Genomic DNA, 72,089 nt, shown 5'->3' on the forward strand with positions numbered 1-72,089 from the left:
GAAATCTTTAATTCAGGCCTACACTGGTTCAGGCCGTGTGAGATACACCCTTTACATACAAGGGTTTGATTCAGGCATTTGAAATAAAGATTAGTTTGCGCAAAATGGCTGTAATTGAGGCCTACTGTGGGTCAGGCTGTGTGAGAAATACCCTTTACAAACTGTTGTTCTATTCTATTATTAATTAAACACCCATTTAGGTCAAGATCCTAAATTCGTGAAATATGAGGAGAGGTTCAAATAAGGGAAGTGGCCCAGGTTGTGGGGCTGCTGGTGGAGCTCCTGTTGCAGGGAAAGGACGTGGTCGATCTGTGCCAGCTACACGCACAAGTGAAAACCCTTCCTCAGGTGCGAGTAGGCGACAGAACCTGCAGCGGTATTTGGTCGGGCCCAATGCGGCTCTGCGAATGGTGAGGCCTGAACCAGTTCCTTCACATTGTCTCCCACCCAGTCTCCTGCTGAAAGACCACAGTTGGCACCTGCAGCCGATGTCCATCAGCCTTTCACCTCACCCCCTTGCAAATCAGCCAAGCAGTCTGAGCCCCAAGTCATGCAGCAGTCTCTTCTGCTTTTTGATGACTCTGTTAGCAGGGTTTCCCAGGGCCATCCACCTAGCCCTGCCCCAGAAGTGGAAGAGATTGAGTGCACCGATGCCCAACCACTAATCTTTCAAGATGAGTACATGGGAGGACCATCACAGCACGTCTCGGATGATGACGACACACAGGTGCCAACTGCTGGGGCTTTCGAAAGTGTGCAGACCGACAAGGAAGGCAGGGGTGAAGACTGGGTGAAAGATGATGTGGAGGATGATGAGGTCCACGACCCCACTTGGATTTAAGGTCATGCGAGTGACCTATGTAGTTTGGAGGAAGAGGCGGTGGTCGCACAAAGCCACCAGCACAGCAGAAGAGGGAGCAGAGTGCAAAAGCGAAGCGGCCGTCCTCTAGACAGTACGCCTGCTACAGCCCACCGCAGCAAGGGATCGGAGCACACCAAAGCCAGCTCCAAGGAGTTCCCTGGCGTGGCAGTTCTTCAGACAATGTGCTGACGACAAGACACGAGTGGTTTGCATGCTGTGCAATCAGAGCCTGAAGCGAGGCACAAATGTTCTCAACCTGAGCACAACCTGCATGACTTCATCCACCTCTGGAGTGACAGTGCCACCTGCCACCCCGCAAACAGAGGATCTGCCAGCAACACCAACACCTGGGTCACTAAGCATCTCCACAATGTCCCAAGGAAGCGTTCAGCTCTCCATCTCCCAAACGCTGGAGAGGAAAGTACCCCCCTACCCACCCACGATCCCTAGCCCTGAATGCCAGCATTTATAAATTACTGGCCTTTCAAATGCTGTCATTCCGTCTGGTGGAGATGGATAGTTTTAAAGGCCTTATGGCGGTGGCTGTCCCACAGTACGTCGTGCCCAGCCGCCAATACTTTCCAGGAGAGCCATCCCTTCCCTGCACAACCAAGTAGGGGACAAAATCAGGTGTGCACTGCGCAACACCATCTGTGGCAAGGTGCACCTGACTACGGATACGTGGACCAGTAAGCACGGTCAGGGACATTATATCTCCATAACAGCACACTGGGTGGCGGCTGGGCCTGAGGCGGATACCAGTTTGGCGCATGTCCTTCCACCACCGAGGATTGCAGCGCGCATCAGTTTGCCTCTTGTTGCTTCCTCATCCTCTACCAGCTACTCATCCGGTCAGCGTAACACGTTCACCACCAACTTCAGCACAGCCAGGGGTAAACGACAGCAGGCAGTTTTAAAACGTATCTGTTTGGGGGACAAACCCCACACCGCGCAGGAGCTATGGACGGGCCTTGAATAACAGACCGATGAGTGGTTTGTGCCAGTCAGCCTCAAGCCCGGCCTGGTGGTGTGCGATAATGGGTGAAATCTCGTAGCAGCTCTGGGACTAGCTGGTTGGACGCACATCCCTTGCCTCGCGCTTGTCAGCGCTGCAGTGTAACTTCGGGCTTCTCGCTCACCGCCTCACATGCGAATTGCCCACAAGGTGGAACTCCACCTTGCACATGCTGGCCAGACTGTGCGAGCAGCAGCAGGCGCTAGTGGAGTTTTAGCTGCAGAACGCACGCGAGTTGCTCGGCGGAACAGCACCACCAATGACTGGGCCTCCATGCGAGACCTGTGTTCCTTGTTGGGCTGTTTCGAGTACTCCACCAACATGGCCAGTGCCGATAACGCCGTTCTCAGCGTTACTATCCTACTTCTATGCCTCCTTGAAAAATGATGGAAGAGGATGTGGCACAGGAGGAGGAGGAAGAGGGATCATTTTGTAGGGTTTCCGGCCAGTCATTTCAAAGTGGCTCTGAGGGTGGGTCCTGCACCCACAAACCCAAGGTACACAATTGTCTAGCCAGGGCACAGTTCTGGAGGATGACGAGGTGGAGGATGAGGAGATGGAGAAGGAGGAACCATGTTCACAGCAGGGTGGCTCCCAGACCAGCTCATGGCAATCACTGGTGCGTGGCTGGGGGGATACAGAGGACACAGACGATACACCTCCCACAGAGGATAGCTTTTCGTTGCCTCTGGGCAGCCTGGCACACAGGAGCGATTACATGCTGCAGTGTCTCTGCAAAGACCGCCGAGTTGCCCACATTCAAACTTGTGCTGTTTACTGGGTGGCCATGCTGCTGGATCCCTGTTAAAAGGACAACGTACCGTCCTTAATTTCGGCACTGGAGCGTGATCGTAAGATGTGCGAGTACAAGCGCACGCTGGTAGACGCGCTGCTGATGGCCATCCCACCTGACAGCGGGGGCACAGTGGAAGCACAAGGCAAAGGCAGAGGTCGCCAACGCAGCTGGGGCACCGCCAGCACCTCAGAAGGCAGGGTTAGCAAGGCCGAAATGTGGAAAAGCTTTGTCAGCACGCCACAACAACCAGCACCACCAGCTGATATGGACCGTCTTAGCAGGAGGCAGCATTTCACCATTATGGTGGAGCAGTATGTGTGCACACGCCTACACGTACTGCCCCCTTCAACTTTGGGTCTCCAAATTGGGCACATGGCCTGAGCTTGCCCTTTACGCCCTGGAGGTGCTGGCCTGCCCTGCAGCCAGTGTATTATCTGAACGTGTGTTTAGCACGGCAGGGGGCGTCATCACAGACAAGCACAGCCAATGTGGACAAACTTACGTTCATTAAAATGAACCAGGCCTGGATCCCTCAGGACTTGTCCGTACATTAAGCAGAATAGACATGTATACCGCCACTAACCAGCTATTGTTATACTGCAGCGCAATTGCTCATTCTTGTATTTTGGATATTTCACACTCTTTTAGAGTGTACCCGAATAAAAAAAAATATATTTAAAACCAAAAACCTGTGTTTTCTACCTTGTCCTCCTCCACTGCCGCTTCCACCTACACCGCTACGTCCACCGCCTCCTCAAACTCCTACTCCATATGGAACTCCACCTCATAAATAAAATTTAGTTTTTTTTATTTGTACGTATTTTATTTTATATCATTTCACTACTTTGTCAGTTACATTATCTGGTGAAATGCAGCAATTTTTGGGTGTATAGTACCACTGCTATACCAAGTAGACAGGTTTAAAAAAATAAAAAAATTGTCATTTACATTTTTGGGTGAAATTCACCAATTTTTGGGTGTATAGTACCACTGCTATACCTAGTAAGCTGGTTAAAAAAATAATAATTTTTATTTACATTTTCGGGTGAAATTTACCAATTTTTGGGTGTATGGTACTATACACCCAAAAATTGGTAAACTTCACCCAAAAATGTAAATGAAAATTATTATTTTTTTACCTGCTATACCTAGTAGGCCGGTTAAAAAAAAATATTAAAATTGTTATTTACATTTCAGGTGAAATTCTAAAATTTTGGTGTATAGTACCACTGCTATACCTAGTAGATTGGTAAAAAAAAAAAAAAAAAAAATTGTCAGTATATTCTATTGAAATTCACCAATTTTTGGGTGTGATGTACCACTGCTATATCTAGTAGACGGGTTTAAAAAATAATAATAATTTGTCAGTTACATTTTGTGGTGAAATTCACAAATTTTTGGGTTTAATATACCCCTCCTCTACCTAGTTGACAGCTTAATAAATTTCTATAATTTTTCTGTTACATTCTTGGGTTGACATTATACAATTTTAGACGTGAATAAAAACCTGCTATGCATAGGTGACAGGGAATAAAATGTAATAAATTATTCATTAATTAATGTGCGCCACATCCTTTCATTCAATGCTTAAAGGGACACTGACAGGCCCAATAACCATAATTAGCTATACATATGCATGTACAGGTCTTCTAATGTGCATTAAAAACATATACCGTATTTATCGGCGTATAACACGCACTTTTTCCCCCTGAAAATAGGGGGCAAATGATGTATGCGTGTTATACGCCGATATAATGTTAAGAAGCCATGTTTTTACAGTATTAACAAGTACCGTATACACCATATACACCGCCGATATAATGTACATACCGCACAGCAGCGAGTGGATCAGTAGCAGCGTGTGGAGTGTGAGTAACGGCAATCAGTAGGCAACGGCAAGCCCAGGCAACCCGCGCCTTCCTCACGTCTAATTCTCGCGGCCGTCGGAGCGTAACCACGGTAACGCTCTGCACTGCGAGAGTTTGCAGACTCGCGAGAGTTTGCTGTCTGAGGCAGGAGAACTTGTACCCGTCAGGTACAAGTAAAGTAGTGAAGTAAACTGGAGTGGGGTTTTATGTACGGAGTAACAACTTAACGAATTAACAACTTACGGTATTAACAGATAAAATATATGGTAATTATAAAATAATTATACAAAGTGCTAACATGCTAATTCCCATATGTGCAAAAACTGGTGATACAATAGTGCCAGCATGCTGGATCCAATATGTGCAAGTAGATGGATCCTTAAATAAACACAAATTTTTTTCCTGAAATTTCCCTCTTAAAATGAAGGTGCGTGTAAGTATCCCCCCTGTCCACATTATGAATACAGTAAACTCACGTTTTATAACCTGAACTAATCGCTGTTCTTTCTGCCCAAGGGGCGGGTTTCAGCTTCTCTTGCACCCAGCCAGCATCAGCCCAACCGCCGTTTTTGAAGCGCCGCCCAGCTCATCAATATTCACTTAGCTGGGCGGCTTCTGCAGTCCCCGATCTTCCGAGATCTGGCGCATGCCCAATAGAAAGCTATGGGTATCGGACTCGCTTTCAGCTTCTGCGCATGGGCTGATGCTGGCTGGGCGCAAGAGAAGCTGAAACCCGCCCCTTGGGCAGAAAGAACAGCGATTAGTTCAGGTTATAAAACGTGAGTTTACTGTATTCATAATGTGGACAGGGGGGATACTTATATGTTTTTAATGCACATTAGAAGACCTGTACATGCATATGTACAGCTAATTATGATTATTGGGCCTGTCAGTGTCCCTTTACACTTTGAAAAGTTGTCAAACTTTTATGCTTTAATAATTTCTCCCATATTTCAACTCTATAATTTTAGATTTGAAAAAATGAATCCTCCCTTGGATGTGGTCTCTCTTCCTCACGCTCCCTCTCTGGCCTGGAACCCTGATTCCCCGCCACCCGTGATGACCATGATAGGCGCATAAAAGAACATTGAAAGTTGATAGAGCAGATATCAAATTGGATCGTGAACATCACGGGGACATGCGACATGGTGGGGCAGTAAGTGTGCACACGCCTACACTAACTGACTGACAGGGGTCAGCCCATGCAGCTTCTGGGTCTCCAAATTGGGCACATTGCCTGAGCTTGCCCTTCACTCCTTGAAGGTGCTGGCCTGGCCTGCAGCCAGTGTATTGTCTAAACGTGTGTTTAGCATTACTGGAGGGGGATATCACAGGTTATATTTCCCAATGTTTTGGGGTGTACCCTAATTTTTAAAATAAAATTTAAAACCACAAAGCAGTGTAGGCTACCTCTTTGTCCACCGCCGCTTCCACCTACACCGCCACCTCAACCTCCTACTCCATATGGACCTCGTCCTCCTAGATCAAGATTATTATTTTTTATTTTTACCTATTTTGTTATGTTATTTAAAGTCATTTCCCTATCCACATTTGTTTGCAGAGCACTTGCCATGCTCTTAACCACATTTTGATGCCATTTGCAGACCTCTAGCCCTTTCCATGACATTTTTACAGCCATTTTAGTGCTCCAAAGTTTGGGTCCCTATTGACTTCAATGGGGTTCGGGGTCAAGTTCGGGTCCCGAACTCGAACTTTTTTTCTCAAGTTCGGCCGAACCCGTCGAACCCGAACATCCAGGTGTCCGCTCAACTCTACTCACAAACTTGTACAGCCTTAACTTTGCTCTTCTCCAGGACCTCAAAGAAATGTTGCATGAATATGTCTTCCCATACATTTCCTGGATGGGGCAAAAAAAACTCTTAAAAACTTATATAGTTCCAAAAATACTGTACATGATTTAGATGATTTCAATGTACCTACCAGCTCCTTTCTTTACCTCTATCAAATCAATGTTCTCGAGATTCCTCTGGAAGGGCCGCAGGCCAAGACTACCATATACCTTCCTTATTAGGAGGAAGGAAAACGGAGGTATGGGTCTTCCAGATATCTTATCATATTATAGAGCCATTCATCTGAATAGATGGTTAGAACTACCCAAGCAAACTAATAAAAATGTACACTCTTACAAAACTAACTTAGTTCCCCACTATCACAAGCGCTCTGGAGGCCGAGGGAGGACACTTTGAGGCAAGTGGATCAAGACCGACTCCTTGTAGGCATACGCAGGATGTGGATGTCTCTAAAAGATACTTTGGTGCCATATCCATCCCCACTTATGCCAGCATCATTATTACATAACAGTCACCACCCTTGACTCACCGTACTTTGACTTCTGGAACAAACTAAAGGACCTTACTATAGCTGATCTTTTTCCATCTAACAAGATGCCAACACAAGACGAACTCTTTAGCTTATTAACCCCTTAAGGACTTAGGACGTACCAGTACGTCATGTGTATTTCCGATCACCGCTGCCCGGTAGGCAGTGATCGGAACCCGGTGCCTGCTCAAATCATTGAGCAGGCACCTTGGCAAAATGCGCAGGGGGGGGGTCCCGTGACCCCCCCCCCCCCCCCCCCCGTGTCGGCGATCGCCGCAAACCGCAGGTCAATCTAGACCTGCGGCGGCGTGCCATCGGGTCACCATGCGGCTGTAGGGGGGACCCGATGGCATGGAAGGCATCGCGCTGCCTTCCGGTGACGAGCCTGTGAGATCCAGCCCCCTGGATCTCACAGGCCGGAAGCTATATGAGTAATACACACAGTATTATTCATACAGCCAATGCATTCCAATACAGAAGTATTGGAATGCATTGTAAAGGATTAGACCCCCAAAAGTTCAAGTCCTAAAGTGGGACAAAAAATAAAGTTTTCCCCCAAAAAATTTAAAGTTTCAAGTAAAAATAAACAAAAACGTCATTTTCCCCAAATAAAGTTAAAAAAAATTAGTAAAAAATAGGGGGGAAAAAAAGTATACATATTAGGTATCGCCGTGTCCGTATAGACCACCTCTATGAACATATTACATGACCTAACCCCTCAGATGAACACCGTAAAAAATGAAAACTGTGCTAAATAAACCATTTTTTTGTCACCTTACATCACAAAAAGTACAACAGCAAGCAATCAAAAAGGCGTTTGCCCACCAAAATAGTACCAATCTAACAGTCACCTCATCCCGCAAAAAATGAGCCCCTACCTGAGACAATCTCCCAAAATATAAAAAAAACTATGGCTCAGAATATGGAGACACTAAAACATCATTTTTTTTGTTTTAAAAAAGCTGTTATTGTGTAAAACTTACATAAATAAAAAAATATATACATATTTGGTAGCCGCGTTCGTATCGACCGGCTCTATAAAAATATCACATGACCTAACCCCTCAGATGAACACCATAAAAAATAAAAACTGTGCTAAATAAACAATTTTTTGTCACCTTACATTACAAAAAGTGTAATAGCAAGCGATCAAAAAGTCATATGCACCCCAAAATAGTGCCAATCAAACCGTCATCTCATCCCGCAAAAATCATACCCTACCCAAGGTAATCGCCCCAAAACTGAAAGAATTATATGGAAACACTGAAACATGATTTTTTGGGCTTCAAAAAAGAAATCATTGTGTAAAACTTACATAAATAAAAAAAAAAGTATACATATTAGGTATCGCCGCATCCGTGACAACCTGGTCTATAAAAATATCACATGATCTAACCTGTCAGATGAATGTTGTAAATAACAAAAGATAAAAACGGTGCCAAAACAGCTATTTCTTGTTACCTTGCCTCACAAAAAATGTAATATAGAGCAACCAAAAATCATATGTACCCTAAACTAGTACCAACAATACTGCCACCCTATCCCATAGTTTCTAAAATGGGGCCACTTTTTTGGAGTTTCTACTCTAGGAGTGCATCAGGGGGGCTTCAAATGGGACATGATGTAAAAAAAAAAACAGCCCAGCAAAATCTGCCTTCCAAAAACCATATGGCATTCCTTTCCTTCTGCGCCCTGCCTTTTGCCCGTACAGCTGTTTACGACCACATATGGGGTGTTTCTGTAAACTACAGAATCAGGGCCATAAATATTGAGTTTTGTTTGGCTGTTAACCCTTGCTTTGTTATTGGGAAAAATGGATTAAAATGGAAAATTTGCCAAAAATTTTTAATTTCATCTCCATTTGCCAATAACGCTTGTGGAACACCTAAAGGGTTAACAACGTTTGTAAAGTCTGTTTTGAATACCTTGAGGGGTGTAGTTTCTTAGATGGGGTCACTTTTATGGAGTTTCTACTCTAGGGGTGCATCAGGGTTGCTTCAAATGGGACATGGTGTAAAAAAAAACAGTCCAGCAAAACCTGCCTTCCAAAAACCGTATTGCATTCCTTTCCTTCTGCGCCCTGCCGTGTGCCCGTACAGCGGTTTACCACATATGGGGTGTTTCTGTAAACTACAGAATCTGGGCCATAAATATTGAGTTTGGTTTGGCTGTTAACCCTTGCTTTGTAACTGGAAAAAATTATTAAAATGGAAAATCTGCCCAAAAAGTTAAATTTTTAAATTGTATCTCTATTTTCCATTAATTCTTGTGGAACACCTAAAGGGTTAACGACATTTGTAAAATCTATTTTGAATACCTTGAGGGGTGTAGTTTATAGAATGGGGTCATTTTTGGGTGGTTTCTATTATGTAAGCCTCGCAAAGTGACTTCAGACCTGAACTGGTCTCTAAAAATTGGGTTTTTGAAAATTTCTGAAAAATTTCAAGATTTGCTTCTAAACTTCCACGTAGCTATCTTTCCTGTGTTAGGGTCCCCCTGTTAGGCATTAACAGGGACTGGATAGTATTAGGTTCGGGGACAGGGAACCTCCACCATCACGGGGTCGCCCTGGGCTAAGCAGTCTATAGGGCAACTAGGGTGAGATTTTTCTGTTCTTGCCCTACTCATAAAACCTTGGTCCTCTCCCCCGACTCCCCTTCTCTCTATCCTGTTACTATGGATTTCTTTTTGGGGGCAATTACTCCCCTTTAGGAAATTCAAGTACTTGTATGTCTCCTTGCACTATATAGTGGTATATACATACCGATATAATAAAGGTAATTTTAAAAGTCACCTTCTTTAGCTATTTAAATTTTCCTTGATACTTTGGTGACATAATATTCTAGTATTAATCCCAATGATTGTTAGCGTTTACCTCATGGATATGTTTGCAATTGCACTTTACATTGATGAACTAATATCACCATATACCTCCAACCTATGAGATTTTAAATGTTCTTTATCACGTGAAGGCAGATTTTTGTATTTATGAAATGTTTACTAAAAATGTTAATTATTTGAATATATACTATGTGGTGAAATTACTGTTTAAATTTCAGATCCATATAACCATGTGTTGCCCAAAAAAATAGTGTCAAGAAATACATTATTGTATGTTGAATGTGGTCCCCTGTATATATAATTTTCCAGATAACCTATGCAGCTATTGCAGTCATCTACATGAATTATCTTTTTTTTTGGGACCTGCACTTAAAGTATATATGATATCTTAACGATTGTTCTTATCCTGTCACACATGAACATCCTCAAGATTGCCTTGCATCGACCCCCTTGGTATTATCTTGCTTTGTTGCATGTAGACAGAGTATTATTGTGCTGTTTTTGAGCTGTCAAAAATTGCACCCCACACATCTGATATTGACATGTTTTATTATGATGATGAGACATTTGTACTTGTCTTTTCTAATTTTCTTAAATAAAGTATTAAAAATAAAATACTTATATGCAGCACTTTTTTGTCTGGTATAAAAGACAGATCCTGAACGGATTCCATCATAGTCTGCGCATGCGCGGACCAGATCAAGTCAATTTTAATTCAATGGAAATTAATGCCGGATTGGGCATTCCGGCAAGTGTTCAGGATTTTTGGCCGGAGAGAAAAATACAGCATGCTGCGGTATTTTCTCCTGCCAAAAAACATAAGAGGGACTGAACTGATGCATCCTGAACTGATTGCTCTCCATTCAGAATGCATTAGGATAAAACTGATCAGTATTAAGCCCATGACTGAACAATACCGGAAAAGAAAAACGCTAGTGTGAAAGTACCCTCAGACAGATGCCATACTGTGGCATCCATCACCATAGAGTACAATTTTATTATATACACACACACATTGGCCTATACTTTATTTTTTTTAGGATGCAAAACTGCAACAGTGGTACACTATGCTTTCCCATCCAAAAAAAAAAATATATATACTTTACAAAGGAACTTCATGGTGACGGATGTCACAGTATGGCATCTGTCTGAGGCGTCCGATAATGTATAATTTTTTTGTGTATATTGACAAAAACCCACCCTTACATGCCCTATCCAGAACTTCCGTTATTTTTGTTGTTCTGCTCATCTAACGGAGCAGAACAGAAATAAATAGCGGTGGTGTGAACAAGCAGAAAACCGTTACTGGTCTAAATAACATGATAGTTATAAAGTCTGGTCCAATGTGGCGGATCCTCCCTGTACTTTACCACTTGACTTTAATAGCCTGCATTTACTACATGCACCTCACACACACACACACCAGTGTGTGGTGCATGTGGGGCAGCGCGTGATGTATGAGAAGTGTGTGGGGAAATGCGTGGGGTAAGAGGTGTGTGAGGAAATGCGTGGGGTAAGAGGTGTGTGAGGAGCAGCATGTGAGTATCACACTGCTGTCACCTTGTTCTACGCGTCCATCTTAAAGAGGACCTTTCACTACTCTACAAACGAAAAACGAACTATACCTGTGGGCAGAGCGGCGCCCAGGGGTCCCCCTGCACTTACTAGCAAGTCTGGGCGCCGCTCCGTTCGCCCGGTATAGGCTCCGGTGCCTGCGCTCCCTCTGACTGTTTTCTTGTAGGAGGCGTGTCCCTTGCTGCACTGCTGGCCAATCGCAGCGCACAGCTCATAGCCAGGCTATGAGCTGTGCGCTGCGATTGGCCAGCAGTGCAGCAAGGGACACGCCTCCTACAAGAAAACAGTCAGAGGGAGCGCAGGCACCGGAGCCTATACCGGGCGAACGGAGCGGCGCCCAGACTTGCTAGTAAGTGCAGGGGGACCCCTGGGCGCCGCTCTGCCCACAGGTATAGTTCGTTTTTCGTTTGTAGAGTAGTGAAAGGTCCTCTTTAATGTCTGGGATGTAGTCTTCAGCTCCACCACCGCTCTCCTTACTCTAACAACCCCGGGAGCTAGCCCCTACTCCTTACAGCTCCCGCCAGGTGGAAAAATCTACGGCGTATTGGTACACCTTAAACTTTTTTCAGAGCTTGTACAGGTGTTATTGCGACCTCTGGTCTGAAGTCATTCGAACATTCCCATATCATCAATACAGTGTAATACCGCCTGTATTTACCCGATGAACAAGAAAACGGCAGATTGTGCTAATTACAATCTGCCGCTGGCAAATAACTGGGCAGCATGGAGACAAGTGATGGTACAACGATCGCTCCTCCCCATACTGCGGACAAGATCGGTCTCCTCAGCAAGCGATTCCTTCCTTATCGCCTGGAAAATCTGCCTCTGTAATACAGCCTTTACACACACTACCAACAACATACAATCCCACACAGTCCCACCCAAAAGACTCGGCATCCACACAGCTGCCCCCCATCTCAGTGTGCAATCCCACACAGCCCCCTTCACATACAACCCACAGGCAGACAGCTAACTAGAACACAAGACCTTCCCCAGTCTCAGCATCCATTCCACACAGCTGTGTCCAATCCCTCAAATCACACACACACACAAAAAGCGCACGGGTGCTACAGAGAGCGCCATTTCCCCCTACATCTCAGTGTACAACCTCTCATAACACACACTAAGTATATTAGTAGGGTTCCGCGCTGCTGACACTCCTGAGCTTCATGATCAATGTGAAAACGCGCGCGAGTCTCCTGTTTCCGACCCACGTGATCTAGGAGTGCCACGTGATGTTGTGACGTCAGCAGGTCCTTTCCGGGTATAGTATTTAGCCATTACCCTACGTGCCTCCTTGACGTTCATGGGATCTTTACCCTTCTACTAGCGGTTGAGCAAGATGGCGGCACCGCCTCCGGCTACAGGTAAAATACGCCGATATGAGGGCCTTGCTCTCGGTTTAGGAATAACTGCCTACAATGAAGGCGCTCCATAGCAGCCTGCGTCTGTGCTGTGGCTCCTCCTAGTGCGGTGTACAGCCTCGTAGTGCGGGGGCGGGTCAAAGGGGACTTTGTAGTAGTGGAGCTTTTCTCTCATTCCAATGAGTGCAATGGCCTCTTGCAGCCTCCCCTGTTCAGAACAGCTGATACATGGCGGGGGCAATCCATGGCAATTGGAATTTGTGATTTATTGCTACCCTGCTTAATCCACTTAGTGCCCCCACACAGTAGTTATGACCTCACAGAGTTGAATGTCTGCTTAAAGGGGTTGTCCCTAGTGTTGAGCGAACTAAGTTCGGGTTATCGAAGAATCGCGTTATGGATTCTACATTCCTTTGCGGTCCGTGGTAGCGGAATCCATAACGCGATTCTTCGATAATCCGAACCTTAACTTCAGACGCTGAACTTAAAACACAAGTTTGCTCAACACTAGTTGGCCCATCTCGCACTTTTTTTTGGGTATATCGCTAGGAAATGCCCCCAATGTCAGATAGGTGCAGATTCCACCTCTAGAATTGTGTAAGCGTGGCCACCATCTATTCACTTCTGTGGTAGCGCCCAAAATAGCTGAGCTGCAGCTTGGCAATTTCATGAACTCCCACGACGTAAACGGGTGCTCTCCTTCGCTTTGAGGGGGCCTCATTCTAGAGCTAGAGCTAGGTGTGGGACCCGCACCGGTCAGACATTTGTGGCATACCCTAGCGATACGTCACCAAAGTGCGAGATGGCCTTTACTGCTAATAAAAAATAAATAGCAGGTCTGACGTCACTGTGCCTGATTTGCTGTGCACAAGAGCAGATAGTCATCAGTCCCTGGCCAGCGAGGTCACCACTCGGGGAAGAGCACTTGCAGTGTGAATGGTGGAGCTGATGGCTCCCTTCTTGCACTCAACTGTCTGTGTCTTCAGGGATTACATACAGTTTAAAGTGGGACATACATCTGCCATCGTGTTAATGTCATCGGTACCACAATCCAGGACTGTCCTGCTGGGAGAACTATTCCTAATTCTTTCGGATGACACACAAAGCGGATCTGCAGTATTATTTATATTAGAACAAAGCACAGTGTTATAAACTGCTGCTGCATCGTGGATTCTGTTATACAGTATAAAACCTATGGGGGAGATTTATCAGGACTGGCATGCGCTTATGATGGTGTCGCTATCCCCTGTACTGCCGGCCTTGTATAAACTAGGGACATCCTCTGGGGGTCTATGTGCCTAAACTGAAATCTACCCCATCATTTACACCAGAAAACTCCTGTAAAAGGAGAGAAATGTGGCAGGCCTGTTAGCCATGCCTCCTCCCTGCCCTCCAGGAAACTGGCTTAGTGGATGCAGTGCTCCAGGCTAAAAAAAATACCTAGCAGCCATTGGCTCCTGAACTGAAAAATTTTGAAGCCAAGTCAAATTTTTAGTTGCCAAATCGAAACCGAATCAAAATTTTGGTATCGTGACAATGCTACGCCGATCAGATCGGGGTAGGGTTGTTTCGATACCAAAATTTTGATTCGCTTTCGTCACCATAAAAAAGTATTGCAATACTCAATACCTCGCAAAAGAAAAAAAAACACCAAAAAACGCATTTCGCATTTTATGAAACGTTCGGCCCATAATAGAACAGTCCTATCCTATTTTATTATTTTTTTTTTGGGGTGACAAAAAATGGCAAATGCTCACCACATAGGAGATATTTTTTAATAATTGAATAGTTTGGACTTTTCGGACACAGCGCTATGTAATATGTTTATTTATTGTTTATATATTTTATATGTAAAATTGGGAAAGGGGGGGATTTAAACTTAATATTTTAGGGTACTTTCACACTAGCGTTTTTCTTTTCCGGCATAGAGTTCTGTCCTAGGGGCTCAATACCGGAAAATAACTGATCAGTTGTATCCTAATGCATTCTGAATGGAGAGTAATCCGTTCAGGATGCATCAGGATGTCTTCAGTTCAGTCATTTTGACTGATCAGGCAAAAGATAAAACCGCAGCATGCTACGGTTTTATCTCCGGCGAAAAAAAACTGAAGATTTGCCTGAATGCCGGATACGGCATTTGTCCCCATAGGAATGTATTAGTGCCAGATCCGGCATTCAAAATACCGGAATGCACCCGCACTAAATCCGGACCCATTCACTTCTATGGGGCTGTGCACATGAGCGGTGATTTTCACGCTTCACTTGTGCGTTGCGTGAAAATCGCAGCATGCTCTATGTTGTGCGTTTTTCACGCAACGCAGGCCCCATAAAAGTTAATGGGGCTGCGTGAAAATCGCAAGCAAGTGTGATTTTTTTTTTTTTATTTATTTTTTTAACGCGTGGTTGCTAGGATGAAAGTCTATTCACTGTATTATTTTCCCTTATAACATGGTTATAAGGGAAAATAATAGCATTCATTAATACAGAATGCTTAGTAGGTCAATATAATAAACATTATATACACCCCAGTATAATAAACATTGGTGGCGCAGTGGACAGTGCCAATGAGGGTTAAAAAATAAAAAAATAATTAACTCGCCTCCTCCAATTGATCGCGTAGCAGCCGGTCTCCTGTTCTTTCTTCAGGACCTGTGGTGACATCACTGTGCTAATCCCATGATCCATCACCATGGTAATCCCATCACAGGTCCTGAAGAAAGAACAGGAGACCGGCAGCTACGCGATTAATTGGAGGAGGGGAGTTAATTTTTTATTTTATTTTTTAACCCTCATTGGCACTTCCCACTGCGCCACCAATGTTCATTATACGGGGGAGGGGGGGGTGCACTGCGCCACCAATGTTTCTTACACTGAGGGGGGGGGGGGGGGGCGCGCCGCACTGCGCCACCAATGAAGATATCCGACCTGTTAATACAAATACAGGAGGCAGATGCCGGAATCAAATAGCCGTCACCCGACCTCTATGACAGGGAGCTGGGATCCGCGGCAGTTAACCTCTCAGGTACCGCACCTGAAGGGTTAACTGCCACTGATCGCAGCTCCGTGTCATAAAGGTCGGGTGCCGGCTATTTGATTCCAGCATCTGCCTCCTGTATTTGTATTAACAGGTCGGATATCTTCATTGGTGGCGCAGTGGCCACAGCCCCTCCCTCTCCTCCACCCGTCTCTCTTCTTTATGGCGGAGGCGGCGGCAGCAGCATCACAGGGGGGAGGGAGAGACTCCTCCATTGTGCTGCTGAGAAGAACATCGGCGGCGGGGCAGAGAACTATCAGCTCCTGTGCCCCGCCGTTGTATTCAACGGCAGAGCTGCGGCGGTGGGTCTAGTCGCAAAGTCTTGTCGCCATTTGTAAATTCTAAGTCGCATTGGCGACCATTTTGGTCGCCATCTGGAGCCCTGGGGAGTGATACATTTTCCCTGTATATTTTTATTTATTTTTTTGTCACATTTTTCTGCACTCGTGTTTACTATTAAAAAATAAAATTAAAAAAATAAAAAAAAAAACACCAGCTTCAGACGTGGCAACAACAAGTTCTTTGGATCAAACAGTTCAGTGTTTTATTCACACTTTAGGCAAGTGACAAAACAAGCAGTCATATTCAACAAAAAGTCACCTTGTGGTGTTGGTGGTAATTCACACCATGCAGCAATTGTACCTCAGAGTCCTTTAGCATAGCAGCACCAACCTGTTTTCACGCCAAACAGGTAGCACGCCTTTATCCCAGCACAAGGCTCCAAGATCCCAACACAGAGACCTGGCTTTTGAGCCCAGCTGCCTATTTAAGGACAGCCAGGTGCTGCCAAAACCCAGACCAGCACTTAAAATCCGGTCTGGTTTTTGACCCCACCTGGCTGTAAATCAGCTCGGCAGCACATGATGGGAGTAAAATACCTGTTTTCCAGACCAAACCTGTCACTGTGTCACATGGGGAAAAAATGCCATGAAGAAAACATTTGTGGTAGGACACACTCGGACACATATTTATTTTGCGCCAGAATGTTGTGTATGCTGCATCTTAAAATGGCTCCAGATTTATGATTTGGGTTGTTAAATGTGTCTAAGGGCTCATGCACACGGCCTTTGCCTGGCCATGCCTGTATTGCGGTCCGCAATATGCGGACACCGGCTGTAAGCAACCCGCATCACTGATGCGGATTCGTTCACTTGAATGTGTCCACAATCCGGAAGGTCCGGTGCAGAACGGAGGCATGGAACTTCATGGAAGCACTACGGAGTGCTTCTGTGTAGTGTTGAGCGAACTTGTGTTTTAACCTCTTCCGGACATATGATGTACCGGTACGTCATGTGTATTTCTGATCACCGCCGCTCGGCGGGCGGTCATCGGAACCCGGTGCCTGTTCAAATCGTTGAGCAGGCACCTTGGCTAAATGCGCTGGGGGTACCCGTGTCAGCGGTCGCCGCAAACCGCAGGTCAATTCAGACCTGCAGTTCGCGGCTTTTCAATGTTGCGGCGGCGGTGCTATCAGGTCCCCATGGGGCTGTAGGGGGGACCTGATGGCATGGAAGGCAGCGCAATGCCTTCCTGTGAGATCCAGACCCCTGGATCTCACAGGCCAGAAGCTGTATGAGTAATACACACTGTATTACTCATACAGCCAATGCATCCCAATACAGAAGTATTGGAATGCATTGTTAAAGGGATTAGACCCCCCCCAAAAGTTGAAGTCCCAAATGGGACAAAAAAAAGTTGAAAAAATAAAGTCCCCCCCCCCCAACAATTAAAAGCTTCAAATAAAAATAATCTGTCAGTTTCCCCAAATAAAGTGAAACAAAAAATTGGTAAAATAGGGGTATTAGGTATCGCCGCGACCGGCTCTATAAACATATCACATGACCTAACCCCCCAGGTGAGCACCGTAAAAAAAGGTAAAACTTTTTTTTTTTTGTGTGATCTTACATCACAAAAAGTCATACCCTACCGAAGATAATCACGCAAAAACTGGCTCTCAGACTATGGAGACACTAAAACATTATTATTAAAATATATTATATATATATATATATATATATATATATATATATATATATATATATAAATTTTTTATTTATTTTTTTGTTTCAAAAATGAAATCATTGTGTAAAACTTGCATCAATAAAGAAAATTGTATACATATTAGGTATCGCCACGTCCGTGACAACCCGATCTATAAAAATACCAGATGATCTAACCTGTCAGATGAGTGTTGTAAATAACAAAAATCATATGTACCCTAAACTAGTACAAACAAAACTTCCACCCTATCCTGTAGTTTCTAAAATGGGGTAACTTTTTTGGAGTTTCTACTCTAGGGGTGCATCAGGGGGGCTTTAAATGGGACATGGTGTCAAAAAAACATTCTAGCGAAATCGGCCTTCCAAAAACCGTATGGCATTCCTTTCCTTCTGTGCCCTGCCGTGTGCCCGTACAGCAGTTTACTACCACATATGGGGCGTTTCTGTAAACTACAGAATCGGGGCCATAAATATTGAGTTTTGTTTGGCTGCTAACCCTTGCTTTGTAACTGGAAAAAAATATTAAAATGAAAAATCTGCCAAAAAAGTGAAATTTTGAAATTGTATCTATTTTCCATTAATTCTTGTGGAACACCTAAAGGGTTAACAAAGTTTGTAAAATCAGTTTTGAAAACCTTGATGGGTGTAGTTTCTAGAATGTCATTTTTGGGTGGTTTCTATTATGTAAGCCTCACAAAGTGACTTCAGACCTGAACCGGTCCTTAAAAAGTTGGTTTTTGAAAATGTCTGAGAAATTTCAAGATTTACTTCGAAGTCTTGTAAGGTCCCCCGAAAATAAAATGTAATTCCCAAAATGATCCTAACATGAAGTAGACATATGGGGAATGTAAAGTAATAACTATTTTTGTAGGTATTACTACCGTATATACTCGAGTATAAGCCGACCCGAATATAAGCCGAGGCCCCTAATTTTACCCCCAAAAAATGGGAAAAATTATTGACTCTAGTATAAGACTAGGGTGGGAAATGCAGCATATGTGGGGGATCTGTGGGAAATGCAGCATATGTGGTGGATCTGTGGAGGACGCTGTTATGGGGTGGATGTGTGCTATGACACATAGGGCCATGAGGGGGACCAGCATAAGATGCTATATGTGTGTCTTATGCTGGCCCCCCTCATGGCCCTATGTGTCCTAAACTGCGCACATAACTGCCTTTGCGTGTAAAGTATTTTACTACTGTGTAAAACAAGCTCTCTCCTATTGATAACAGGTCCGGCCTCTGTACTCACTGTCACGATGAATGCACTGCAGCGAGCGGAACGGCCGGCGCGTGACTGACGTCACTAAGTGATGCTTCTCCCACTTCAGGAAGCAGGAGTGACGTCAGTCACGCGCCTGCCGGTCCGCTCGCTGCAATGCATTCATCGTGACAGTGAGTACAGAGGCCGGACCTGTTATCAATAGGAGAGAGATTGTTTCACACAGGAGTAACATACTTTACACACAAAGACAGTTATGTGCGCGGGGCCCCTTCATATATAATCGCGGCATTTTCGGTTCGGCCAAATCGAGACTCGAGTATAAGATGAGGGGGCTTTTTGAGCACAAAAATATGTGCCAAAAAACTTGTCTTATACTCGAGTATATACTGTGTGTGTGTGTGTGTGTGTGTGTGTGTGTATATATATATATATATATATATATATATATATATATATATATATATATATATATATATATATATATATATATATATATATATATATATATATATATATATATATATATAATAATTTTTTTTTTCTTCCATTTTACCAGTGTCATGAAGTACAATATGTGACGAAAAAAACAATCTCAGAATGGCCTGGATAAGTCAAAGCGTTTTAAAGTTATCACCACTTAAAGTGACACTGGTCAGATTTGCAAAAAAATGGCCTGGTCCTTAAGGTGAAATAGGGCTGTGTCCTAAAGGAGTTCAGTTCGGCATCTAAAGTTCGGGTTATCGAAGAACTGCGTTACGGTCCGTGGTAGTGGAATCCATAACTCCATTCTTCGATAACTGGAACTTTAGACGCCGAACTTAAAACACAAGTTCGCTCAACACTGCTTCTGTGGTGTTTGTCCGTGCACCCGCACCTTAAAAAAAGTTGTACATGCGCAATTTTTTTTCTTTTTTTTTACTTTGCAAACGAACCACAAACCCATTCAAGTTGAATAGGTATGGATCCGTCTGCGGATTCCGCACGGATGTTGCCCGTGCATTGGGGATTGCAAATTTCTGTCCCCAATTCACGGAACAGCCCAGCAATGGCCGTGTGCGTGAGCCCTAAATCTGTGATGTTTTAGAAGTGGTGAAGGGAAGATGTGACATACCGGTAGTACGCCACAAAAACCCTACTTGTGACACAATGCGACATAGGGCTTTATACTATCAGAAAGTTACACCACTTGGAGCTGGTGTAGTACTCGTTTAAGACTGCACCATAGGGCTAGGCAAAAATCTGGTGCAAAAGTTATCTAAAAGAAAAAAAACTTGTGTCTAGCATGTCGTAAATGAAAGGAAATTGTGGTGCATGCACTTCATATATTTGGTGTAGCAAACATGTGCTGCACACTCTCTTGCACAATCCAAGCACCGTGAGACGGATATATCTGCTCCACTGTGTGCAAAACATACCAGAAAAAAAATGCCGCTAAAAAACCTAAAACGCTTGCACTTTCACATTCTGGCTTTTTAGGCTACCTGTGGCACACTGCCATTTTGGCTTTCAGTTTCTGAGATCTGTTCAGGGCTCTCACAAGCGGTCCAAAACTGATATCAGGTTTGCCCTAATGCATTCTGAATGGAAAAGGATCCGCTCTGAATGCATCAGTTTGCCTCCGATCCGTCGCTCTGGAGGTGGACACCAAAATGCTGCATTTTTTTTAATTTTTTTTTGCTGGAAAAAAACGCCAGCTTCAGATGATAGCTGAAGTTCTACAGTGGGATCAGCAATCCTCGGCATGCCATCTGCTGTGAAACGATCACTCCCAGCATACAAACTTATGCCTTAGGCCTCTTGCACGACCGTATGTGCTCTGAGATGTACAGTCCGCTAGCGCGCCATATGTGTACTTCCGTGCGCACGATCATGTGTACTTCCGTGCGCACGATCAATGCCGCTCCGGGACATATGGCCCGCTCACGGACCATATATCTCAGAGAGCATACAGTCGTGGGCAAGAGGCCTTGTTCACACGTCAGTGTTTTGGTCTGTGATTTCCATCGCTGATTGTGAGCCAAAACCAGGAATGGAGCCTCCACAGACATAAGGTATAAGGGAGAGATCTGCACCTGTTCTGTGTTTAGAGCCGCACCTGGTTTTGGGTCAAAATCACTGATGGAAATCACTGACGGAAATCACTGGGGCACATTTACTAAGACCAGCTTTTTGCGTCGGTCTTAGTTTGCCCCTTGCACTGATGTTAGATTTGTCCTAACTTTTGATGAGACGTGGCAGTCCTTGCAGCTGGCATAAACACTAGTTTTTCGCTAACATTTACGCCTGTAAATGCTGCTGTTACATTTTCCGGGACTGGATTCCAGTCACGTTCTCTAAGCACAGCATGTTGAAGCAATAAATAAAATCACAAGTATGGTAATAACTGAGCTCAAACAATCTGCTTAAACAGGTCTCGCTCCTCTCTGCAAACACAACATAAATGAGCAACCATAAACCAAGTAGGAACGTCTTTGCAATGGTAATAATAAGGAGCAGTGCAGTTAGGCCTCTTTCACACGGGCGTTACGGATTGGGGCTGGATAGGATGCGGGTGCGTGGCAGGGAAATCGTGCTAGTGAGCACACAATTTCAGTCAGTTTTGACTGCGATTGCATTGCGTAGTTCAGTTTTTTCCTCGCGAGTGCAATGCGTTTTTCACGCCCGTGAGAAACTGAATGCGGTACCCAGACCCGAACTTCTTGAATGAAGTTTGGGTTTGGGTTATGTAGATTTTATTATTTTCCCTTATACCATGGCTATAAGGGAAAATAATAGCATTCTTCATACAGAGTGCTTAGTAGAAGGTCAATTGAGGGTTAAAAAAATAAAAATAAATCGCCTCCTCCATAGCTGCCGGTCTCTGCTCTTTCTTCAGGACCTGTGGTGATGTCACTGAGCTCATCACATGGTCCATTACCTTGGTGATGGACCATGTGATATGATGTCACCACAGGTCACCGGCAGCTCATGATTAAAGTAGTAAGAAGAGATCTGCAACTATGCTAATTTTGTAAAAAAAAAAAAAAATGTTATCCATCTCCAGTGCCCAGGTGTGCCTGCCTTCTGGATTGCTGCATACACAGTGCTCACCGAGCGGTCATGTGATCGCCGGGACCGGAGAGTGCAGGAGCTGTGTGAGGTCTTTCAGAGACCTCGATCAGCCCTGCACTGAGGCTGTACAGCCTCTCTTGGGGTGGGGGGGGGGGGGATTTCTCCTGTAACTGGGGCTACTATGTCAGCCCCAGTTACAGGAGAAATCAACAGTGGGAAAAAAAAAGAAGTCAATGTCCCCCAGAGGTCTTGTATGACCTTATGGGGGACGAAAAGTGTAAAAAAATAAATAAAATAAATTCCCCAAGTAAGGAATAAAAAAATGTTAAAAATAGAAAAAATAAAATAGACATATTTGGTTTTGCCGCGTCTGTGACGGTCGGCTCTATAAATATATCACATGATCGATCCAGTCAGATAAATACCATAAAAAATTAATAACTGTCAAAAAAAGCCATTTTTGTCACCTTACATCACAAAGTGCAGAACCAAGTGATCAAAAAGGCACCAATAAAACCGTCACCTCATCCTGCAAAAAATGAGCCCCTACATAAGAAAATCTCTCAAAAAATAAAAAACTATAGCTCTCAGAACATGGACACATTAAAACATAATTTTTATTTTTTTTGTTTAAAAATGCTATTGTGTAAAACTTAAATAAATAAGAAAAAGTATACATATTGGGTATCGCCACATCTGTAACGACCTGTTCTATGAAAAAATTTCACTTGACCGAACCCCTCAGGTGAACGCTATAAAACATTAATAAATAAAAACTGTGCTAAAACAACTAATTTTTTCCCCTCCCCCACGACAGCACCATAGAGAGAGAGAGGGATCCACCCCCAGGGACAGGAAACCTACAGAAATAAAAGGGTGGAGCCTCTCCTCCTATTCAGTGGTTTCCTGTCCCTGGAGTGGGAGACCTACAGTTTCTCTTTCAGGTCTTACCGGCGGTCTTTGTTTTGCTTCCTAGGAGTTTCCTAGAGGGCCGTCGGTTGCTGCTGGGGTCCATCGCGCCGCTGGGCGGGCTGACAGGACCCTAGGGTACGGAGGTGCTCCGGGGCCCTCCGTATCTTGCGGCAGCCATGTGGGTAACTCTCTCAGGGAGAGCTCTGCCCCATGAGGAACGCCAGACATGCGATCGAGTGGTATCCTGGACAGGCGAGGCTCTGCCACCTGGATTCGGTTGGAGCAGCCGAGCGCCTCCGGACACGTGGAGGTCACTTCCGGTACGCGCGGAGGGTATGACGCACTTCCGGTCTGCCCTCCAGCTCCATAAGACAAGTGGAACGCAAGTGCGGCTTCCGGTTTAGACACCGGATGTGACGCGCTTCTAAAGCGGCAGGAGTTGCCGAACTTTTTGTATTTAAAGGAGGCAGGCCAGACCAACAGTGAGCTATACAGCGGTCTGCGCCTATCGATATCGCATGTAGGAGCCTCCTGGCGGTTGTTACATGGGTAACAGGTACCATGGGCCAAATGGATTACTTATACCCCCTCTTCTTTTTTCTCTACTAGGCTTATAGACTCCATACCTCCTACCATCCGTTTTTTTTTTTTTTTTTTTTTTCATGAAGGAAGACAGGAATTTGCTGAGGGTGAAGTGAATCCCATCCCGGTAGTTCTTTGATCTTCAGGGGGTAAGTGGCTCAGTTTATGGTTGTTTTTTATTAAAGTTATGCCTTGTGCTCTCTCCTTTCCAGCCCCCAAAGAAAATGCTGGCAAAGAGCAAAAACAAGGAGTGTGCGCTGTGCAGAACTTCTCTATCCTCCTCTTATGAGAAGAAATTATGCCAAAAATGCATAGACAAGACCATCCTTATTGGAAAATATTAGATCGCTCATTAAGACGGAGGTTAAAAATACCCTTAAGTCAGGCAAGAAGGAAAAAGCGGTTAAGGATAAGAATGCAAGATCTGGCCTGCCTCGGGACTTCTCCCCAGACGACAGTGACACATCACAAGGGTCGTCTTTGTCTGGTTTATCATCTGAAGACGAGTCTATATCCAACACCTTTTTTCCTTCAGAAGATACAGACAAATTGCTGAAGGTTATAAGATCCACCATGAACATTGAGGATGTTAAGGAGGATAAATCTGTAGCAGACTCGTTGTTCGAGGGGTTACAGGAAAGGAAGGGTCGCTACTTTCCCGTACATAGCAGCATTTTGTCTTTGATTCAGAGAGAATGGAGGAAGCCAGGCAGGAATGTATTTGCCTCTAAAGCTTTTAAACGAAAATATCCGTTTGAAGAAGCGGCCTCTTCCTCTTGGGGGGAAAGCTCCAAAAATTGATGTGGCCATCTCTAAGGTGTCTAGGAAATCTTCTCTCCCTTTTGAAGATGCGGGCATGCTTAAAGAGCCTTTAGATAAAAAAGCGGAAGGCTTCCTTAGGGGTGCCTGGGAGGCCTCTACCTTGTCCTTTTGTCCCGCTGTAGCAGCTACAGTTACGGCTAGGACTTTATCTCTCTGGTTACAGCAGCTAGAGGTGCAGTTAAAAGAAAGCTCCTGACGAAGCTGAGGCGAAACGCGCGTCTGGGTTTTTGCCTGCCTTGTGTTCGGTGTCCTAGCCCTTCATCATGTCTGTGGGTATGTTCACGTTCCCAGTGGGTACTTTTGTGTAGGAGTTTATTTTGCAGCCTGTCATTTATGATCTGTTGTATATGGGCATATCTCATCTGGATTTATTAGGTGGATGTTATGTGATTATGTGCTCTATAGTATTACTATTTTGGGCTGTATTACACATTAACCCTCCACTGGGCTGTGCAGCGAGTTGAACATCAGTCACTTGTAGCGGATATTTACTTGATACTTTCTACTTGTGAATCACCTCACTGCATATTGCACAGACATGTATTCCATCTGTTTGGTGGGTTTTTTGAGGCACCGACGGGGGGTTTTGCTGATTATTCTCCATAGTAATTCTGTGTAACATGTTTTATGTATTTTTTTGATCAATTGATGATTTAATAAAGTATTTATATTTCTATTGGGCATTCCATGGTTGTTTTTCTAGCAACACTTTTAGGTTTCTATGATTGGTTCTCTGTTTGCCCTTACTTACGGTATTATAGGGTAGGGATCGACCGATATTGATTTTTTAGGGCCGATACCGATACCGATAATTTGTGAACTTTCAGGCCGATAGCCGATAATTTATACCGATATTCTGGGAATTTTCATTTTTGAAAAAAAAATAAAAATTCCCACAAATCTGCTGAAAATTAATGTTTATTGTTAATGTGTATTTTTTTTTTTGTAAATCTTTCTTTTTCATTTATATTTAATATTTTGGAGTTTATTATTTTTTTTGTAACTTTTTTTTTTAACTAACTTTTAGCCCCCTTAGGGACTAGAACTCTTGTCCTATTCACCCTGATAGAGCTCTATCAGGGTGAATAGGAGCTCACACTGTCCCTGCTGCTGTGTGCTTTGTGCACACAGCAGCATGGAGCTTATCATGGCAGCCAGGGCTTCAATAGCGTCCTGGCTGCCATGGTAACCGATCGGAACCCCAGCATTACACTGCTGGGGCTCCGATCGGAGGAGCAGGGGAGAGGGGATCCTGTGGGGGGGCGCACTGCGACTGGGGTGGGGGGGAGGGGGGGGCGCACCACTGCTTAATACTGGGGGGGAGGGGGGGCGCACTGCGCCACCAATGTCTGATACTTGGGGGCTTGGGGGGCGCACTGCGCCACCAATGTCTGATACTGGGGGGCTTGGGGGGGGCGCACTGCGCCACCAATGAAGCTTAATTTCATATACAGGAGGTGGGAGCTGGCTGCAGGATCACATAGCCGGCTCCCGACCTCTATGAGCAGTAGCTGCGATCCGCGGCACCTGAGGAGTTAACTACCGCAGATCGCAGCTACAGCTCATAGAGGCCGGGAGCCGGCTATGTGATCCTGCAGCTCCCGCCTCCTGTATATGAATGAATGATAGATGAATCTTAATTGGTGGAGCAGTGGCCATAGCTCCTCCCCTCCTCTTGTCCCCTGTCCTCCCATTGGCTGCAGTGGCAGCAGCAGCACAGGGGGAGGAGACACTGCTCCTTCTCCCCTGTGCTGCTGCTGAGGGAACGCGGAGAGCGCTGTCAGCAGCGCGATCTGTGTTCCCCATACACTATCGGAATATCGGCAAAATAAATGCCGATACCGATAGTGTTCAAAATCCTGAATATCGGCCGATAATATCGGTAAATCCGATAATCGGTCGATCCCTATTATAGGGAGGCCTTTTTTTTCCTCTTTTTCGGTTCTATACCAAAAGTACCCTGTCTAGGTGGCTTAGACTGGGCATTATACAATCTTACCTGGAGGAGGGCCTGTCTCCTCCAGTCTCGGTGAAGGCTCACTCTACTCGCTCTGTTTCCACTTCTTGGGCAGAAAGGTCAGGGGCCTCTATTGAGCAAATTTGTAGGGCAGCCACGTGGTCTTCCCCCTCTACTTTCTTCCATCACTACCGTTTGGATTTGCACTCTTCTTCTGATCTTTCTTTCGGTAGAAAGGTTTTGCAAGCGGTGGCCCCTCCCTAGGAAGGGTTCTTCCTCTGTAATTCTCTCTATGGTGCTGTCGTGGGGGAGGGGAAAAAATGATGATTACACTTACCGGTAATCGGATTTTCCAGACCCCACGACAGCACCCTTCCTAATTCCCTCCCTTGGTGGTGGTTTCAAAAAAAATAAAAAATGAATAATTTAATTTTCAAGATTTGGATTGTTTGTGAATATATGCTGTTCAGCTCAGACTGATTAATGGTGTAGGAGTCCCTCTCTTGCTCTGTAATCCACTGAATAGGAGGAGAGGCTCCACCCTTTTATTTCTGTAGGTTTCCTGTCCCTGGGGGTGGATCCCTCTCTATGGTGCTGTCGTGGGGTCTGGAAAATCCGATTACCGGTAAGTGTAATCATCATTTTTGGTCACCATGCCCCATAAAGTGTTATAATGAATGATCAAAAAATCATATGTACCCAAAAATAGTACCAATAAAACTGGCACCTTATCCCCTAGTTTCCAAAATGGGGTCTCTTCTTGGGAGTTTCTACTGTTAAGGGTGCATCAGGGGGGCTTCAAATGGGACATGGCATCGAAGGCTACTTTCACATTTGCGTTCGGGGCTCCGCTTGTGAGTCCCGTTTAAAGGCTCTCACAAGCGGCCCTGAACGCATCCGTCCAGCCCTAATGCATTCTGAGTGGATGCGGATCTGCTCAGAATGCATCAGTCTGGCAGCATTTGGGCTCCGCTCAGCAGGCGGACACCTGAACGCTGCTTGCAGCGTTCGGGTGTCTGCCTGGCCGTGCGGAGGCAAACGGATCCGTCCAGACTTGCAATGGAAGTCAATGGGGGCGTTTATGACCATGTGGGGTATTTCTGTAAACCGCAGAATCTGGGTAATAAATATTGAGTTTTGTTTGGCTGTTAACCATCGATGTGTTAAAGAAAAAATTAGATTAAAATGGAAAATCTGCCAAAAAAATTTAAATTTTAAAATTTGATCTCCATTTTTCATTTTTTTTTAATTCTCGTGGAATGCCTAAAGGGTTAACAAAGTTTGTTTGTAAAATCGGTTTTAAGTAACTTGAGGGGTGTAGTTTCTGAGTGGATGCGGATCTGCTCAGAATGCATCAGTCTGGCAGCGTTTGGGCTCCGCTCAGCAGGCTGACACCTGAACGCTGCTTGCAGCGTTCGGGTGTCCGCCTGGCCGTGCGGAGGCAAACAGATCCGTCCAGACTTGCAATGGAAGTCAATGGGGGCGGATCCGTTTGAAGTTGACACAATATGGTGCAATTTTCAAACGGATCCGTCCCCCATTGACTTTCAATTTAAAGTCTGGACGGATCCGTCTGCGGCTACTTTCACACTTAGAATTTATTTTACAATATAATGCAGACGGATCCGTTCTGAACGGATCCATCGTCTGCATTATATGAGCGGATCCGTCTGAGACGGATCCGCTCTGAACGCAAGTGTGAAAGTAGCCTAAAAACCATGTGGAGTTCCTTTTTCTTCTGCGCCCTGTCGTGTGCCCATACAGCAGTTTATGACCACATGTGGGGTGTTTCTGTAAACCTCAGAATCTGGGTAATAAATATTGAGTTTTGTTTGGCTGTTAACCATCGATGTGTTAAAGAAAAAATTTGATTAAAATGGAAAATCTGCCATAAAAAGTGAAATTTAAAAATTTGATCTCCATTTTTCATTTTTTTTTATTCTTGTGGAATGCCTAAAGGGTTAACAAAGTTTGTTTGTAAAATCGGTTTTAAGTAACTTGAGGGGTGTAGTTTCTAAAAAGTATCCACTATGTAGGCCCCACAAAGTCACTTCAGACCTGAACTGGTCCTTAGAAAGTGGGTTTTGGCAATTTTCTTAAAAATTTGAAGAATTGCTTCTAAACTTCTAAACGTCCTAAAAAAAATATGACCTTTCCAAAATGATGCCAACATAAAGGAGACATATGGGGAATGTTAAGTAATAAATATTTTGAGGTATCACTTTCTGTTTTAAAAGCAGAGAAATTGAAATTTAGAAAATTAGGCCTGGTCAGGAAGGGGGCAAATGGCCCAGATGGGAAGTGATGCGTGAAAATCACCGCTCATGTGCACAGCCCCATAGAAATGAATGTGTCCGGGTTCAGTGCGGGTGCAATGCGTTCACCTCACGCATTGCACCCTCGCGGAAATCTCGCCCGTGTGAAAGGGGCCTTAGTGTCAAAGCACTCGCTTTACTCCAAGGGGAGTGATCTTCTCACCAACCATGCAAGCACTGTCCCTTTTATTAGCCTCCTCGTAGCATGCTCTTTGATGTTCTTTCCTGTAGACTTTTATAGATGACCAGAATGTTGCTGTAGATGGCCACACCGCAGCCCCATCACACTTTCAGGTACCTTTTTAGTAGCTGGAGCTGCGGGTTTTGCATCAGGTATATGGAGACACAACGAAACAGAACCTTATACAGAGATATGTAAGGTAAAACCTGCTGTATTTATTCAAAATACAAGATGTTATAAAATGGTAAAAACCATCTCAAAATGGAGCTTGTAACGACCATACTAGCCTCAACTTCTAAGGCTTCTTCAAAGGCCTTGAAAGGCATAACTGTTTGGGTCGTTACAAGCTCAATTTTGACAGCCCCTTTAAATGGTTTCTCCGGTAATAACATTTTGCCAAGTGCCAGCAGTCTGCCCCAATAAGCTAAGGATTCACACTTGCCTGCTCCGTGCCACGCCGATCCTTCACACTGCCTCCGGTGTCTCCATGTTTGGGTCCCTGGAGTGTTTACATCCGACACATCATGGGTACAGTCACATGCTCAGCTGCAGCCAATGATTGGCTTTAGCTGTGATGTAGTGGAGCATGTGACCTTGGCCATGGTGCACCAGGTGTGGACACCGGAGGCAACACTGCAGCTGCTGCTGCTGGGAGCAGGTAAGTGTATATAAAGGAAAAAAATGTGGGGGGTTCAGTCAGCACAGCCCTGTATGCAGGTGCACATTGCTATGGCGAAATACAGATACAAACGCAAAAACACAAATGCAATCGCACTCTGCCCTGCTTCTATGCTGGATGTTGAATGAGGCATTGGTGTACATTTTGGCCAAAGCGTAATAAGCCACTCACCACGTCAAGGTCGCCTCCATGAGTGGTCCCTAACACTAGTTCCTACCTGTTATGGGCCATGACAGCCACACAAAGTCCAGGGAGCGCAGGCACAGCATGCACGCCAAGCACACTCTGCTTTTAACCCCGTCCGGTGCCATTACAGCTTTCATCTGATCCAGGGATGCAAGTACCAACATGCATGCTGAGCCCACTATATACTTCTCCTGGAGCCAAATGGCTACTGGTAGGTGCTATATAAGCAGACTCAGTTTTATACTGACTTTAAAACCAGCCTCCAGGGCAGATTAACTGGTCAGGTGTATGACTGCATGGAGATCGCCACGCCTCCAATACATACTACAAAGAAAAAAATGTGGGGGGGTTCAGCCCGCACAACCTTGTATGCAGGTGCTCATTGCTATGGCGAAATACAGATACAAATGCAATCGCACTCTGCAACCAGTGTATATATAATATATTATTATTTTATTTTTTTATTTGGGAGGCAGGACAATCCCTTTAAAACCATTGAGACAACATATCACCTATCCAAGGGTGTGACCACTGGGGGCCCTGCCATTTGAATGGGGCGACAGGCACAAATGGGTGTCTAGTGCTCCATTCAGCTCTATGGGACTACTGGGGATCGCTTACAAGTGTTCAGCTATCTCCGGCAGCAGAGCTGAACATACTGGAGTGCTGTCCCCATCTTTTGCTGCCCAATTGAAGTAAATGAGGCTGTAAACGGGATGATCACAAGGCTGGAATCCTGAATGCTTGCTACTGCTCCATTTATAGAGGACCCGTCACCAGTTCCAACTTTTAAATCTAAGTACCTCTCTACCGACTAAACCAATGCTGTTTACTTTCAGTTTTGGGGCTGGTAGTTCCATTGCCGGTTAGCCAAAATGCCGTCGCCTGTACTATGTGGGGAGTGACCATCCATCCTCTGACGCTGTCCAGACAAGGAGGTACTCTGTGTTTAAGGCCTCATGCACACAACCGTATGTATTTTGTGGTCTGCAAAAAATAAGTCTGTGTTTATTCTGTATTTTGCGCCACGGAACAGCTGGCCCCCAATAGAACAGTCATATTCTTGTCCGTAATGTGGACAATAATAGGACATGTTCTATTTTTCTGTGGAACGGAAACGGAATGCACACTGAGTAACTTCCATTTTTTTTTTGTTGCGGACCCATTGAAATGAATGGTTTCGCAAAATACATTCGTGTGCATGAGCCCTAAGGCTGGGTTCACACCTGAGCGTTTTACAGCGCGTTCCTACGCGCTGTAAAACGCACAACAGGCAAGAACCAATGATTCCCTATGGGAATGGTTCTCACCTGGGCGTTTTACAGCGCGTACGATCGCGCTGTAAAACGCCTGACGCTCAAACAAGTGCTTGAGCTTTTTTTGGGGCGTTTGTCGCGCGTTCCCGCACATAGATATTCGGGAACGCGCGACAATGTGTGCACGCCTGTCTCTGTATGCGCGATTGTAAACGCCCGTACAATCGCGCATACAGAGCGCTCGTTTCAGAACGCTCAGGTCTGAACCCAGCCTTAGGCATAGCTTGGGTCAGACTTTTAGCTGTAAACATACATTTTTATGTGGATTCCTTTTTTATTTTTATTTTTTACACAAAATAGTTTTGTTGCAGAACTGCATGATGGCCCCAATATGTGTAGACTGCTTCAGCGAAAGGGTTAATGATAAAATCGTAGGCTTTTGCTGGTTTTATGTTTGAGTACACCCGCTGTCATTTGTGACGTGTGTGGTATGTGCAGAGTTGTATTCAGCCCTGCATAAGAATATTGTGAAAACAGCCCAAAGGTCAATAATATGAGTCAGATGTTTGTGCCATGTCAGTGTAATGTCATTAAGATACTTCTGTGTCCACTTCCATCATGTTGTGTAGCACTTAGCTGTAAATACGCTGTTAAGAGTGCACTTGCATCTAGTTTCCATTAGTGCTCAGTGTTAGCAGCACTGGCTATATATAATCCAGGTAGCCTAAGGTCTCATTCACACGAGCGGATGCTGTGTGGGTAATCTGCTGCGTAAAAGAGAGCCATGCCCCGTTCTGGACAGCAAAGACATGGAACATTAACCTGATTAATAATGCTCTGTGCCTCTCTGATCTTTTTACTACAAAATCGCAGTGAGATAAATTTGTCACCGTGATTTATTTTATTTTTTATAGTAAAAAGATCAGAGAGGCACGGAGTATTATCAATCATGTTAATGTCTCTGCAGTCCGGAACGGGGCTTGGCTCTTTCTCGTAGTGGGTTCCACGCACTGGATCCGCTTGTGTGAAAGAGCCCTAAGGGATGATAGTATGTGATATTTCATGTGTTTGCTTCAGGTCAGGTTCGCTGTAAAAAAGGATTTGGGGGTAGATTTATCAAAACTGGCTTAGTTGCCCATAGCAACCAGATTCCACCTTTTCATTTTTCAGAGCTACTTTGGAAAATGGAAGGTGGAATCTGGTTGGTTGCTATGGGCAACTAAAGTAAAGGAAGCGCTCCTTCCTGGCAATCACCTGCTCGTCAGTGGAGGGGACGGCTGCATGTAAATCTCCTCAACAGTATGGGGAGTCCCCATACGACTAGTTGTTTACTGGCAGCACAGCGTTATCAGACAACGTGATCTGTTGCCGCCAGCAAACGACGATTTGGGTGCCTGCACAAACTAGCCTGTTACCTGACAAACGGGCATTTCGCTCGTTCATTAGGTAGTCGGCAGTACGTTTTGATTGAAGCTAAACCACGAGCAGATTCCCTATGGTGTCCATGCAGTAACCACACCAAAAACAGACATTTAAAAGATCTTCAGCCATAATGCGAGGTGGTTTTTTGGCGCAGAGCAGAATCCATAGGGAACACTGACACACAAATCTGTTGCGTTAATTTACCTTAAGGCTGGGTTCACACTTGAGCGTTGCGCAAACGCGCGTTTTTGACGCGCATTTTTATGCGCGTTTTTGTAATAGTAAACGCGCGTTTGACGCGCGTTTGTGTGATTCACTACAGTGTCCTATGGCCACAAACGCCCCAAAAGTCGCTCATGTACTTTTTGGAGCGTCGGGCGTTTTACAGCGCGATCGTACGCGCTGTAAAACGCCCAAGTGTGAACCATTCCCATAGGGAATCATTGGTTTCTCCTTGAGCGTTTTACAGCGCGTAGGAACGCGCTGTAAAACGCTCAGGTGTGAACCCAGCCTAAAGGGAACCTGTCACCGGGATTTTGAGTATAGAGCTGAGCACCTGGGTTGCTAGATGGCCGCTAGCACATCCGCAATACCCAGTCCCCATAGCTCTGTGTGCTTTTATTGTGTAAAAAAAAAAAAGATTTTATAGATATGCAAATTAACATAAGAGTCATATCTTACTTGTGTGACCAGAGAAGAGTCATATTTTCAAGCCCTGACTCATCTTAGGTTAATTTGCATATGTATCAAATCGGTTTTTATACAAAGTAAAAGCACGCAGAGCTATGGGGACTGGGTATTGCGGATGTGCTAGCGGCCATCTAGCAACCCATGTCCTCAGCTCTATACACAAAATCCAGGTGACAGGTTCCCTTTAAGGTGTGGATTTGTATGCAGAAAATCAGCAGAAAATGCACATGAATCCAAACTATTTATCATGGTTTTTGGTGTGGATTTTCTGTTTGTTAACAATTGGATTGAAGTCTATGGAAACCACTATAAAGGTGCAGAATCGCACAAACCATTTTAAAATCCACATAACAGGTCAATATCGGCACACAATAAATATGCAAAGTGTACGTAAGGTTTGTTAAATCTCATTCACTTTGCTAGTGCTGTACTACGCTGTGTTTTCATTATTTTTATTTTTTTTCCCCACATGAAAATCCATAATGTGTCCAGGTAGCCTAAGGATATGGCCATGCGTAGTTTTAAGTGCTGCAGATTTTCCACAGCGTTTAGTCTCAGTCCCCATGCTGCAGAAAGGGTCCGCTATGAAATCACAACTTGACGTATACATTTCAAATCTGCAGCCTATCAATTTATATTGCGAATTTCATCCTTGGCAATACAAAGATGAAATCTGCGACAAATCGGCAGCATTTCTGCCCCAAAATCCACACTATTCTGTGTAGACTCAGACATACCCATATTCAGCTGTGGGACAGCACCTACATTGGCCATTAGTCACTATCGCCTGCAAACCGCAGCCACCAGTATGACGTTTCTGACATGCAATGCATTCAGGAAGACCCTTTCCCTTTTGTCATATCTTATGTTGTGGCCTTGTGCTGAAACAGAAAAAAAATTTTCCCCATCAATCTGCACTTTGCTATAATGAGAAAGCGAAAACAAAAGGTTTGAAAATGAAAAACTAAAATCTTCCACTGACATTGGGGATCGAACCTGTGATCTTTCAGGCCGATAGCCGATCACTTTTATACCAAAGGATATTCCCTATTCACCCTAATAGAGCTCAATTAAGGTGAATAGGACTTCACACTCTCCCTTCTGCCCTGTGCATAGTACATACAGCAGCAGGGAGATTACCATGGCAGCCCAGGTTTACACTGCTGGGGTTCTGATCAGAACTGGTATAGCCAGCACTCGCCTCCTGTAGTTGTATTAAAAATTGTCATTGGTGGCACAGTAGCCAGGCAAGTGCTATGCTGGCTGCTTGACTTTGGGGAGGACACTTGGGAGGCTACTGCCATTCGCTGAGCACACTAGCTGAGATGGTGCAGCGGTAAACCCTCCTCTGTCCCTCCTCCTGCTTTTAATATTAGCCAGACATTCATTGGTGGCAGTGGTGCAGGCAGCTTCAGAGCCCGCTCATTGTATTGGGCTCTGCGGCAGCCATGTCATAGGAGGGAGGGATTCCCTTCATCCCTCCTTCTCTACTGAACATGGCAGCGCGCGCCAAGCGCCATGTTTTCTCATAATGCGTCCAGCGCTGGTCGCTTATCGGCAAGGTTAGATGCCGATAACTTTGAAAATCATAAATATCGGCCGATAATATCAGTAAATCCAATAATCAGTTGATCCCTAACTGACATAAGTATTCATACAGTTTAGGGTTCATACATGAATGTGTGCCAGCTGTGCCTGTATTGCAGCCTGCAAACGGGTCCACAATACACAGGCACTGGCCGTGTGCGCACAGTATCACGGATGCGGACCCATTCACTTGAATGGGTCTGCAGTACGGAAGATACAGAGTGGAAGGCCATGGAAGCACTACGGAGTGCTTCCTGGCATTTTTGTCCATGCCTCTGCACTGCAAGTTGAATGGATCTGCATCCGTCAGCTCTGGCCACACAGACTTTGCCCTTGCATTGGTGACTGCAATTTGCGTTCCCCAATGCACTTCATGGCTGGCAGACATTGTGTGTATGAGCCCTTACTCTGTATTTAATTGAAGCACCTTTGACAGCAATTACAGCTTCCTTATTTGGTATGATGCAACAAGGTTTCCACACCTGGATTTGGGGATTTTCTGGTATTCTCTGCAGATCCTCTCAAAGCTCTGTCAGCTTGGATAGGCACGGTTGATAGACAACCATTTTCAGGTCTCTCCAGAGATATTCGATTGGCTGGACTAGTCAAGGACATTCATAGAGTTGTCTGTAAGCCACTCATGTGTTGTCTTGGCTGTGTGCTTAGGGTTATTGTCTTGTTGAAGGTAAACCTTTGGCCCAGTCTGAGGTCCAGAGAACACTGGATCAAGTTTTCAGTAAGAATATCTCTGTAGTTTGCTCAATTCAGCTGTCCCTCAACCTTGACCAGTCTCCCTGTCCCAGCCGCTGAAAAACAACCACACAGTGTGATGCTGCCACCACCATGCCTTATTGTAGGGATGGTATTGGGAAGGTGATGAGCAGTGCCTGGTTTCCCCCCAGATGTGACACTTAGACCTTTTTGGCCTCAATTCTATCTTGGGTTTTATCAGTCCAGAGAATCTTGTTTCTCATATTATGACAGTTTTACTGAGGATAGGCTTCTTTCTGGCCAGTGTGCTATAACCCTGGGTTCACACCTGAGCGTTCCGAAAGGAGCGCTCTGTATGCGCGATTGTACGGGCGTTTGCAATCGCGCATACAGAGACAAGCGAACGGCCATTGTCGCGTGTTCCCGAAAGTCTATGTACAGGAACGCGCGACAAAACGCCCCAAAGAAGCTCAAGAACTTTTTTGAGCGTCGGGCGTTTTACAGCGCGATCGTACGCGCTGTAAAACGCCCAGGTGAGAACCATTCCCATAGGGAAGCATTGGTTTCTCCTTGTTGAGCGTTTTACAGCGCGTAGGAACGCGCTGTAAAACGCTCAGGTGTGAACTTAGGGTAAAGCCCAGACTGATGTGATGCTGCAGTGATGCTTGCCCTTCCAGAAGTTTCTCACATCTGCACACAGGATCTTTGGATCTCAGCCATTGGGTTCTTGGTTACCTCGCTTGCGAAGGTACTTCTTCCCCGATTGACTGACTTAGTTTGGTGCAGGGTGGATTTGATTTAAATCAAACCGATTTAAATCACTAGTCAGTAAGGCTTGATTTAAATCATAGTTTTTTACATAAAGATTGATATTTGGACAATTTTTCTGTTGTACTTAGGAAGGAGAAAAATAATCATTACCTTTAATAATAACAATTTAAATAGGATTTGTTCAACTGAAACAATAACATTACAGCATGTTATTTGCTTAAACATCCATGTTTGTTAACTAATTTGGCTAAAGAAAATATATATATTTTAAGAAACTTAGACTGTCAGCCCAGCCTACACAAGAAAGCGATATTTTGAAGTGAAAGTGATGAAGGAATATTGTTTATATTCTATTCACTGAACTTTAAACTTAGCACTGAAGGGGTTGATTCTGTATTTATAGGTTTGTAGAAGTTAGGATTAAGATCTTTTTCTCAAGTCTTTTCATGTTATAAATTCAGTTTTGAGAACTCCAAAATTAAACCAAGCATCTGTGATAATATCTTGTAGGCAGAGAAACTACCCAGTAATCTTACAAAAACCTCTGGAAGAGCATGACATTGTGAATGGCTTAGGCCCCATGCACACGGCCGTGGAACCGCGGCCTGGATCCCTCCTGAGAGCAGGAGCGCACGGTGTCACTGGTTGCTATGACGCCGTGCGCTCCCTGCTGCCGGCACAGTACAGTAATACACTGGTATAGATCATACCAGTGTATTACTGTATTGCGGCGGCAGCAGGGAGCGCACGGCGTCATAGCAACCAGTGACGCCGTGCGCTCCTGCTCTCAGGAGGGATCCAGGCCGCGGTTCCACGGCCCGCACACGGCTGTGAACAACGGCCGTGTGCATGGGGCCTTAATGGAATTTAACAAAAAATTAAACATATACAGCCTTATTCTACATAATTAAAAAAGTAATCTTTATTTCATAATGAAATAACCTTTTGGATGGTAATATATTTTCCTCAAAAATCATTTTATATAAAAAAATCAGATTATTTAAAAAAAAAATTTTATCATTGATTTTTATCCACCCTGGTTGGGTGGGACAGCCAGCTCTAGGAAGAGTCCCGGCGTCATCTATTTATGAATTATGGAGGCCACTGTGCTCTCCGGAACTTTCAGTGTCACAGAAGTTATTGTACCCTTCTCCAGATTTGCACCTCCACACGATCCCGTCTCTGGGCCCTACAGGCAGTTCTTTCCTCTTCATGGCTTGGTTTTTTGCTGAGATTTGCATGGTCAGCTGTTAGACCTTTATATAGACAGGGGTGTCTCTTTCCAAATCCTGTCCAGTCAACTGAATTTACCACAGGAGGACTCCAATCAAAGTGCAGTCTCAAGGAAGATCAAGAGAAATCGGAGCTAAATTTTCAAGTATCATAGCAAATGGTCTGAATACTTATGTCCATGCAAAAGTTTTTTCCTTTTTAATAAATTTGTTAATTTCTAAAATTCCGTTTTTACATACTCCTAATGGGGTATTGAGTTCAGATTGGTAGACGAAAATAGATTTTTTAATTATATTTTGGCACATAACAAAATGTGGAAGGGTCTGAAAACTTTCCAAATGGATTGTTACATAGTAACATGGTTTATATGGTTGAAAAAAAGATATGTCCATAACGTTCATCCAAGGGTTAGGTGGGGATGTGAATCCAAGAAGGAAGATTTCTACACATTTTCATAAGCATTAGATGGAATGCACACGGCCGTGTTCCACTGCCGTGAGCGGTCTGTGGTATCCCGGCCTGGATTCCTGCTGACAGCAGGAGCGCACGGCGTCATTGGTTGCCATGACGCTGTGCGCTTCATGCCGCCGCTGCACTACAGTAATACTCGTATGATCTATACGAGTGTATTACTGTAGTGCGGCGGCATGAAACGCACAGCGTCATGGCAACCAAAGATGCCGTGCGCTCCTGCTGTCAGCAGGAATCCAGGCCGCGATACCACAGACCGCTCACGGCCGTGTGCATTCGGCCTTAGGCTCCATTCACACGTCCGCAATTTCGTTCCGCATTTTGTGGGACGGAATAGTGGACCCATTCATTCACGGAATTGCAGATCTGCACTTCCGGGTTCGCACTTCCGTTCCGCAAATAAATAGAACATGTCCTATTCTTGTACGCAATTGAGGACAAGAACAGGCATATTCTATTAGTGCTGGCAATGTGCGGTCTGCAAAATGCGGAATGCACACTGCCGTTTTGCAGATCCGCAAAACATGTTGCGGATGTGTGAATGGAGCCTTAATGTCATTTACTTTTAAGAATTGATCTAAACCTTTATAGTTACATTGTATAGGACATGTTTGTACTTGAAACAGCTGATTGCAGGTGTTTTAAGGGAGTCTGTCTCCAGTGTGGCCTGTTTTTCACCATTTGCATCACACTGTAGCATTCCTTATGTAATTTCCGAATATACCCTTTATATCCTCAGCCCTCTTCTTTTAGCCCTGAAAAATAGGTTTTTGGTAAATATGCAAATGAAGAAAAAAAGAACCCATGGGACTTTACTTCTCTCCAAAGGATCCGAGCTGCGCCCATTACATTGCAGAGTTACCTCTATGTTCATCAGCAACCAATGATGTACATTGTAGCCATTTACATCCGCATATTATCATATCGTGCAGGATGTTCTGTATCTTTTTTTCTGTGATTTGTTTAACTTGTCTTGAAGGAGTGGCACCTTCATTTGTGAATACGCTCCTATCTTGGGAGTAGTATTCATGTGCACTTTTGCCCCACCTATCTAATAGGCGACCTTGATTAACCCCTTCCCGACACATGGCGTACTATTACGTCATGGAAGCCACTGCGTTCCCGCAATTTGACGTAATAGTACCTCATGGTGATCGGACAGGCCCAGCAGTCCCTGGTAGCCTGGCCCCTGCTGTAATCCGCCGGCACTGGCTTTTAACACCTTCTTTGCAGCTGTCCGAGCTTTGTGTCGGGTGAGGGTGCGGGGACTCGATGTGTTAGAAGGCAGCCCGAGGACCTGCTTTCTACGGGTGCCGAGGAGATCCAGCCTCAGGCTGCGTCTCCTAGGCAACCTGTTAGTGTACTAATGTATTGTATTGCATTGCAGATGGGATCAGACCCCCAAAAATGAACATCAGAAATAAAGTAAAGTTAAAAAAAAAGTGTTTTAGTCAGGGCTGTGGAGTCAGAGTCGAGGAGTCGGAGTCGGAGTCAATTTTGGGTACCTGGAGTCGGAGTCGGCAAAAAATGAACCGACTCCGACTCCTACTAAATTTAAATTGGAATAAAAAAGCAAGTTTAAATGTCCGAATTCATAAACAGTTATAATTAATGACTTTTCTACTGTAAGAATAAAGGTCAATGCATGCAGTGCCTCACGTAACCGCAAAACAAACGCGTTCAGTGATGTGAAGAAGCATGCTTTTCATATGCTTCACTATATGGTACGCAATGCACAATTAGGAGTGGCAATACATATACTTTGCATTGTGTTGTGTTCTGATGTTACAGGGAACACAATGCCCATGGTTTACCTAGCCTCTCACTGATAAGGGATTAAGTAAATATGTGTTTTGCAGGACTAGAGACACTTGTATAAGTGAAGGGAATGGAGGGTCAATAGTTCAAGACTGAAGCTGTAAACCATGGATGTCAAACTCATGGCCCTCCAGATGTTGCAAAACTACAACTCCTATCATTCCCTGATAGCTGTAGTATGCCCAGGCATGATGGGAGTTGTAGTTTGCAACAGCTGGAGGGCCACGAGTTTGACATCCCTGCTGTAAACCATTGGAAAAACTGCTGTCATTCAGCTAAGGCTATAAAACGTGTAAACTCAGAATGTTATCTTAAACTTTAAACATGACTATGGGATTCTTCTAGGGAAATCATGTTTTAAAATAAATGTCCCTTCTTGGATCCTCCCACTGCCCTGTCTTCAGCAGAAGATCAGCACACAAAGGAGAAGGCAGCAGCTTCTGCCCAACTACCTCTCTGTGCTAGAAGAGCTTAGAAGAACTTCTTTCTTTCCTACAAGGAATGTATAAAATACATTTGCATATTAAATACAGAGGAGTCGGGGAGTCGGAGTCGGAAGTACAAAAAACTGAGGAGTCGGAGTCGGAGCATTTATCTACCGACTACACAGCCCTGGTTTTAGTAAAGTAATAAAATGAATAAAGTAAAAAAAGAAAAATAACGCCCCTTTCATCTTATTTTATAATGGGAAAAAAAAAACAAAAACACATTAGGTATCGTTGCATCCGTAATGACCGGCTCTATAAATATATCACATGATCCACCCTGTCCGATAAACAGCGTAAAAAAAAAAACTGTCCCCTTACATCACAAAAATTGCAACAGCAAGTGATCAAAAAGGCGTATGCCCCCCAAAATGGTACCAATCAAACTGTCACCTCATCCCGCAAAAAAGTCCTTACCTAAGACAATTGGTAAAAAAAATAAAAAAGCTCTGGCTCTCAGACTATGGATACACTAAAATATCATTATTTCTGTTTCAAAAATGACATTAGGTATTGCCACGTCCGTAAAGATCTGCTCTATAAAAGTCACATGACCTAATCCCTCGGGTAAATGCTGTAAAAAAAAAATTAAATAAAAAAAAGCGCTTTTTTTTTTTTTTTTGGGGTCACTTTGCCCCATAAATTGTAATAATGAATGATCAAAAAATCATATGTACCCAAAAATGGTACCAATTAAAAATGTCAACTCTTCCTGAAAAAAAACCAAAAAAAACGAGCCCCTGCACAAGACGATCGACATAAAAAAAATAGGGCGTTCAGAAAATGGATACAAAAACCTAATTGTTTTAAAAAATGCTTTATTATGTAAAACTGAAACAAACATCATAGAAAGTAGACATATTCAATATAATTGCGTCCGTAACAACCTGCTCTATAAAAATAGTGCATGATCTAACCTGTCAGATGAATGTTGTTAAAAATAAAAAATAAAAATGTTGCCAAAACATATATATTTTTTTTTTTTTTTTTTTTTGGGGGCGGGGGTTAACCTTTCCTCAGAAAAAAAAACGTATTCATTAAAAATCATATGTACCCCAAAATAGTACCAATAAAACTTTCAACTTATCCCGTAGTTTCCAAAATGTGGTCACTATTTTGAGTTTCTACTGTAAGGGTGCATCAGGGGGCTTCAAATGGGACATGGCATCTAAAAACCAGTTCAGCTAAATCTGCCTTCCAAAAACCATATGGCGTTCCTTTCCTTCTACGCTCCGCCGTGTGGCCATACAGCAGTTTACGATCACATGTGGAGTGTTTCTGGAAACAGCAGAATCGGGGTAATAAATATTGAGTTTTGTTTGGCTGTTAAACCTTGCTTTGCTACTGGAAAAAATTTATTAAAATGTAAAATCTGCCAAAAAAGTGAAATTCTGAAATTTCATCTCCATTTTCCTTTTATTCTTGTGGAACTCCTAAAGGGTTAACAAAGTTTGTAAAATCAGTTTTGAATACCTTGAGGTGTGTAGTTTCTAAAATTGAGTCATTTTTGGGTGGTTTCTATTATGTAAGCCTCACAACGTGACTTCAGACCTGAACTGGTCCTTTTTTAAAGTGTTTGTTTGGAAATTTTCCAAAAAATTTCAAGATTTGCTTCCATACTAAGCCTTCTAACGTCCCCAAAAAATTAAAATGTAACATATGGGAAATGTAAAGTAATAACTATTATGAGGTATCACTATCTATTATAAAAGTAGAGAAATTGAAATTTTAAAATGTAGGAATTTAAAAAAAAAAATTTTTAAAGGTGAAATATATTGATTCAGATTTATGACTATCGTGAAGTACAATGTGTCACGAGAAAACAGTCTCAGAATGGCTTGGATAAGTAAAAGTGAAAAGTGTTCCAAAGCTATTACCACATAAAGTGACACATGTCAGATTTGCAATAAAATGGCCTGGGTCAAAGAGCGAAAACTGTCCCGGGGTAGAGGGGGTTAAGGTGGTACATATAAGTGTGTGTGCTCCTCCTCCCACCGCTTGCTGCTGCACATGGAGGTAACTAGGAGCAACACACTATATGTGCTGGGTCTGCGCTCCTGAACATACTTTTTCTTGCAACTGTATGTGAACCCTTTAGAATGATATGGATTTCTGCACAAATTGCTCATAAAATACGATCTGATCTTCATCTAAGTCACAACAGTAGACCATCACAGTGTGTGGTAACCTGTCACTTCCAGTTTACGGCCCTTCTCTTTGGGATATCATCTGCTCCCAGAGTCTTCACGAAACTGGTGGTCGAAATGGTGGCAGAAAAATCGTGCGTGTTCCCGCAACGCACCCGCACATTTTTTCCGCAACGCCCGTGTGAAAGAGGCCTAATAAAACACAAAGAATTAAATGTTACCATGTTTTTATTGAACACACATGTAAACATTCACAAGGCAGGTGGAAAAAGTATGTGAACCGTAGACTAATGACCTCTCCAATAGCTAATTGGAGTGAGGTGTCGGCCAACTGGAGTCCAATCAATGAGATGAGATTGGAGGTGTTGGTTACAGCTGCCCTGCCCTATAAAAAACACACACCAGTTCTGGGTTTGCTTTTCACAAGAAGCATCGCCTGATGTGAATGATGCCTCGCACAAAAGAGCTCTCAGAAGACCTACGATTAAGAATTATTGACTTGCATAAAGCTGGAAAGGGTTATAAAAGTATCTCCAAAAGCCTTGCTGTTCATCAGTCCATGGTAAGACAAATTGTCTATAAATGGAGAAAGTTCAGCACTGCTGCTACCCTCCCTAGGAATGGCCGTCCTGTAAAGATGACTGCAAGTGCACAGCGCAGACTGCTCAATGAGGTGAAGAAGAATCCTAGAGTTTCAGCTAAAGACTTACAAAAGTCTCTGGCATATGCTAACATTCCTGTTAGCGAATCTACGATACGTAAAACACTAAACAAGAATGGATTTCATGGGAGGATACTACAGAGGAAGCCACTGCTGTCCAAAAAACACATTGCTGCACGCTTACAGTTTGCACAAGTGCACCTGGATGGTCCACAGCAGTACTGGCAAAATATTCTGTGGACAGATGAAACCAAAGTTGAGTTGTAGAAACACACAACACTATGTGTGGAGAAAGAGAGGCACAGCACACCAACATCAAAACCTCATCCCAACTGTGAAGTATTATGGTGGGGGGCATCATGGCTTGGGGCTGCTTTGCTGCGTCAGGGCCTGGACTGATTGCTATCATCTAAGGAAAAATGAATTCCCAAGTTTATCAAGACATTTTGCAGGAGAACTTAAGGCCATCTGTCCACCAGCTCAAGCTTAACAGATGATGGGTGTTGCAACAGGACAATGACCCAAAGCATAGAAGCAAAGCAACAACAGAATGGCTTAAACAGAAGAAAATACGCATTCTGGAGTGGCCCAGTCAGAGTCCTAACCTCAACCCGATTTGAGATGCTGTGGCATGACCTCAAGAAAGCGATTCACACCAGACATCCCAAGAATATTGCTGAACTGAAACAGTTCTGTAAAGAGGAATGTTTGTGCATGTCTGATCTGTAACTACAGGAAACGTTTGGTTGAAGTTATTGCTGCCAAAGGAGGTTCAACCAGTTATTAAATCCAAGGGTTCACATACTTTTTTTTTTTTTTTCTTTCAACCTGCACTGTGAATGTTTTACATGGTGTGTTCAATAAAAACCTGGTAACATTTAATTCTTTGTGTGTTATTAGTTTAAGCAGACTGTGATTGTCTATTGTTGTGACTTAAATGAAGATCAAATCGCATTTTATGACCAATTTGTGCAGAAATCCATATCATTCCAAAGGGTTCACATACTTTTTCTTGCAACTGTAAATGCATAACTGCATAGGCAGGTTTAGCGTTGGACCTGCCTGAACTGAGACCACCTTGGCGCTAAGTAGGTGGGCACTGATGTATTTTCAAATCAAATTTTCAAAATGTATTCGCTTAGGCCTCTTTCAGACGGGCGTTGCGGGAAAATGTGCGTGTGCGTTGCGGGAACACCCGCGATTTTTCAGCGCGAGTGCAAAACATTGTAATGCGTTTTGCACTCGCGTGAGCAAAAATCACGCATGTTTGGTACCCAAACCTGAACTTCTTCACAGAAGTTCAGGCTTGGGATCGGTGTTCTGTAGATTGTATTATTTTCCCTTATAACATGGTTATAAGGGAAAATAATAGCAGTCTGAATACAGAATGTATAGTAAAATAGCGCTGGAGGGGTTAAAAAAAATAAATAATAAATTAACTCGCCTTTGTCCACTTGATCACGTAGCCCGGCATCTCTTCTGTCTCCTTTTGCTGAACAGGACCTGTGGTGAGCATTCCTTTCAGGAACAGGATCATGTGATGACCTGAGTGACGTCACCACAGGTCCTGTTCAGCAAAGGAGACAGACGAGATGCTGGGCAGCGCGATCAAGTGGACTAAGGTGAGTTAAATTTATTTTTAATTTTTTTTAACCCCTCCAGCGCTATTTTACTATGCATTCTATATTCAGAATGTTATTATTTTCCCTTATAACCATGTTATAAGGGAAAATAATAATGATCGGGTCTCCATCCCGATTGTCTCCTAGCAACCGTGCGTGAAAATCGCACCGCATCCGCACTTGCTTGCGATTTTCACGCAACCCCATTCACTTCTATGGGGCCTGCGTTGCGTGGATTATCGCACCGCAACGCACAATATAGAGCTTGCTGCGATTTTCACGCACCGCATAAGTGATGCGTGAAAATCGCCACTCGTGTGCACAGCCCCATAGAAATGAATGGGTCCAGATTCGGTGCGGGTGCAATGCATTCACATCACGCATTGCACCCGCGCTGAATACTCTCCCATGTGAAAGGGGCCTAAGAGTCTCAGATTTTTATCATTAGAGTGAGGGCTTAGTCCATATGTTGTGTTTGCATCTATTACTATAGTGCATTATTTTCTGTGACTGTATAAATGTAGCCATGTACATCCGCAACATTCATTATCGTATCGTGCAGGATGTTCTGTGTCTTTTTTTTTTTTTTTTCTGTGATTCACATCCACAACCAGACAACCGCAATTAAACATGCAATTAAATTTTTTTATTTTTTTTTATTTAAAAATCAAGATAATTTTTATCAAGGGTTATTGCATATCCATTTGTTTGTCCATAGGCTTTGCAAGCAAGAACAGAGTTGCTATTTTGGCAGAATTGGACAAGGAGAAGAGAAAATTGCTCCTGCAAAATCAGTCTTCAACAAACAATCCAGGGGCAAGGTAAGAAAAAGTAATTTTGAGACATAGAATGACTAAGGTTTGTGGTTGTCTTCACCTTGATGATTAGTATGGAGAGAAATTTATACACATACAAGGCATATGTGTGTGTTTTTAAATCTGAACAAAATATCTGGTGGGCCTGCCTTCTGGTGAAAAGACTTTAGGATCACAGTTTATAACCTTATTAACTTAGTAATGGGTTCTAATATCCAGATGAACAGGTATGAGGCATTACTTAATAAGAGAATCCCTCCACTCTCCCGACTGTTTCTATTTCTTGACCACCAGACTATTGTAGCGGCCTGGAAAAAACCCTCTCTGGACTTCTCCGAAGTAAAGCGCAGACTAGTGGGGAGATTTATCAAACTGGTGTAAAGTAGAACTGGTTTAGTTGCCCATAGCAACCAATCGGATTCCACCTTTCATTTTCCAAAAGAGCTGTCAAAAATAAAAGGTGGAATCTGGTTGCTATGGACAACTAAGCCATCCTACTTTACACCAGTTTGATAAAAGACCCCATAGATTTTTATGTGGTCAGCAAAAAATGTACCTCTATTTTAGCAGACCATCATGATCAATTCTTAAATATGCACACCTTGGGTGGAATGCTTTCTTCCTAACAGACCTCTGCTGTCTATTTAAGAATCTAGCTATACATGCTGATGTGTCTACCTTTAGTCTGCCACCCAGCAAGAGATCCTCTTCCCTCCCCTTCTTGCTGCCTGTCCAGCATCACTCCGATATGATTAAATAGTGGTAACAATGGAATGCTGGCCTAAAAATAATGCTTTATACCCTTTCTACTACCTCAATATTGTTTTGCTATAAGTTCATTGACTGGGCCGTGTGATTGAGCACTGTGGACTGTAACTTTACAATCGACCAAATGCCAATCCTGGTGCCCTGTAGCGAATAGGCAAAATAATAAAACATTTTGTTGCAGTGCTGCTTTAAGTGGCAGCCCAATGAAATCAGCATGCCTGTCATTACTTTATGGTGCCCTCAATAATGGCAGCATAAAGTGGATGACCGTTTCCCTTTTATAGACCACAGTCATAATGAACCTTCTAGCTTAAAGGGGTATTCTCATCTCGCTTATTCATCCTTCCCTGCAGTCACTCTGCTGGTAACTTCCTGGTTTTCTGCAGATAAGGCTGGGTGGGCTTAGGCAGCTAGAGTGAAGGCCGGCCACGCCTCTGTATGACATCGCACTGAGTTCTTATATGCTAGCTCATGTGAAGAGAATGAGTCATCAGTCTGGCAGTGTCTGAGGCCCCTCCCCCTGCTGGGGAATCAGAGAGCCATGTGAAGTGAGCTCAGTGTACAGGAACATGTGGCTGTTCTGCAGTTTTACACACAAAATCTCTGTCTGATCTCTTACAAACCCATTTTGTTAATCAAAAACTATAATTCCATATTATACATTAGCTCAAAAGCTTGTCAGCTAGTAGACTTCTAATCTGTGCCTTTATCTCCCATAAAACACGACCATCCCCCATTCCCCATTCCCCAGCACTGATGCAGATTTGTTTCCATTACAGCTGTACTCCAGTTGTGTATAAACCTTACACTATGTATCTATGTATCTGTAAAGATGCATATACAGCTTGGCTACATGTGGCTACTCCAGTCCCCTAACATCACTTTGGCTGAATGGCTTCCTATACAGCTCTGCTACATCTTTATTCTACTCCCCCACTAGCACTGTGTCTGAAAAGCTTCATATACAGCTCTGCTACATCTGTTTCTCTCTTCCATCAGCATTGATGCTGACCCACCACATATACATCTGTCTATTTCCTTCACCATTAGTACTGTGGCTGAACAGCAGCTTATTCAGCTCTGCTACATGTGATTCTATTTTTCACATGCATCAGCCCCCCCCCCCCCCCCAAGGTGCCTGCATCAGCCCCCCCCCCCCCCCCCCCAAGGTGCCTGCATCAGCCCCCCCCCCCCAAGGTGCCTGCATCAGCCCCCCCCCCCCCCCAAGGTGCCTGCATCAGCCCCCCCCCCCCCCAAGGTGCCTGCATCAGCCCCCCCCCCCCCCCCCCAAGGTGCCTGCATCAGCCCCCCCCCCCCCCCCCCCAAGGTGCCTGCATCAGCGCAATTTTTTTCCATCCTTCTCTTCGTTTGCCTTTAAGGTGGGGATAGGTCTTAGAGTACTAAACCTCCCTATATGGAGTTATAGTCATGCACTTTTATCAACCAGCATTTTGACCTTGGGAATGGCCTATCATTTGCTATTATGCCTGAATGCTTTCACCCCAAGACGCATTGACTGTTTTTTACTATCATACTCATGTCTTCTCCATATGTTGGTCATGTAAAGTTTTAACTGTCAATATGTGAGTATCGAACCTATTCTGTACCTTTTGCTTACTCGCCATGTATCTACACTTGTCATTAGTCAGGCCTGCGTGCCTATACCTTAGTACCCTGTTACCCTTTGTTAATGTTGGAAACTCCAATAAAAATATAAATAAATAAAAAAGAAAAATATGGGCAAGCGTAAAGATCTGAGTAATGACACCCCCCTCCCCCGAGATGTACGGTTTGTGAGTGGGCCACATGTCCCGGAGTGGCATTGATCGTGCGCACGGGAGTGTACAGTGTCATGGATTACAATTAAGCTGTGCTTGTCGAGCCGCCCGCGGGGCTATTGCTCCACACTCGTACGATCTTATGAGTGGCGGGCAGCCCGATGTTCAAAGCATTATTGTAATCTTTGATGCTGTGCGCACAATCAATGCCGCACCGGGACATATGGCCTGCTCACGGACCGTATCTCTCGGAGGGCATATGGTCGTGTGCAAGAGGCCTAACACTGACAAGGGCCAACATGTGTTAGCTATATGACTGGCAGGTTTTGTGGGGTAATCCCGGTATCCAGTGGTTAGTACTTGATTTACATTAAGTAGTCCAAGGAAAGACAACCAGTGAGCATTCACAGGGTCACTAATGCGTATGGGGGTGGAGGCTAGCCCATCTGATCCGATCCACAGGATAACTAAGCAGTCTAATGAAACAAATGGCAAAAATAGTCAACAAATAGATACAGTAACAGTGACCAAAAGTTAGCATGGTGTGATAAGGTACATCTCTGCAACCTAGAGTGAAAAATGAAAGGAAAAGCAAACAGAAAAGAAAGGGAGGAGGGAAAATAATGAAGGGGAAGAATAAGCGATACTAGTGCAGATAGTTGTTTGGAAAGAAATGTGGGAGGAGGGCAGAAAGCATATATGTGGTCTTCAGTTATCTCTGCTATAAGCTCTTTCTTTCGCAAAAGTCAATTATGGTTTATTGCCGTTGTCTCAGCCAATATATTGTGATCAAAACACATCTGTGCAGCGCCAAAGTGGTCTCAGTCATGCAGGTCCTACCTATGCCGTTGGGCATCCACATTCGGGAGCGCAGACCCTGCACATAGTGTGCTGCTCCTAGTTACCTCTGTGTGTGCAACAAGCATCCAGTGAGAGGAGGAGCACGCACACCTATATGTACCACCTAATCGAGATATAAAGAGAGCAGCAGGCAGGCTTAGCTCTTCCGTTTTTGGGGGGGGGATATTTCCCCATTGTTAGCAGTAGTATGCAGAAGAATTGCTCAGAGGAGATTGAGGAGCTCTAGAAGACACATCCTCATGCTTCCATAGCTGGACCATGCCCACTAGCTGAGTATAGATGTCATAGGAAATGAAAGTACTTTTTGACTGGGGCTATGTTTTACAGGCTGTATTATAAAGTGCAAAATTACTTCTCTTTTTATTATTTGTATTTCTTGTATCTTCTCACAGTGTAGCCCTGTCAAGACCAAATGTTAACAAGGATTTCCGTGACCACGCAGAGCAGCAGCATATAGCTGCCCAACAAAAAGCTGCACTTCAGGTACGTTCTGTGTTTTAAATAAAAGGATATCAGCTGAGTTTGTCTGCGGCACACGATGTGGGACCTGTTAATGGCCAACCTCCACAGCAGTACTTTAGTAGGGTCTACTCATTCATTTCTTCATGAACTACTGGCAGGTGGTAGAGGGAGAAATAAACATAATTTCCAGGATCCATTGTAAGGCCACATTCACACAACAGTGAAAATAAAGCCTGTTAAAAACAGACACACTATTCAACAGTTGTGCATCCATTTTCTATTTATAACTCATGATTTTTCAGAAAATGGATGCACAAAATGGCCATGAAAAACTGACCATGTGCCGACCTAAAAAAATAATAAACCAGCAGAACCTTACGTTTCCAGCTTGGTAACCTCACAACGCTGGTCCTGCTGCATTCAGTAAATAGCAAGGTTTTGATAAGTGTCCCCGAGCGGTCAAGTGGATGAGGCAAGTTTTTTGTATTTTAACTCCTGAGACCCTTGTAGCTGTTTTTAACAGTCGTTGGACCAGTGCACTACTTATGTGTGAATGTAGCCTAATGATGTTAACCATCTTACAGTCTACAAACTAGACTAGGTACAGTAAATAGTTGATTACTGACATAAATTCATATTAAAGCCAATTAAACTGTTACTAAACTTACTCTACAACAATCATCGGAATAATCTTTTACATGAAAGATCATCCCAGGCCTTGCATTGATTTGCTTATGTTGGAAGTTACCAGTACATGCTTCAAGTTTGTAAAAAGACTTCTGAAAATATATGGTGTGATGTTAAAGGGGTATTCCCATCACATACAATGGGGGCATATTGCTAGGATATGCCCCCATTGTGTGATAGGTGAGTGTCGCACCTCTGGACCTGCACCTACAAGGAGAACGGAGCGGGGAGAGCTGTGTCTGGAGAACACCAGGTTTTCCGGGGTCCGTTCACCACCAAGCGCTACTCCCATACAAGTGTATGAGAGTACACCGCGCACGCGCGGCCCCTGCTCCCGTTCATTTCTATAGGTAGACGGAAATGGCAGAGCCAGCTCTCGGCTATTTTTGGCGGCCCCATTGTGCCGTCCATTCATTTCCCAACTCCATTCTTGTTGTAGGTGTGGGTCCCAGAGGTGGGACCCACACCTATCAGACAATGGGGGCATATCCTAGCGATATGCCCCCATTGTATGTGATGGTAAAACCCTTTTAAAGCTCTGCTCCTCAGACTGCTGGGGACCAAATTAATCAAATGCGGCATGTTGTTTGTTAAATTTTTACACATTTTTAAAACTAGCACAGTTGTCTAGAAATGCAGTTTTATATACCACCCCCTACTGTGACTTTGGGAGCGCTGTGCTGTTAATAGAGGAAGCTGCAATGCCACTTTCAACAATTGGACCCAGTGATCACGATTGCTGGGTATCTCTAGGCATAGCAGACCCCAGATCAGCTCTGCCAGTGATTTTTTTTATTTTTTTTTTTCCTGTAAGTGGGGCATTTATGGATGCCGCAGTTCCAGTGGAAAAGTGCAAAATAAAAGTGTAAATGTCCCTAGAGGTCTTTCAAGAACTCTTGCAGAACATATTATGTAACAAATATATACAAGATAGTTTGCATATTTTATATCAAAATGACTAACACAAATTAGGGAACCTATTTAAATACAAATGAATAAACATGCCTATGTGTAAAGGAAAAACCCTGTGAAATATTATTTTGGTAGCAAATAAAAAGTGCCAGATCATTAAAGGGGTTGTCTCACCTCAGCATTTATTATGTAGAGAAAGTTAACACAAGTCGCTTACTAATGTATTGTTGTTATCCATAGTGCTTCCATTGCTGGCTGGATTAATTTTTCCATCACATAATTATACACTGCTCGCTTCCATGGTTGCGACCAACCTGCAGTCCATCAGCAGTGGTCATGCTTGGACACTATAGAAAAAAGTGCTGGCCTCTGGTGGCCGGTACCGTTGGAGCTCACATAGGCTGGTGCTTTTGTGTAGGGACAGGGATGCTCAGCATTTTTGTTCTGTGCTTTTAAAGGCATAGATCTGTTCAGACAAAGTGTAAGTAAAATACAGTACAATATATATTGTACTGTACTGTATTATACAGACATCAGACCCACTGGGGGTCTGGGTCCAAAAAATGTAAAGAAAAAGTGAAAAAAGTTGAGATAAAAAAAACAAACAAAAAAACATCATCACTGAATAAAAATTTAAAAAATGAAATACACTACACATATTAGGTATCGCCGCGTCCATAACGACCTGATCTATAAAACTGTCATGTTACTTTCCCCGCATGGTGAAAGCCATAAAAATGAAACAATAAAAACTGAGAAAATTGAAATTTTGCCCACCTTACTTCCCAAAAAAGGTAATAAAAGTGATCAAAAAAATCGCATGTACGCCAAAACAGTACCAATCAAACTGTCATCTCATCCCGCAAAAAATGAGACCCTACTCAAGATAATCGCCCAAAAACTGAAAAAAACTATGGCTCTTAGACTATGGAAACACAAAAACATGATTTTATTTTTTTTTGTTTCAAAAATTGAAATCATTGTGTAAAACTTGCATAAATAAAAATAAAGTATACATATTAGGTATCGCAGCGTCCGTATCGACCGGCTCTATAAAATTACCACATGGTCTAACCTGTCAGATGAAAAAAAAAAAGCCTTGTTACCTTGCCGCACAAAAAGTGTAATATAGAGCAACTAAAAATCATATGTACCCTAAACTAGTACCAACAATACTGCCACCCTATTCCGTACTTTCTAAAATGGGGTCACTTTTTTGGAGTTTCTACTCTAGGGGTGCATCAGGGGTGCTTCAAATTGGACATGGTGTCAAAAAAAACAGTCCAGCAAAATCTGCCTTCCAAAAACCGTATGGCATTACTTTCCTTCTGCGCCCTGCTGTGTGCCCGTACAGCAGTTTACGACCACATATGGGGTGTTTCTGTAAACTACAGAATCAGGGCCATAAATAATGAGTTTTGTTTGGCTGTTAACCCTTGCTTTGTAACTGGAAAAAAAATATTAAAATGGAAAATCTGCCAAAAAAGTGAATTTTTGAAATTGTATCTCTATTTTCCATTAAATCTTGTGCAACACCTAAAGGGTTAACAAAGTTTGTTAAATCAGTTTTGAATACCTTGAGGGGTGTAGTTTCTTAGATGGGGTCACTTTTATGGAGTTTCTACTCTAGGGGTGCATCAGGGGGGCTTCAAATGGGACATGGTGTCAAAAAAAACAGTCCAGCAAAATCTGCCTTCCAAAAACCACACTGCGCACCTTTTCACTCTACGCCCCGCTGTGTGGCCGTACAGTAGTTTACGGCCACATATGGGGTGTTTCTGTACACGGCAGAGTCAGGGCAATAAAGATGGTCTTGTTTGGCTGTTAACCCTTGCTTTGTTAATGGAAAAAATGGGTTAAAATGGAAAATTAGTCAAAAAAATGAAATTCTCAAATTTCATCCCCATTTGCCAATAACTCTTGTGCAACACCTAAAGGGTTAACGAAGTTTGTAAAATCAGTTTTGAATACCTTGAGGGGTGTAGTTTATAGAATGGGGTCATTTTTGGGCGGTTTCTATTATGTAAGCCTCGCAAAGTGACTTCAGACCTGTATTGGTCCCTAAAAATTGGGTTTTTGTAAATTTCTGAAAAATTTCAAGATTTGCTTCTAAGCCTTGTAACATCCCCAAAAAATAAAATATCATTCCCAAAATAATTCAAACATGAAGTAGACATATGGGGAATGTTAAGTCCTCACAATTTTTGGGGGTATTACTGTATTACAGAAGTAGAGAAACTGAAACTTTGAAATTTGCTAAATTTTCCAAATTTTTGGTAAATTTGGTATTTTATTATGCAAAAAAAATCTTTTTTTTTTACTTCGTTTTACCAGTGTCATGAAGTACAATATGTGACGAAAAAACTGTCTCAGATTGCCCTGGATAAGTCAAAGCGATTTAAAGTTATCAGCACTTAAAGTGACACTGGTCAGATTTGCAAAAAATGGCCAAGTCCTTAAGGTGAAATAGGTCTGAGTCCTTAAGGGGTTAATGGGAGTTTCTCACCACGATCTAGAACTATTATCTGCAGCAATACACGAGTACTGTTTTCTATTAAAATACACAGAAAAAAAATGCTTAGCATCTCTGTCCCTACACAAAAGCACTAGACTTTTTTTTTTTTTTTTTGCTTGTTTTTTTTCATACTACCCTACCAGCACTCAGAGCTGCGCTGAAATAAATTGTCGGGACTGCTGTGCATGCTGAGAGGAGTCCTCTCCATAATGCTAGTACAACAGTCAGGACTGTGTATTGTAGTGCATCTTTGAGCAATGACACTGGGGTATCGTGGGGCAGTAGGAAAACAATAACAGTGATCTGGACTCCTTATCTGCAGTACTACTCTTGTATTACTGCAGATAATAGTCCAAGATGATGACAGATTCCCTTTAAGGGGGTTAAAGGGGTTGTCCGGGTTCAGAGCTGAACCCGGACATACCCTTATTTTCACCCCGGCAGCCCTCCTGAGCCTGGCATCGGAGCATCTCATGCTCCGATGCGCTCCCGTGCCCTGCGCTAGATCGCGCAGGGCACAGGCTCTTGTGTTTACAATAACACACTGCCGGGCGGTAACTTCCGCCCAGCAGTGTGTTCGGTGACGTCACCGGCTCTGAGGGGCGGGCTTTAGCTCTGCCCTAGCCGTTTTACTGGCTAGGGCAGAGCCAAATCCCGCCCATCAGTGCCGGTGACGTCACCGGGGTTCCTGTCAGCCCCATAGAGAGCCCCGGTACGTCACCGGAACTCTGAAAAATGCCTTTGCCCTGCGCGATTTAGCGCAGGGCAAAGGAGAGCATCGGAGCATGAACTGCTCCGATGCTCATGTCAGGGGGGCTGCCGGGGTGAAAATGGAGGGATGTCCAGGTTCAGCTCTGAACCTGGACAACCCCTTTAATGATCTGAAAATATTTTAGCCTAATGGCTTACCGTTTTTGAAGATTCTTTGCTTTTGATTACAAATGCTTAGTTTCAAATAGTTTCTAACAATTATTGCAACTAATATGTATTTTCTCTCCGCAGCATGCACATGCACATTCAACTGGATACTTCATTACCCAAGACTCTGCTTTTGGAAACCTAATTCTTCCCGTTATCCCACGCCTGGAGGCTGATTAACACTTCACACAAGGACAGAACTTAAGCCACTGTTGTTTAAGCTGTCCATAAGCGTTATGTAACTTATGTGTATATATCGTTTTTTTACTTTTTATGCAATTTTTTTTATACAGACGTTTCCTCACAAGTCATGATTTAAAAATGTGCCAGACATAAAGTATGCCAAACTGTAGACTTAAGACTAATGTAACAAAACGCAGCAGATTTATTTGCCTAGATCAATAAAAATGAAATAATTTCATTTTAATCTTTTTCATTTCTGTAACTTTTTTATCTGTTTACTCTACAACTGCATGGATCCCATCTTCTACAGAATCCATTGAAAATGATAGAACATGCGTTTAGTTGCTGACAGTCTCAAAGCTGTAAAAAAGTAATTGCAACCACAAAAGGCTGGGTTTACACTTTCACGTTTTCATATACAGTTTTTGAAGCTAAACCAGGTGTGGATCATAAAGGGAGAGAACATATAAAGGATAGGTATTACATACAAGTGTGATGGATCAGGTATATCAATATTGATTAGTGCTAGAATTCACAGTAGGGTAGGACTCACATTATCACATCTGCATTACGATGAAAATAATTAAAATGACTGGTTTGGCGTGCTAATTACTAAAATGGTAGCTTAGTAAATAAAAGAGAGGGTGGTCTGCCTTCAGTACAGGTCCCTCTCCATGCTCATACTGGTGCAGATTATAACTGAAATCTAAACCCTAAAGCCTCTTTCAGACGGGCGTTGCGGGAAAAGATGCGGGTGCGTTTCGGGAACATGCGCTATTTTTCTACGCGAGTGCAAAACATTGTAATGCGTTTTGCACTCGCGTGAGAAAAATCTGCATGTTTGGTACCCAAACCCGAACTTCTTCACAGAAGTTCAGGCTTTGGATCGGTGTTCTGTAGATTGTATTATTTTTCCTTTATAACATGGTTATCAAGGAAAATAATAGCATTCTGAATACAGAATTCATAGTAAAATAGCGCTGGAGGGGCTAAAAAATAAAATATTTTTTTTTTTACTCTCCTTAATCCACTTGATCGCGCAGCCGGCATCTCTTCTTTCTTTGCTGTGTACAGGAAAAGGACCTGTGGTGACGTCACTCCGGTCATCACATGGTCCATCACCATGGTAAAAGATCATGTGATGACAGGAGTGACGTCACCACAGGTCCTGTTCCTGCACAAAGCAAAGAAGGAAGACAGAAAAGATGCCAGCTGCGCGATCAAGTGGATTAAGATGAGTTAAATTATTTTTAACCCCTCCAGCGCTATTTTACTATGTATTCTGTATTCAGAATGCTATTATTTTCCCTTATAACCATGTTATAAGGGAAAATAATAACGATCGGGTCTCCATCCCGATCGTCTCCTAGCAACCGTGCGTGAAAATCGCACCGCATCCGCACTTGCTTGCGGATGCTTGCAATTTTCACGCAACCACATTCATTTCTATGGGGACTGCGTTATGTGAAAAAACGCACAAAATGAAGCATGCTGCGATTTTCATGCAACGCACAAGTGATGCGTGAAAATCACCGCTCATGTGAACAGCCCCATAGAAATGAATGGGTCGGGATTCAGTGCGGGTGCAATGCGTTCAACTCGCGCATCGCATCCGCGTGGAATACTCGTCCGTGTGAAAGGGGCCTAAGTCTTGCCACAAGAGTGTTTCCCCTGCTTCCTTATAAAAAAGGCTTTCAGAGGCTACTTTTGGGTAGTATACCTCTTGTTGAGACATTGCTGACTGCTATACATGCCTTTACGACACACTTGAAGACATTTTGCCTAGTTGACAGACTGCATCTCTCTCCCTAGACTATATATAAGCATTTAGAACAAGGACATTTAGTGTCACGGCACTCATTACATGTCCTGCCATTGACAGCCATCTATTCTCGTCTTAGTTTGCAGTGGTGTAGTTGGCAAGAAACCTGTAATGGTACAGACTAGAACTGTGTGATCTTTAGCTACGAATCCAGGTTTGAGATCCCACGACAGTCGGGTTTGAGTATGGAGGCCTGTTGGTGAGCGCTTCAATCTTGCTGTGGAGCACCACATATGACAGTCAGCCCTTGTAGTGATACGAGGGACACTAACAGCTCAGCGACATCTGCAGCCACATGTTGATTCTCGTGCTAGGACTTCCAAAGCATTTTTAAGCAGGATAATTCTTGCACACAGACACTAAGGGTTTTAATGTCTGCCAGATTGCAATACTTCCTTGGTCTGCCCAGTCACCCAGATTTATGGGCTGCCAGCTTCGACAAGTGAGGAGTGTGAAGGATCTACAGGCCGAGCTGCAACATCTGTTTGCAAATTTGCCACTGGATACCATCCGAAACTTGTGACTCCATTCCCAACTGTATCTCATAGGCAGCCCAACAGGGTACTAGAACCTCCTTTCCATGTATAGAACATCCTAAAATTGATGCAAATATACCCTTGTACCAGCAATTGTTATTGACTTCGCCAGTAATTCTTTGGAGAGAAGAGACACTCTCCTGTTTCCAACAGAAGGCAATTTTAGCCGTGTTGCAAATAGTATATGAGCAATTACTGTTTGAAGTTCATATGCAAAGGCATGGGGCCAATTGCGAGAAGAGCTAGAGATGGTGTAGGAGTGACTGTAAATGAACACAAATGGGATATGAGGTCAAAGGCTTTTATCCAGAGACACTGGATTACTTGACAAGACTAACATTGATTTAGGTAAGTTCCCTTTTGAACATGACATTTCCAGCAATTTGTAGAAGTTTCGGGGAGAAATCTATTCAGGTACGTAGGAGTATAGTACCAGTGGTGGAACATTTTTCTAGCATTTTCTAAGTGATGCTTTTTAAAAGAGAGGAAATGGTGAAGGATTCCGTCCATTTGCCAGGGAAAATAGAGGTTTGTCTTTTTGCCGAAAAGGAGAACTTACCCACGCTTATGTTTGAGCTGTTTTCAATGTTACTGGGCCCAAGCCGAGCTAAGTCTGTCGTTATTGAAAGAGTTTATAGGGCATTATGCCCTAAATCGCTCCCTTCTGTCTTTTTGCCAAATAGTTTTTAATTACTCAAGGGGCTCAAGAGGGGGAATCTTCAGCAGTTAGTAGCCCCTAAAAATACCCCTATTTGCTAAAGTGGTGGAGTATAACCAGTCACTTAATTGGGTATGTGCTGGTTTTAAAGTACAGGATTTATAAGCTTGTAAGAGGTGGCACAATTGTCTGGCTGACTGCCTTTTGAGTATCTGCCTGTCTGGCTGCCTTGAGTCTCTGTTTAGCAGGCTGGCTGCCTTTCATTGCTAACTGCCTTTTGAGTATATGCCTGGTTGGCTTGTTACCCCTTTGGGTCCATGCCTAAAAAAAGATGGCTGCCTGGGCCTTTCTGGTTCACTGCCTTGAGTCTGTGGTAATAAAAAATAAAATAAAGTCAGTCTTTGTGGCAGGGTGACTATTTTCATGGCCTCATGTTCCTATGGAGCTGATTGTTTCTATGTTATGCTTGTCTGAGATGATGCTTCTCCAGCTTTGCATTGTAACTGGCTGCTTCTGCTGCTGGGTCTATCTAGTGCAGCTGTGCTTGTTCAGCTGCTAACTTTGCATGGGCCGTGTCTGCGTGGTTGGCGGCTTCTGTGGCTCTGCGCGTACCGCCATGTCTTGATAACTGACGGTTCTTGCAACAGTATCTGGCTGATGGTACCTGGCTCTGAGCGGGTGTCTGTGACCAGCTGTGCCTGAGATGCAACCATGTCTTGGTGGCGGTCTACCTTGATGGGTATGCCTGCATGGTGAACTGGTTCTGTGGCTATGCCTTATTGACAGTTTGTAGTTTATTGATCTACAATAAGCATAGTACACCAAAGAAGCCCTATAATGTTCCTAGTGGAGAATGAGGAGACGGGCTGGACCAGATGGTTTAAAGCCCTATAAGTCTCCTAGTTGGGAGTAGAGGTATGGGCTGGACCATGTTGTTTGGACGTCCTACAGGACATATGGCGTACCAACAAAGACCTATATGGCTCCTGGTTCAGAGTAAGAGGATGGGTTGGTCCATTTAATCTGGATGGCTTACAGGAGGTATGGCTCACCAGCAAAACCCAATAAATACTTGCCACCAATCTAGAACTTCCCAGGGAGTCCCTGGAGGGCCGGCGGTGTAGCTGGCCAGCTAAGACCTGCCCTAGGTTGCTAACATAGCTTATATGTTTATACAGCTAGACCTGCCAATAACCTTAATACAGTTCCTATGTTTGTGTGTTAAAGACAAAAGCAGAGTTATTTATAGTGAATTCATGTTTGGATGTCATATAACTTTAATATTTTGTGTTCACAGAAGCAGAAAAGATAGTATGCCTTTAAGATTCATTATAGAATGTAAGGTAAGGTCAATGACAGCAGAAACAGAAAGCATAGTTAAACGGTTGTCGCTGGGCAGGAGTCTAGACCAATCACAGCCAGCCTCACACACATCCTGTGTGGGAAATTCCCTAGCAGGAGCTGCTAGAAATTATTATTCACCAGAGAGAGAAGCTGAACCGACATTCACTCCTCTAAGAGCTGTGTTTTATGGAAGCAGAGAGGCCAAAATAGGTATTTAAAACAGTTATATAATGTTTCTACTGTTAATATAGTGATTTAGAACTGTATACTGAACCAGTTATGTGTTTACTTACAGTTCCACCAATTGCAAACTACAAAGTTCACAATTCAAATTCCAAATTGCATCCAACCATACCAGATCATACCAATCTGACAATAGTTACTGCTAACTGCATATTGCAAATTGTGACCAAATTCAGCAAGTGAACTATTAGACCTCAGATATACCTCTCAGAGAGATCAAAAAGTGCTTAAATAACTTAAAGTGAGAGTACAGATACTCAAGAGTACATATACTCCTTTTTATGTTGAATGACAAGATTGAACACCATCTTATGCATACTGCCATTTTGTGATATCTTTTCAACACGTGTTATGTACATGGACTATCTGCTGCGGAGGCGGCGGTGTTATATATGAAGAAAAGTTGAAGTTAATAAAGAAGTTATTTCAAGCATTTGGTTTGCTCTTTAAACCTACTATTTTCATAGAACGGTGCTAGAGCAATTACAGAGTAATAGACAGTCTGGTTAGACTAAAAGTCAGAGATACCAAAATTCTTCTAATGCCACAGCGCAAAAGGCACTTCATAGTGCTGCGTCTGCCACAGGCGGTTGTCTGATGGGGTCCTTAGTGCAGTAGATTCCAGCAGTGGGGACCCTAGTAGGCCTGAAGGGTCCAGGGGGCTCTTCGGACCTCCTGCAGCAGATCTGTGAGCTCCTCCAGATAAGGGATTGATGCCACAGTAGGGTTCCATCATGGATGCCGGATTGCGAGAAAATTTGAAGATTTTGGCATCTGAAGTTCTTCTGGTCCTCCAATGGATCTTGGATCACTGGGTGGGGAGCTTGCCGGGTGAGCTCCCCGCTACGCTCTTCCTGAAGATTCAACAGTGCAGGTGGCGTGCTTTTGGAAGAGCCTCTCCTGGGGAACTTTTGGTGAGGCAGGAAGAAATATCGGTCTCGGAATATAATTTGCACCAAAGGAATCTATGTTCAGATATCCTCTTCAGTTTGATCATTCTGCGTCAAGATAGGTACTTCTCTAAGATGTTTTGTTAAATCTGTTATGATTTATGTTAACACTTGATGAGAAACCCATATAAGATTTAATTTATATGATTATCCTGGGTTTAAGGTATAATGTTGATATTCCTAGGTTTATTGTTCCCAATTTTTTTAGTTTGGCCCTCTTGTTAGCTTTTGGGGTCTTCTTCATAGCTTAAGATTACTTTTCAAGCACTTCGCTCCCAAGGGGTGTTTTTTATCTCTGGTATTCGATCTCTCTATGGTACTGTCATGGGTGAAGGGAAAAATTATAATTACACTTACCGGTAATTGGATTTTCCAGAACCCATGGCAGCACACCTCTAGTTACCTCTCTGGTGCTTATGGTTGATGAGAATTGTTTCCGTCTTTCAAGTAAAAAGAAAAAGGAAGAATGAGGTTATAGGAATTCTATTTTGTACGGCTCCTACTAATCTACTCTGGAATCAACACTGAAGGAGGAAGTGGGTGTTCCCTTTTTGATTGCTCTGGGGCTTCCTGTCCAGTTGTGAGAGCGAATCCGTCTCTCTATGGTGCTGTCATGGGTTCTGGAAAATCCAATTGCTGGTAAGTGTAATTATAATTTTTTTGGGAGAATGACCATTTTAATTTCAGCTTGCTTCCCTAACCAAGAGCGGTTCTGGAGCTTCGTAGAGAATAGGCTATGTTGTGTAGTAAGGGTATAAAATTGCTTTTAAACAGGCACGAAGTTGGGTAGGTGAGATGCCTAAATATGGTAGAGAATGATTGGCTAGGGAAAAACCGAATGTCTCAGTAACCTGCGTTATGCTCAACAGGGCCAGTTGAAAAAATGTAGAAGTGGCCCAAAAAAGATTAATATCTTCCCCATACGTCATCCAGTACCCAGAAAGCATAGCCTTAAAATCTTCAGAATGGAATAAATATGATGGAAAACTCTCTCTTAGAGAGAGGAATGGGCGTAATTAAGGCCAACTCTAGAAAGACTGGTGCATGATCCGAAATATAAATATCCATAATTCGGGACGATTTCAAAAGGTGAATGGAAGTATGTGGAATTAATCATGAATCAATTCTGACATGAGAGTTATGTACATGTGAGTAATGAGTATATTCAGAGTCTGTGGGGTGCAATAATCGCCAGGGATCTATCACATCTAGATGATCCATGAGGGTTTGAATAGCATTAGATACAGAGGTGGGGGAAGAAGCGCGTTGTTGAGACCTATCTAAAAACATATCATGAACATAATTAAAATCCCCCCCACTATGCAGCATCCTGGCAACAGAAAACAGAACATACAGTAAGGCAAAATACATAACCGGAGTTCAGAATGTGCTTACAAAGTAGAGCAAATAAAATGGTAACTTTACACCAAAAATCACGTGACCGCGTGTTCAAGTAGTTGCAGATGCCGAAGAGGGCGTAGCTCGACCTGAAGCATGAAGATGGGCTAAAGCCTTCTGGGGATCGTTGAACACCCACATTTTGTCGCCAATGGAGAATCGGTGAGTGGCGGGATACTGGAGGCTGAAACAGACAGATTTGTCTAGCAGGAGCTTACAGACTGGGTTGAAGGCTCTTCGTTTTTCTGCCACTGCTAAGGAAAAGTCCTGAAAAAGTAGAAGTTTGGAATTCTCATAGTTAACTTTAGAAGCTTGGCGAAAGACAGCCATGATTCTAAGTTTATCCTGGTATTTGAGGATTCGAAAAATAACAGGTTTCAGCTTAGACGAGCTGTCTGCACGCGGGGGGCCCACTCTGTGAGCGCATTCCACTGGTATTTTGTATGTGGAGTCCCCCAACTTTAATTCCTGGGGCAACCATTCATTGGGGGGGGGGGGGGGGGGGGGGACACTTTCAGGAACTCCAGTTAGGAATAAGTTGTTACGCCGGGATCAATTTTCAAAGTCGTCCACCTTGTTTTGCAAAGTGATAAGCAGTTGCTCCTTTTCTTCCAATTGTTTGTGGCAGGAGTGGACACTGTCCTCCAAATCAGAAACCCGCTGTTCGACTTCTGTGAGGCGGGTATTGTGGGCAGTTACTTGAGAGACAATAAGATCTAAGGAGGACTGAAAGTCCGCCAACCTAGTATCGATAGTTGGCATTAGTAGCAATAGCCTGAGCAGTCGCCTTTGACGTATCCATCATAGAATCTGTGGACGTATTTACTGGAGAAGATGGGGTTTGACTGCAGGTTAGGGTTCTGTGTCTCTTAGTGGCAGCGGCAATTTTCCCCATAAACTTATCCATGGGATAGCAAGTAAAAAGGGGGTTATTCACTGTATAGGTCGAGCTTTGTTGAGGAAGGGTTGAGACGCATGCATATATATACATATATGCATGCAAACACGTGCATGCATGTATGATATATATGCATGCATTAATGGTCACTTTATAGGAGGATGTGCACAGATGTGCCCAACATCTGCGCACATCTGCCCTTGGTGGTCCACAGGGGCTCATGGTGGCCCCTGTGGGAAATATGTGGTCCCTGCAAGGAGTGCCCCCTTATAATGTAAGGTCTTTACCCCCTTATAATGTAAAATATGTGCCCCTTATAATATAAGATATCCCCCTTATAATATAAGATGTATGCCTCCATAGGCCCCAATATCTGCAACCAGGTGCATCAGTGTGAATGTGCCCCAAGCATTCACACTGATGCAATCTGGTTGATTACATCAGAATGACCGGACAAAGGTCCGGTCATCCTGATGGCTACAAAGGACTCAGGTTCAATAGAATCTGAGTCCTTTGTTCTAGTTATCTCCAGCGCTGCTGGAGATAATTATGCATGATAGAAGGGAGAGAGAAACCTCCCCTCCTTCTATTATGTGCTTTCCGACAGCGCGATTACCATCGCGCTGTCCGGAATGCTAAAGGCTACAGACGGGAGATCAAATGCATCTCCCGCCTGTTAGCACACCTAGTGCGTCCCCGATGTGCGCGTGCGCGGCCGGCGCAGTGACGGGATGAGCGGCCGCGCGCGAGCGCCACCTGGTGGGCGGTGCGGGAGTGCGGGCCGCCGGGGATAAATATCCGGCGGCCCCTGCACTCAGGAGGAGGGTCGGGACCCCCCACCTTGAAGGAGAGCGCATCCTGCACTCAGGAAGAAGAGCCGTGCCGCCCCCCCTTAGAAGGAGACCACCCCTGGACTAACGAGCGGACCCCTGAACGAACAAGCAAGCACTGAGTATCACCCCCTTACCTACCCTATCCCACCAACGATCACCCCTTTGATTAACCCTTACCTACCCTATCCCACCAACAATAACCCCTTTGATTAACCCTTACCTACCCTATCCCACCAACAATAACCCTTACCTACCCTATCCCACCAACGATATAAATAACCCTTACCTACCCTGTCCCACCAACGTTCACCCCTGATTCCCTGTTTATCACCCCCATCATTGTGTACCTCAGCACTCACTTGCAAGGTATTAACCCTTGCAGTGCTGAACCTTCTGTTACAGAGTATTAACCCTTGCATCGCTGTCCGCTACTCCTTCTGTGTCTGTGGCCGGCACTCGCCCCTGCAGCGCCACTGTTAACCCTTATTGTACCCCATAGGGACAGAAAGTAGCCAGGGGGTGGGCTGCTAATACTTGTATGTGTGAACTGTATAGTTAGTTTATGGGTGGAATTTGGGAACGTGTAGTATAGTTTAGTACTGTATATTTAGTGTTGTATTGTTAGTGCATTGCGTGCTTAGTGTATTAGGTATTAATAAATACTGTGTTTTATGTACAACTATCTGTGTAACGTGTACTTATTAACGATAGTTAGTTTAGTAAGGCGCATGCAGCTAGCATAGTGGTTAGCGTAAAGTATAGTGAAAGTATTGTGTTATTGTTATATAAAGGTATAAATAGGCGAATCCATAGTCATCAATAGACGAATCCTCCTATTTATGAATATTAATTATCGATATTTGCATAAATATTGGTGATTAATATTTCCCCTTTACAAGCTTCAATTGCAGAGCACTCGCTCCCTGAGACTCAAGCGGAGAGCTCCGACTTTGCTGAGGAGACCTCCATCCGCCATGAGGTGAGCGAACAAGCTATACTTACCAAAGGTTACCTTGATGAGGCTCTCCAGAACGCTTTAGCCCCGATTGCTGTGGACCTTGCAGTTATTAAAACAGAGGTGCGCCATATTGGAGAGAGAGTGAAAACCCTGGAGCACAACCAAGATGCTTTGCTTTCTTTTAACTCAGCGGTCAGAACCGCTTTAGATACACATCGTAGGGCGATCAACAACTCCTTATTGCTCCTGGAAGATTAGGAGAACAGGGGCCGTAGGAGAAATATAAGAATTCGAAATCTCCCCGAAGCGACAGAAAAGGAGGACTTACCCGCGCTTATGTTTGAGCTGTTTTCGATGTTACTGGGCCCAAGCCGAGCTAAGTCTGTTGTTATTGAAAGAGTTTATAGGGCATTATGCCCTAAACCGCTCCCTTCTGACAACCCTAGAGACATAATATGTGGCCTATTAAGCTTCCGCAACACCGAAGCTATATTGCAAAAAGCCAGAGCCATGGGTGACGTTCAATTACTGGGTTCCAAAATTCTGATCTATCAAGACCTCGCCTCCTTAACCCTCCAGAAGAGGAGGATTTTGAAGCCACTCACAGATCTCCTGTGATCTTCTAAGATCATGTACCGCTGGCTCTTTCCCTTTTGGCCTCCTTCTCAATTCTGGGAACAGACGTTTCCACTCTATAACGTGAGCCCTCCTATGTTATGTGAGGGATTGCTTTCCTTCTCTATACCCCCCCCCCGTTTTTTACATACTATGATCATAAGTGCTATATGTTTTTTTGGGTTATTATGTTAAGTTTCAATTTGTCCTTAGTCTAGCTAGTCCATCTGCTTCTTCTTACGCCCATTGGGCTTTAACAATGAAGCTTGGGCAGATCAGGCAATATACAATGAGGAGGAGCTAATGTCTTCTTACATTATAGCTGGTTGAATATGTCCTTTTGAGGTTATGTGTTGTTCTTATTGTTAGATCATAGAGCATATAGTAAACATTTAGGCCAGCCTTGCATATATTTAGGATGGTTGCCTTAAATTTGAATGTGGCTACCTTCAAAGTGAACGGGTACAATAGTCCTATAAAAAGAAGTCGCAATTTCCAGATTATGAAAAAGGAAAGGATACAAATAGTAATATTACAGGAGACACATTTTAAAAAAGGTCAAAACCTAATCTCTCGCAATCTTTATTCCAAACTTGGTATCACTCCTGTTATGACCTCTCCTCAACTAGGGGGGTTAGCATTGGAATGCATAAGAGAGTACCCTTCTCTGCCTTGGCGGAGGTCGCGGACCCCCAGGGGAGGTATTTACTTTTAAAAGGCAGTATAGGAGGCGAAGAGATCACACTATGTAATCTGTATGCTCCTAATAATAATACGTCTAAATGGTTGAACAAAACATTTAATAAACTCTCTATATTTGCCTCTGGCCTATTGGTTATAGGTGGTGATCTTAACTTGGTCCTTGACCCTCTCTTGGATTTGTCCCCTCGTAGGTTTGCGATCTCCTACAGAGCCCTGCGAGGTGTACAGAGAAGAATTAAGGGTATGGGTCTGAGTGATGCCTGGCGGTCCTTACACGGGAACAAAAGGGATTATTCCTTCTATTCCCACCCACATAAGTCTTATCAGCGACTTGACTACTTCCTCATATCTGATAAACTTTTAACAAAGGTGAACAAAGCGGAGGTCCATTGTATAACAGTGTCAGACCATGCCCCTGTGTCCCTTTCCTTAGCCATTCCTGCTGTATCTGGAAAAGAATGGTCTTGGACACTTAACCCAACGCTCTTAGATACCCAGTCACATATTGACTATTTATCTAATAAAATGCTAAATTACTTCACTCTTAATGCCGTTTCAGAAGCATCCCCTGCCTCTATATGGGAAGCACATAAATCTGTCATGAGGGGTGAATTTATTGCCCTGGGTTCTCATTTAAAGAAAATGCATTCGGAACGACTATTCACTCTATTGTCCCAGATAGCTAAATTGGAGCAGGCTCATAAAAGATCCCTGGCAATAAAAGATCATGATGCTCTGCTTACCCTTAGGGCGGACCTGAAAGCACTACTAAATATAAAAGCAGCTAAAGCCTATTTTAAAGTTAAGCACAAACAATATGCCCATGGTAATAAAGGGAATAGAATATTAATGGCACTTATCAAAAAACGCAACAAACAATCCTACATCAAACAGATGCACAATAACAAAGGTGAAATACTGTCTGATACACGTGGTATAGCCAAGTTATTTAACTCATATTATGCTTCTCTGTATAACATCCGCACTAATGAGTCCACTGAAATCATACAGGCTAGATTAGACCACATTAAAAGATTTTTAGCCGCCCTTAACCTACCAAAGCTATCACAAGAAGATGGTGAGTCCTTGACCTCCCCTGTTACCCTATGATAAGTACAAAAAATACTTAGCCCAATACCTTCAGGCAAAAGTCCTGGCCCTGATGGCCTGCCGTTAACATATTATAATATTTTTTTCAACATATTAGGTCCCTAGTTGTTGTCTTATTTCAACTCATTGCTTGGTGGTACCCTTCCTGCAAAGCAGGCGTTGGAGGCACACATTGTGGTCCTTCCAAAACCAAATAAAGACCCAGAATATCCATCTAATTACAGACCTATCTCCCTTTTGAACACTGATACAAAACTCTGGTCAAAATTACTGGCTTATAGGAGTTCCCCTTTTCTACAAGATCTTATCTCTCCTGAGCAATCCGGTTTTGTGGGTGGACTGGAGTGTAGGCACAGCACCTTTAGAATACAGATGCTAATTGAATATACTTTACGCACCAACAACCACCTCACCTTATTAGGATAAGATGCAGAAAAAGGTTTTGCAAGGAGGTTTATGGAGGCTACCTTATACAAATTTGGCTTCCCATCTGAGTTTGTGAGAGCGGTGCTGTCCCTGTACTCTGCCCCACACGCTAGGGTTCGAGTTAATGGAATCCTTTCCCCTTGTTATAACATCACTAATGGCACCCACCAAGGTTGTGCATTGTCCCCCACCATTTTTATAATTTGCCTTGAAACCCTCATCCAAGCCATCAGACAAAATGATAACATCAAAGGCATTAAAATAGGTTCTATGCACCATACAGTGGCAGCGTTTTCTGATGACATGTTGTTGATCTTATCAGACCCAGAAACAGCCTTTCCAGAGATCCTCAACTTATTGGAAGAATTTGGACAACTGTCTAATTTCAAAATTTAACCTCCCCAAATGCTCTGCCATGGGAGTTAACATGCCAACTAAGGCCATATCCTCACTGTCACGGGCCTACCCGTTTACTTGGGTTACTTCTTGAAAGGGATCTGCTTCTGGATGCACCCTGATTCCTCCTTCATCCCCAATGACAGGCACCTGGAGAGCTATCGATGACACACACACACACACACACAGTATGGTCTCTGTAACAGCTCTGATTTTATCTGGACAATTACGGCTCCTTATACATACATCCATATAGGAAACAGATGTGGTTCACATATACAATGGTGCTGAGTAGAAACAATTCCTTATATGGAAATAAGGCTTATCTAAATACACTCACCCTCTAGTATGATGTCACCCAACATCCTGTCATTCATACAGATCATATAGCTTATTCTATTTAACCCTTCAATCCCCTCTTAAGTCATGAATATGACTTGTGCTACTTACCTCTCTATGAGAGAAAAAAGATATGATTGTCCAGGATCTGTGGGTTTTGGACACATTACACAAAAAATTGGTATGAGGGAAAGGATACATTGGATACAACAACATATGATAATCAAGGAAGCAATTATAATTATAATACTGATAAATAATGTTCTTAACCAACTCAAATCCGGCAGCCAGCTCAATAACCAGTCCCACCAAGAGGATGAATCAACATCCTTCTTGATATTATTGGCAATTTCAAGTAACGCTTAAATATGGGACTGGATTGATCTGGAATGGTAAGATAAATTAAAGTAACACATTCCTTTAAAATCTTGACATCCTATATTATGTTTAAGTAACAGATAATCCACAGCAAATCTAGTTTCTAGCACTGCTCCTCTTACGCCTTGTAGATCTAAAAGCATGTCTGATAAGGCAATAGAGGTATGATTCAGAGATTTAGCCAAGTCACATGCAATAGAATTTATAGTACGAGTATTATATATAGCCAGTCCAGGCACTCCTAATATAGAGGCGCCCAAACTTGTATATTCTGCACGGCTGAGAAGGGGTAAAGTAGAGTCACAGTTTTCTGATAAAGTCTTGGTAACCGATCTGTAAGCTCTCCTGATAGGGGGTTGACTGGGAAGGGCCAAAGTCAGCCTGGATAACGCACAGGGACCTCCAATAACATTAGCAGGAATGTAATTGTAAGTGCTGTTACCACAAGACAAAAACCATCCCTTAGGGAGCATTATATTATAGATAAAACTGGGAGTCACAATGGTCTTATTACAACTCATGGAATTATTCAGGGAGCTAGCAAGCCTACTATTCTTTTTACAGGTGTCGTCAATATAATCATATACACTATTCTTAGGTAATCCACTTTTTATGTCTCTACTATCACAATATAAAGTCATATCCTGGGAAAAGGTAAAACAAGTCTCTGCTGTAGTCACATTAATAGTAATTATTCTAATATTATCCCTGCTATTTCCTAATTTCTGACACTCCCCACAGAAGTCATACAAGGGAATAAAAGATTGTGTATTGTTAGCCATCGACCAGACTTCAAGGAGGGATTCATCGGGTGTAGGCACAGCAATAACACATGTTTGTATAAGATCCCGTGGGCTCTGTAAGTCTTTAAGGCACAATGAACTAACATTTAGGGCATTTGCCATCCTGACTATACTATTCTGTTCAGAATAAAAGGGGACGGAGCAAAGGGATCTTGCTCCTGAGCTCTTTTATATACTGACTGATTATTTGGTGCACCGCAGAAGAAACTCATCTCCTCTGGGTGATAAATACATGTAGTAATAAGCCAGACTGGCAAGAAAACACAAAGATTAATAATTATCAGCAGACAAACAAATCTCCCAGAATATTGTGGGGTCATCATCTTCAGCCTGTGGCAAGGCACTTTTCAGGGAAACTTCTTCTGAGCTCCCCTCTCGGTTCAGGGATTTCACACCTGCTTCACCCTCTTTGTCTTTGTCCGTCACCGGAGAAGAAGCCTCAGGGACCCTTTTCACTCTGCTAGCGTGAATCCAGATTGGAGCCTCTTCTGTGAGAATCGCTGTTCTGGTGACTGCTACCACTCGGGTGGGTGGTCCAAACGGGAACTCAGTCTGTTTTCATCCTTTTGCCAGGTGCTGAACTATCACCACGTCTCCTGGTTGGAAAGGATGCGTAGGTTCCTGTGGAGAGAAAGGAGAGGCACGAGCAACATCTAGTTCAATTTGATCTAAAGGTTCTACAAGTTTCCTCACATATTCTGCCTGTACTACTTTTAGATCCCCTTTTTCTATCACGGGGGCCTTTGGACCCCCAATGGGTGGGGAAGGGTCTTCCCATTAGGACCTCAAATGGTGAGTAACCAGTATTCTTATTAGGCTGCATCCTAATTTCTGCTAGGGCTGTAAGCAAGAACTTTTTCCAATTAGTGAACGTGATTCCAGTAATTTTCCTTATTTTTTCTTTAATTGTTCTATTCATCCTTTCTACTACCCCGGAACTCTGTGGGTGATAAGGGAGTTGGAACTTCCAGTCAATCCTAAGGGCTTTGGAAAGCTCCTTACATACCCTGGATGCAAAAGCTGGGCCATTATCTGAGTTAATTTGAACAGGACACCCCCATCTGGGGATGATCTCTTGTAACAAAATTTTTACCACAATTTGTGTGGTTTCATTGGTAGTAGGAAAAACCTCCGGCAATCTAGAGAACATATCCACAATTACAAGGGCATACTCCTGCTTTCTTCCTGTCTTTTGGGATATGGGTGAATGTCTGGAACTAGGAAAGGCATTTGAACTGTTGCTGCCGTTCTAATAGCAGCCTCTTTTGCTGCCTGATCAGCTAGGGCATTTTTAGCTATGTGCGTTTGGAGACCAGTATGTGCCTTAATGGATAATAGCAACTTTGCTTGGTAATTGGATGGCGGCCAGGAGATCATGTACTAGGGTGGAATGTGAGATTTGCTTCCCATCTGCAGCTATGAAGCCTCTCCTCTGCCAGATTACCCCATGATCATGTACAACCCCAAAGGGGTTTGGTGTATACATTTACATCTCTCCCCTCAAAAAGACAACAAGCTCTAGTGAGGGCAATCAGTTCAGCTGCTTGAGCTGACTGAAAAGGTATAGGATTCGATTCTAGAATAATATCAGGTAGTCGAACCACAGCGTATCCTGCATGATAAATGTTGTCATTAGGGCAGGAACAGGATCCATCCACAAAAATATCAGGTGCTCCTTCAATGGATGTGGACTGTAAGTTAGGCCTAGGTGAGGTATGTTCATGTATAAGTTCAGTACATGCATGTGGAGAAGGCAAATCACCCTGCTCTCCCTTGTAGCCAAGTAGGGCATTCAGTATAGCCATTGGACCGAATGTGGGTTCTGAGTATTTGATATAAATTTGAGGATTAGATACCAACAAAACTTCATATCCACTCAGTCTTTGTGCTGACATATGTTGTGTATGTATGTTCTTCAATAGGGCCTGAACATTGTGTGAGTGGTGGGATGACCTAGGGTGATGGGCGTGGCCATCTCGGCGACCAGAGCACAGGCTGCCAAACTCCTGAGACACGCAGGCATGCCCTAAACCTGTACGGGAACCACTTTTGAGAAAAAAGTAACAGGGCGGTATTTGCCTCCATGTTCTTGCGCCAGGACTCCCGCCATGGTTTTACAATTGTCCCTGGCAAATAAGTGAAACATCACATCATAATCGGGAAGGCCCAAACCAGGACTTGAAACCATTGCACATTTCAAATGACTAAAAGCTTGTAACATTTCATCAGACCATTTAATGAAGTCAGGCATATCAGTATTAGTGGCTTGTCTCAGAATATTATCATAGTAGGAACAATCAGCAATCCATTGGCGGCAGTAACCAATCATGCCAAGAAAGGACAACATGTCTTTCTTGGTTTGTGGGCGGGGCAGACCCAGAATGGAGGTAATTCTGTCATGGCTGATTTTCCTCTCACCTTTACCGAGAACAAAGGCCAAATACTCAACACTTTCTATACATCATTGTAATTTCTTCCTAGAAACTTTGTGACCACATTCAAATAACCACAGTAATAAACTAACACAGTCTGCCTGGCAGGCCTCCCGAGTAGAAATACATATGAGGAAATCGTCCACATATCGTAGAAGGACAGAACCATGAGGGGCAGTCCAAGGGCGCAGTGTAACTTGGAGGACAATGGAGTAGACTACTGGGGAGTCTACATAACCCTGAGGCATTCTACACCAAGTATACTGGCGAAATTTAAATGTGAAGGCAAAGAGTAGCCGTGTCTCCTTGTCATCTGGGACAGAAAAAAATGCATTCTTTAAATCAATAACAGAAAAACTCTGCATAGGCCGGAATAGCTGATAGCAGAGATGGTACGTCTGGAACCACAGGGGCTATGGGTATGATCTGTGCATTTACCGCTCTAAGATCCTGGACAAACCTAAAGGTATTATCTGCCTTTCTCACAAGGTTGATAGGTGAATTATAGGGGGAAATAATTTCCTCAATAACCCCTGCCTCTAGGAATTCCATCAACATAGACTCAATCCCCTTTTCTTTTTCTTGGGAAAGGGGGTATTGTTTAATATAAGCAGGTGCAGCGCCGGGCTTAAGCATTGCATTATATGGTGTACAAGAGATAAGGCCAACATCTTGGTCAGTATTTGCCCAAACCTCAGGAGGAACCGGATCAAGTAGCAGATCCTAGGTTGGCATTCCAAATATAAAAAACAATTACCCTTTGGTACATGAAATCTCGGATCTGAGCTTGTGGATATGGTTGGGTGCCTTGAGCTTGGGAATCATTTAGGGCATGTTGCCTGAGTGGGTAAGGGCATCGACTGATCCAGT

General features: G+C 43.6%; 1 protein-coding gene across 1 annotated transcript; it reads left to right on the forward strand.

Annotated features, from left to right (window-relative positions):
• The first annotated feature begins 12,546 nt into the window (after positions 1-12,546).
• Positions 12,547-54,616, forward strand: LOC122931895 (INTS3 and NABP interacting protein). The gene is made up of 4 exons (XM_044285960.1): positions 12,547-12,664; positions 45,198-45,300; positions 49,094-49,184; positions 54,280-54,616. The coding sequence occupies exons 1-4, from the start codon at positions 12,640-12,642 to the stop codon at positions 54,373-54,375; spliced, it is 315 nt and encodes a 104-aa protein (XP_044141895.1). The 5' UTR covers positions 12,547-12,639; the 3' UTR covers positions 54,376-54,616.
• Positions 54,617-72,089: the final 17,473 nt, after the last annotated feature.

The sequence above is a fragment of the Bufo gargarizans genome, chromosome 1 (assembly GCF_014858855.1).
Source record: "Bufo gargarizans isolate SCDJY-AF-19 chromosome 1, ASM1485885v1, whole genome shotgun sequence".
Lineage (NCBI taxonomy): Eukaryota > Metazoa > Chordata > Amphibia > Anura > Bufonidae > Bufo > Bufo gargarizans.

Coding starts and splice junctions, on each gene's coding strand:
- LOC122931895 (XM_044285960.1), top strand. CDS start 12,640: ATGGCGGCACCGCCTCCGGCTACAG. Junction 45,301..49,093: donor ACAAACAATCCAGGGGCAAG/GTAAGAAAAAGT, acceptor ATCTTCTCACAG/TGTAGCCCTGTCAAGACCAA. Junction 49,185..54,279: donor AACAAAAAGCTGCACTTCAG/GTACGTTCTGTG, acceptor TTCTCTCCGCAG/CATGCACATGCACATTCAAC.